Source organism: Hyperolius riggenbachi, chromosome 6 (assembly GCF_040937935.1).
Source record: "Hyperolius riggenbachi isolate aHypRig1 chromosome 6, aHypRig1.pri, whole genome shotgun sequence".
Lineage (NCBI taxonomy): Eukaryota > Metazoa > Chordata > Amphibia > Anura > Hyperoliidae > Hyperolius > Hyperolius riggenbachi.
In genome coordinates this window covers 52,256,010-52,328,098 of record NC_090651.1, presented here as the reverse complement: position 1 = coordinate 52,328,098, position 72,089 = coordinate 52,256,010, and the positions used below count along the sequence as shown (strand labels likewise).

The 72,089-nt window shown below is 46.3% G+C and overlaps 1 protein-coding gene across 3 annotated transcripts; it reads right to left on the bottom strand.

Annotated features, from left to right (window-relative positions):
* Positions 1–53,691: 53,691 nt before the first annotated feature.
* DIRAS3 (DIRAS family GTPase 3) lies at positions 53,692–68,278 on the bottom strand. 3 transcript variants are annotated; one of them, XM_068242478.1, is made up of 2 exons: positions 68,191–68,278; positions 53,692–54,788 (listed from the first exon to the last, which is right to left on the bottom strand). In XM_068242478.1, exon 2 carries the CDS (start codon positions 54,689–54,691, stop codon positions 54,095–54,097), a length of 597 nt encoding a protein of 198 aa, XP_068098579.1. In that variant the 5' UTR covers positions 54,692–54,788; positions 68,191–68,278; the 3' UTR covers positions 53,692–54,094. The 3 variants fall into 3 exon arrangements, with proteins under 3 accessions (XP_068098579.1, XP_068098580.1, XP_068098578.1); XM_068242479.1 differs by lacking the exon at positions 68,191–68,278 and adding an exon at positions 66,176–66,209; XM_068242477.1 differs by lacking the exon at positions 68,191–68,278 and adding an exon at positions 55,096–55,287.
* Positions 68,279–72,089: the final 3,811 nt, after the last annotated feature.

Below are 72,089 nucleotides of genomic sequence, written 5' to 3'. Positions count from 1 at the left end.
GTTACCTGGCTCTCCTGCTGATCGCTTAAAACAAGCATGCAGCTAATCCAGTCAGAATTCAGTCAGAAACACCTAACCTGAATGATTGTTCAGGGCCTATGGCTAAAAGTAAAAGAAGCAGAGGATCTGCAGGACAGCAAGGCAACTGGTATTGTTTAAAAATATATATGTCAGCATCCATTATCCCTCTCACTTCAGTTTCCCTTTCAGGCTGCAGTCACAGTGGGACGTTGCAGAGCTGCATTATAAAGTCTTACAACGCAGCAGCTTACTGCACTGCAATGCTAATCCTATGGGGCGTTGCATTGTAACATGTAGCGTTGTGGTAACGCACCTCCAAACGCACATGTTACCAAGTACAGGAAAGCATACTTTTCATTGCCTGTATGCTTTACTGTACCTACTGTATGCAATGGTAACACATCGTTAATGTGCGTTACCACCTTTTTTTTTGCGTTGCGTTATAATGCTGTGTTGTGATTTTAACGTTGCAATGCAATTTTCCACTGTGAATGCAGCCTAAGACTTTTCTAACTGAACAAGAGTATCAATTCCTACTACTTTCAAATAATCACTCACTCAAAATCAATACCCATCTCTTCCTGACCTGTATCTGTCTGTCCTACATGACTTGTGCCTGAATATCTTGTGAGGGGTCACAGGAAGGCCGTTATCTCGCCATTTACCTAGTCTCACTAAAGTAGCCATATACCATTCTAACAAAACATTTGATTTTCTTTTTTTTTTTTTAACCACTTCAGCCTACGTTGTTGAAAATCGTATGCATCCGAGCAACGTTCACCTCCCACTCATTCGCCAATAATTTTATCACTACTTATCACAGTTAATTGATCTATATCTTGTTTTTACACCACCAATTAGGCTTTCTTTGGGTGGTACATTTTACTAAGAATTATTTTTTTCTAAATTCGTTTTAATGGGAATATTAAGAAAAAATTGAAAAAAATCATTGTTTCTCAGTTTTCAGCCATTATAGCTTTAAAATACTACATGCTACCATAATTAAAACCCATGTATTTGCCAATTTGTCCCGGTTATTATACCATTTAAATTTTGTCCCTATCACAATGTACGGCACCAATATTTCATTTGGAAATAACGGTGCATTTTTTCAATGTGCATCCATCGCTATTTACAAGCTTATAATTTAAGAGTACAGTAATACACTCGCTTGACTTACATATTAAAAAAGTTCAGACCCTTAGGTAACTATTTATGTTGTTGTTGTTTTTTATTGTCATTTTTTTTCTTTTTAATTAAAACTTTTATGTGGGGTTTTTCAGAGTGGGGATGTAAAGAGGGGATTTTAAATGAAATGTATTGTGTACATTTAAAAAAAAAAAAGATGTAGATGTAGTTTTACTATTTGGCCACAAGATGGCCACAGTGAGTTTTTTATTTTCTGTCTTGCAAGCGAGAGCTCTCGCTTGCAGGAACAGAAGGGGTGACGTGGGACATTGAAATAGATCTGTATTCCCATTCATTGATCTGAGGGGCAGCAAAAGGCAGCGGGAGCGCGCGTAGAAGCGCACCCGGGAGCGCGCACGGCCCCGCAGCAGCTGTGCAGTCTATCTGGACTGATATATCCGTCCAGATAGACTGAAGTGGTTAATAAAAACAATTCTATAGAAAAAACCCAATGCCATAGATTAAATTTCCTGAATATTCATTTAGATCAATTGGCCGTAGTGAACAATACAGATCAATTTTTTAGGAAAAAAAAAGAATTTTGGCAGTTAGACTCAGCAACTGCCATTCAGGAAATGCTTTTGAAAACAAAGAAAACACTGAGAATCCCCCATGGAGAGATGGACTAGTGCAAAACCAGTTGGTTCTGTCAGATTTTAACTGCTTAGTTTTTTCACTGTAGGAGCCCTTTAAATAGATTAGTCCATAAAAAACACTGATGAAAACAAAAATGTATTTAAAAAAACTAAGGCAGATTGGCATTATTAGTGGGATTAAACTCAAAATTAAGTTTTTGCTCTGAAATACTAAAAAATGAACCGAAAAAACAACAGAAAGCTTTAAAAAACTGATGTGATTTCAGTTAAAGACATATTTAGAGTTCACTGAAACAGAGAGTACACTTGTCTGTGCGAAAAACTATGATGTATCTGCCATGTGCGTTTTTGTGCTTTTTCCTGCATTTGTGTTTGCATTTCATGGTTGTTTTTTGTGTGTTTCCTTTTTTGCATTTTTTATAAATATCAGTATTTATATTTCACAAGTGAAAAAAATGCAATATCAGATAATTTTTTTTACAAAACACATGTGACTTGCATACAGCATGATTTTAAAACACACCTTGCATTGGGAATCACACACCAATGAGATGTTTGTGCAGCAAAAGTTGAAGCGAAGTTGAAGCTAAGCTACAACTTCAGGCCTGCCTCGACTGCACCGACTGGTCAATCCTGGAGGCCCCCTGTCTGGACAAATGGACTGAGAATGTCACCTCCTACATCAGCTTCTGTGAGTCCTGCATTCCCACAAAGACTTTCAGAGTCTTCCCAAATAACAAACCTTGGTTTAATGGTAAGCTGCGCCGGCTCCGGAAAACAAAAGAGGAAGCCCACAAATCTGGCACCCCAGATGAGTTCAGGGATGCCAGAAACGCACTCAATCGGGAGCTAAGAGCGGCAAAGCGCAACTATGCGAATAAGTTGAGGCTTAGCCTCAAGTCCAACAGCCCGAGAGAGGTCTGGAAGGGTCTCCGAGCGGCCACAAACTTTAAAGCCCATCCCCCCCAAGCTACACCTAGCAAAGAACTTGCTGAAGAACTCAACAAGTTCTACTGCAGATTCGAGAACAACCGCACCCCTCCTGGCGTCCAGGCTGCTGATCCCACCTATCCCAGCACCCAGGCAACCACATCACAAGTCGCTCAATCCACCCAGCCTGCCCAAATCTCCTCTTCTCCATTGAGGGTCTCAGAGGATGACGTCCTCAAGCTCCTCCGGAAGACCAATCCAAGGAAAGCCTCAGGCCCAGACGGCGTGTCATCATCCTGCCTGAAATACTTTGCTAGCCAGCTGGCCTCTGTCCTCGCTTCCATTTTTAACAGGTCACTAGCAGAAGGCAAGGTCCCTGCCTGTCTCAAGAAATCCATCATCATTCCTGTCCCAAAAAAGCCAGGGCTGGCCGATCTAAATAACTACAGACCTGTAGCCCTAACTCCCATCATTATGAAAACCTTCGAGAGACTGGTCCTCATCTACCTGAAAGGCTCCACCGATGCCCGTCTGGACCCACTCCAGTTTGCCTACAGACCAAACAGGTCTACGGATGACAGGGCCGGGCCGAGGCATAGGCTGGAGAGGATCCAGCCTCAGGGCGCAGTGTAGGAGGGGGTGCACAATTCATTCAGCTGTCATTCCTAATTGTGTTTGAAGCAGAAAGAAATAAGAAAAGGAGATACATGGTAGTGACTACAAGCCAGATAACGAGATATTAAGGTGTTAGGGAGGTTGTGGGCCCTGTGGCGCCTCTTAGTGTAATAGCAATCAGTGTGTGATGGCTAGGATGGAGGGGCGCATTTTGGTGTCTCAGCCTTGGGTGCTGGAGGACCTTGTCCCGGCTCTGACGGATGATGCCATAAACACCAGCCTGGCTTACATCATGGAACACCTGGACAGACCTGACACTTATGCAAGAATCCTCTTCCTTGACTTCAGTTCTGCCTTTAATACCATCTGCCCGACCATCCTACACAACAAACTCACTCAACTTGGTCTCAACCCTACCCTATGTGGCTGGATTAAAGACTTCCTCACCGACAGGACACAACTAGTTAAACTCGGCAGCTGCTCCTCTCAGGAAAGAACCACTAACATGGGGGCCCCGCAAGGTTGCGTACTGTCCCCGCTCCTGTTTTCCTTGTACACGAATGACTGTTCTTCATCCACCAACTCTGTCAAGGTTGTTAAATTTGCAGACGACACCACCATCCTCGGCCTCATTGGGGGAGACGGGGAGCAAGACTACAGAAACGAGATTGCACGCATTTGCAACTGGTGCAAGGAGCACAATCTGGTACTGAACGCAGGGAAAACAGTTGAATTGGTCATTGACTTTAGAAGGCGCCCTCCCACAAACAACCCAGTCTCCATTGAGGGCACTGAGGTTAACAGGGTGACTAGCGTACGGTTCCTGGGCACCAACATCACAAATGACTTGAAATGGGTGGACAACACCACAAATACTCAAAGGAAAGCGCAACAAAGGATGTACTTCTTGAGACAACTTAGGAAGTTTGGAATACCGCGGGAACTGTTGACTTGCTTTTATACGGCCACCATTGAGTCGATCCTCTGTTCCTCAATTATCGTATGGTATGCTGGTGCCACAGCAAGGGACAGACTCAAACTTCAGAGAGTTATCAACTCTGCGGAGAAGATCATAGGGTCACCCCTGCCACCACTGGACCTTCTGTACACTTCCAGACTGTGGTCCAGGGCAAATAAGATAGTGAATGACCCCTCACACCCTGGCTGGCACCACTTCAATCGGCTTCCCCTAGGCCGTCGCTTTCGCACCATCCCCACTAGAACCACCAGGCACAGGAACACCTTCTTCCCTCAAGCTGTCCTACACCTGAACTTTCGCTCTCTCATGCGGTGCCCCTCATGCTCCTGCTCTGGCCACTCCCGCCTCGTGGCATAGCTGATTTGCCTCTTCTTTTTGAACTTGTGTATCTGTATGCCTAACAGCAGCCTGCTTAGCAGATTTTTGTCTTTCTCAGTATCCGTGTATCTGTATGTCTAACAGCCGCTTGTAAACCGTTGTTTTTGCCATGCCGTGTATACCACAAATAATTCCGGGTGTGACACCTGTCACACTTGGCGAATAAAAGAGATTCTGATTCTGATTCTGATATAGACTTACATTATGCGCAATTTCTCATGGGTTCTCTTTAAAGGGAACCTTAAATGACATGTGACCTGAGTAAATAGACATGTGTATGTACAGTGGCAAGCCAAGCATACAAATACCTATGCTGTGTTTCCTTTTTTTCTTTCTCTGCCTGAAAGAGTTAATATTTAGATATGCAGCTGACAGCTTCTCTCCAGACCAGTTGGGACCCAGTCAGGCTATGGTGTGCCTCTCTGATAAGGATTTACAGCCATAAAACATGTTCCTGGCAGATGACTGGGCTTCTGAGTGCAGTGGATAGATATAAAGGTCAATAGTTATATATTTTAGCTCTCTTAGACACAGGACAGGATGTGTCATTGAGCTGAGACAAAACAATAAATCTACTTTTTTAACTGTTTAATCATAATATAGAACTGTGGGTTAGGGGGACAGATTCAATTGTTTATCTTATCAGTTTATTTTCACTTAAGTTCCTCTTTAAAACCACTTTAGCCTCAGCTACAGTATATCTATGTCCTCTGTGGCTTCATCTAAGCCACAAAGATGTAGATATATGTCTTGCAGCTGAAGCACAGCCGTGCATGATTTGATTTGCTCCTTTGCACACCTCCAGCACTATCCACCTCCAGCACTAATTGGTTAAAGGGACTATATTGTAGGTGTCATAAGTAGGGTTAAAGTTATTGATGATTAAATGATTAAATGGGGACATAGCTAAAACGTCAAAACTGCTCTGGTCCATAAGGGGGAAACAAGGTCTGGATGCAATGTGGTTAAGACCTCCCTGTACACTCCCCCTGTAGAGTCCCTCTTTAAATCCCGATTTCTGCCCGTTTTCTGTACCGCCCATCCGCTGCTCGTGTAGCTGTTTATGGAGATTGTGTTACATTTCTGTCTCTTCCATCCCAGACGCTGACTGCCTGTTTGTGCTTTCTGCTGTAATAGTCAGTAATTGGGATACATTCCCATAAGATCTTTCCTGTGGAATTATCATTTCTGACATTTGCCTTTGATCTGGGTGCTTTGCCGAGTGCAACAGGGACTTAACGTGGGCGGAGAGTAAGAAAAAAAAAACTATTGCTAAGTAGGCCGCATGCAACTTCATCTGTGCCATCCGACTCCCACTCAATCTGAAGATGTGAGGAAAGCCTGCTGTGGGGATACCAGGAAGATTTTATTAAGGGTTTGACAGTTTTCTGTAGGAAGGAATAAATATGGTCTTTCTCCTGTTTTGTTTTTTTGTAACAATTTGCTGACTTCCTGTAAGGCGAAAAAAACAGATGTGATCTCCGTTTACTACGGCGTATTTCAGACGCAACAGATTGCTAGGGCAAGTTGTTTGTTATTGTCGCAGTTTGGATTATAAATAATAAAAGGATATTAACCCTGGACCTTTCCTCTTTTAGAGGGGGGGGCATACATTTGATTTTCTGGCTTAATTCAGCTTGATCCAATCTACCGGAGGTCTATTGACTCACACAAGCCCAATAGAGACATTTCTGATTGAGTGAGGCGTGACTACTAGGGGAGCAGCTGCTGCAGTCACAGGGGGGCCCTAGAACCTCGAGGACCCCCAAATTGTTACTTTACCTCCAGCACATGTTGTTGTTGACACACTTGTTATGGGTGGGTGGAGTCATAGCCAGATCATCCACAAGGCAACCCTAGGCAGTTGCCTAGGCCTTGCAGAAAGTCTAGGGGTCTAGTGGATACTACCCCCTACCTAATCTTACTAAAAAAAGCCAGTTGACCGTCTGTGGGGGGCTGGGGCAAAAACTGCTATCTTGACTAGGACCCATTTTCATATTTTTCCTTTCTGGGTGGAGTCATGTTGACAACACTCTTCACGTGACCAGTAACAGATGGGCCTCAAGGGCATGGGTTTTACCAAGGTGGGCTGGGGAAGGGTGGGGTGTTAATAGTGGTAAGTTTGATCAAGGAGCTGCAGAAACATGCTGCATTCACAGTCACAAATGGGAAGCTCTGTTTTCTTGTTGGCAAATAAAGTACCTGTATCCTATTTTTAAACAGATGTGAGCACTGCATGATTTCTATACTTCTTCTTAACCTTACCTTTAAAGAGAAACCGTGACCAAGAATTGAACTTCATCCCAATCAGTAGCTGATACTCCCTTTCCCATGAGAAATCTTTTCCTTTTCTCAAATCATCAGGGGGCTCTGTATGGCTGATATTGTGGTGAAACCCCTGCCACAGGAAACTGTCAGGACCATGGTCGTGACAGTTTCCTGTCTGTGAACCTTGTTGCATTGTGGGAAATAACAGCTGTTTTACTGTGTACACCTGTTTCCAACTGCCAAAAAAACAAGCAGCATCTCCTGTCACTGACATCACCTGCCAGCAGCATCCTCTTTAAACATTTCAAGACCTTCTCCCAGGGATGGAGAGTGGAGTTCTTACTGCAATATAGTCCAGTGCTAGTGAGACAAAAAAAGACACACAGATACCGGGAGCCCGTTTTGGTGTAATATCGCCTGGTGGAGTTGGTTTATAGAGATCACAGTCACTGTGCTTTATGTATTTCATTAAATTGGAACTCCCTTTTTGTCTTAAACTCCTAGTGAGTCAACCTTTTTATTCAAAATTTAAAACCCTGCTACTAATGTTTCCATTTGGGCGCCTCCTACACCTTGTCTAGTATTTTACTGCAATATAGCAGTTTACAGCATGACGTATTTTATTTTATTTTTATTTCATTTTCTCTCCTGGAATGTATTATTTGTATTTTATACATTTGAGTTCCTTGTAGTTGATGTTTTAGGCACTCTATTTGACCTGAGGAAGTGGGCACAGACCTATGAAACGCATTGTCTTATTAAAGTTGATATTTTTATAAGCTTGTCGTTATTGAGGGAAACCACCTCTATTTTTAGCTGTTTTTAACTCAGTTTTATCCACCTTTTGGCTCCTCTTACCCCCTTTGTGCTTTTCACCCTCCTTTGGGAGGGGTGTACTTTGGTACCTAGTGGCTGAGCCAATGATAGGACCTTTGTTGTTTTTTCAAGAGTGTGACTGCATCCAGATCCAGCCGGACATCTGTGGAGTCAGGTTTATACATCTCCATTCCCGTCGTCTCTGTGTTCTAATTTTTAAGGGTGTTTGGTCATCCTCCACTGCAGCACTAGCAAAAGAGAGAACTATCTGCACCATCTGACTCACTAGCAAAAGGAATACACTATATTCAGGGTCCCTCACCATCTGGCTCACTAGAAAAAGGAAGACACTATCTGCAGTGTCCCTCACCATCTAGCTCACTAGCAAGAGGGAGACATTATCTGCAGGGTCCCTCACCATCTGGCTCACTAGAAAAAGGGAGACACTATTTGCAGGGTCCCTCACCATCTGGCTCATTAGCAAAAGGAAGACACTATTTGCAGGGTCCCTCACCATCTGGCCCACTAGCAAAAGGGAGACACTATCTGCAGGGTCCCTCACCATCTGTCTCACTAGCAAAAGGGAGACACTATCTGCAGGGTCCCTCACCATCTGTCTCACTAGCAAAAGGGAGACACTATCTGTAGTGTCCCTCACCATCGAGCTCACTAGCAAAAGGAAGACACTATCGGCAGGGTCCCTCACCATCTGGCTCACTAGCAAAAGGAAGACACTATCTGCAGGGTCCCTCACCATCTGGCTCACTAGCAAAAGGGAGACACTATCTGCAGGGTCCCTCACCATGTGGCTCACTAGCAAAAGGGAGACACTATCTGCAGGGTCCCTCACTATCTGGCTCACTAGCAAAAGGGAGACACTATCTGTAGTGTCCCTCACCATCGAGCTCACTAGCAAAAGGAAGACACTATCTGCAGGGTCCCACACCATCTGGCTCACTAGCAAAAGGAAGACACTATCTGCAGGGTCCCTCATCATCTAGCTAACTAGCAAAAGGGAGACACTATCTGCAGGGTCCCTCACCATCTGGCTGAATCAGTTGCCGGGCTTCTTCTGGTGCTGGGTTCCATCTCCACATGGCATGGAGGGGGTAGAGCTTCAAACACACATGAATCCCTATCAATGTTTTTTTTAATAAGCCACGTCCCCCTGCATAGTGGGCAGCAAAGAGCAAGGCTTGTTGCCCCACAGTGCCCAGGTGATTGGGTAGGGGGTGCAGCTACTTGCTTGATTGGAAAAGGAGTAGGAGGGATTGAAGAAGACACTCTTGTGACCGGCCTTTACTGCGTCCTGTGCCACCCACTAATCCCCCGGTGCTGCACCTGGAGACAGATGTCTCCCCTTACACCCCCCTCACAATGTCCCTGATCTGTGGGCGGGCCAGTGCTTTAAGGAGGGGGCAAGGAACACGGGCGCCAACTGTGTGGCCGCATATTCCGGTGGCTGGGACATGTTGTGGCCCACCCGGGACATTGGCTTGGACATATTTGTGCCTGGGAGGGGGACCCCAATTCTGTACCCAGTCCCAAATAAACTGAGATGTCTGGTCACTACACTGTACTTTAGAACTAATGGGTAAATTAACAAAAACATTTATTTTATTACCACATTTAGAAACGTGCATGTTTTTCAGTATATGCATGAGGACCCCAGCTGTGTTTTTGCTGCTTGCTTACGATTGCCTCTCTTGCCCGTGCTTCTCTGCACACGTGATCGTCAGAAGGGATGGAAACTAAGTACTAAACTTTTCCCTGACGAAGCCGCTCTGTTCTTTGTGAACAAGGCCAGTTTCCAAGTGCCCCCGGTCTCCCATTCAAGAAGATGGAGCTGAGTAATCAATGCAGGAGCAGTCTGACGCACGCACATAAACAGGGGACAATTCACTGTGCCCGGATAAAAAACGTCCTCGTGTCAGTGGTGGAGGCTGCCGGCTTGTACTCTCGTCATTGTGACCGTCAGGATCCGTGTACAGAAATATCTCAAGGACTCTCTCAGTAGATTGTCCTTATGAATAGCAAATGATCAGCACAGGCTTGCAAGCAATATGTTCACTTTCAATGTCCCGGCAGTATATTTATCACTGTTTTCCACGGCAAACTGTCTAACAGAACAGCCTGCTGCTTTAAAAAGAGGAACTCTGCCATCAATTAGCAGATGATTTCCAAAAATCTTTATGGCTCGTTTGCTGCATTTCCCTGCATGCAAATTTGCACAGGAAATGCACTCTATCAGAGCCGGGACAAGGTCCTCCAGCATCCAAGGCTGAGACACCAAAGTGCGCCCCTCCATCCCTCCCACCCAAGCCATTACACACTGATTGCTATTAGACTAAGAGGCACCCCATGGCCCCCAACACCTTAATCTCTAGTTATCTGGCTTGTAGTCACTTCCATGTATCTCCTTTTCTTATTTCTTTCTGCTTCAAACACAATTAGGAATGACAGCTGAATGAATTGTGCGTCCCCTCCTACATTGCGCCCTGAGGCTGGAGCCTCAGCCTATGCCTCGGCCCGGCCCTGCACTCTATTGGAATCATTACGCTGCCATCCGATTCACATGCAGGGGGAAAAAAATCAGATGGTATGCTTCATGAAAATGCATCGCGCATTCAAATCCTGTTGCTGTGCATGGCAGAGATGGATTAACCAGTTCCTGTCCCATGATGTGAAAATAAGTCCCTGCACTCTCCTCCCTACAAAATCCTACCAGTAGATAACACTGTCCACTTATCTCTTGGCTGATAAAAACTATAAAGAGTTGAAAAGGAATGACAGCAAACCCCTCTCCCCCCCCTTCCCCTCGGGAAATTCAATGGCAAGGCTAATGAGTAAACAAGTGAAAAATAAACATTCCAGGACAAGACAGACATCTGGGTATACACGTTACGTTTTTTGCGAAGAATCGTTCTGATAGATGCCTTCGATGATACAATTCCAACATGTCCGATTCTCCGCTCGATTCTGTTCCGCTTGATTTGATGGTGAATGGAAGTGAATGGAAAAAAAGATAAGAAAAATGAGCGGAAGATAAGAGAATCATGCAGAGAATCGAATGGCTAATAGATCGTGCAAAGAATCGAACGCGAAAAACGTAAGGTGTATTCCCAGCATAACAATTGAGTAGTGTATACAATCTGTTACTAATACATTATGAACCCAAATGAACTGTTTAAATAAACAGAAGAGATAGAGAAAAAAATGTGTGGGTTTAATGTACAATAGAACTGTTTACATTAAAGCTTTAATGTATGAAAGTAGATACATTGTGTATTTTTTCATTTTTTCCCCTTATTTTCCTTTTAAAATGCATAGAAAATAAGGTAATCGATAAAAACAAATATCAGCCACAAAAAGGCCAATTTGTCCTGAAAATAAAATGTAGGTCATTTGGTTGTGATAATTATTGATAAAGTTATTGCCAAAGTAATCAGAGCTGAGCTGAACTGTGAAAATGATTAGGTTATGGAAGGGGTTAAGATGAAATGGAGTTCTAGGGAAGGCAGTAGGTTTGGCTTCCCCTGATGATCCGAAAGATCCGGCATGTCTGATCTTTAGCAGACATCGTGCTGCCAATGTACACACGCTGGTTTATGTTTATACTGTTTTATTGTTTTTGATCAATGACACATTCATTAAAGTATGCCAGAGCTAACATCTATGAACTATTGATCATTTTTATCTCTTTCCTGCTCTCAGAAGCCATTTTCTGCTAGGAAAGTGTTTTATAGTTGAAATTTCTTATCAGTGAGGGTCACACTGTAGTCACTTCCTGTCTGCGTCAGGACTGAGTCAGCCACTTACATACCTGATGTTTAACTCTTTCAGGCAGAGAAAGAAGAAAAGGAACACTGCATAGTTATTAGTGTGTGTGGCACTGTGTATACCCATGTCTATCTCATCATGTCACACGTCACTTTGGGTATCCTTTCAGTTATCTATGCAAAAGAGCTTCTCTGAGCTCACCCACCCAACTTGGCTTAGAGACAGTCCTATTTTCTGAAGCTCTTATACATCAAAGAAACAGTTAAAAACAGCTTCAGATAAGGTTTTACTGCAGGGGTGTTCAAAGGGTCATTATCTCTGCTCAGTTTCATAGTTTAAAAATACAGTGTGTGGTTTCAAATGTAATCAGGTAGCGCTCCAGGTCACAACAACAGTTCAACACCAAAAGGTATTCAGCAGTAACATTCCATATGGTTTCACACTCACCCCGTCAGTTGACCACTGCTAGACTGGTCATCAATCGCTTGTGTGATATCCTGCACCGCCTGCGCTATAGTTACTCGTCCCTCTCCTCCACTTCAGCTCTTATTGTTTCCTCCACGTTGTATGCACCTCATGCACCTCACATAGTACAGCTCCATAAACTTAAAATCTTTTAATACTAAAAATTGCACTCACAAGCGTATGTTGGGTAAACAGCGTACAGAGTTTGTGAACGGGCTCTCCTCCGTGCCTCCCGGACAAGCAGTGGTCCGTTTTACATTCAGATTAATATTCACAGCAATATACTGTCTTATAAGTTAATACGCCTATCTAATAGGACTCCATTAGAACTTCAGTTAACCAGCTGAGCGGTCTGGACGAGCTCAGCTCGTCCAACACCGCCAGCGGCTGCCGCTCAGGCCCTGCTGGGCCGATTTTAATGAAATAAAAAGCAGCACACGCAGCCGGCACTTTGCCAGCCGCGTGTGCTGCCTGATCGCCGCCGCTCTGCGGCGATTCGCCGCGAGCAGCGGCGAAAGAGGGTCCCCCCAGCCGCCTGAGCCCAGCGTAGCCGGAACAAAAAGTTCCGGCCAGCGCTAAGGGCTGGATCGGAGGCGGCTGACGTCACGACGTCGGCTGACGTCGATGACGTCACTCCGCTCGTCGCTATGGCGACGATATAAGCAAAACAAGGAAGGCCGCTCATTGCGGCTTTCCTTGTTTATTCTGGGCGCCGGAGGCGATCGGAAGATCGCCTCCGGAGCGCCCTCTAGTGGGCTTTCATGCAGCCAACTTTCAGTTGGCTGCATGAAATAGTTTTTTTTTTATTTAAAAAAAACCCTCCCGCAGCCACCCTGGCGATTTAATCAGAACGCCAGGGTGGTTAATGAGTTAGTTTTAAAATTACTGAAGTTCTAATGGAGTCCTATTAGATAGGCGTATTAACTTATAAGACAGTATATTGCTGTGAATATTAATCTGAATGTAAAACGGACCACTCCCCGCAATGCCTCTCTGGACGCTCACGTAACAGGTGGTACGCATGAGGACATTGGAACGCACGGGGCGACGCAGGGAAGGCACGCATCAACACTTACGCATGGACGCATATGCGCACGCATTAATAATGCGTGGCATATAACGTGTACAGGAAGGAGGGAAGTGGGAGGAACAGCCGGCGATTTAAACCTGACGTCTGATGGACATGCCACGCCCCTGATGAGTCACGCGGAGTGACGAAACGCGTCGGGTGGAGCCTATCAGACGATCAGGAAGAGCGGAGATCGGTAACGCCGAATCCAGGACGTTGAGGGAAACTAGCGGCGGTGACGTGGTTTATCCTATCGGCCTGTCTGGGAGGCACGGGGGAGAGCCCGTTCACAAACTCTGTACGCTGTTTACCCAACATACGCTTGTGAGTGCAATTTTTAGTATTAAAAGATTTTAAGTTTATGGAGCTGTACTATGTGAGCTTTTATTTCATGAGGTGCATACAACGTGGAGGAAACAATAAGAGCTGAAGTGGAGGAGAGGGACGAGTAACTACAGCACAGGCGGTGCAGGATATCACACAAGCGATTGATGATCAGTCTAGCAGTGGTCAGCTGACAGGGTGAGTGTGATACCACATGGAATGTTACTGCTGAGTGCCTTTTGGTGTTGAACTGTTGTTGTGACCTGGAGCGCTACCTGATTACATTTGAATTTTGAACGAGGTGGAACTGACGCCTATCTGGAAGCTCAAACAGACTGTCATTACGAAATAAATTTTAATAAGGACTGCGATACAATTGTATGTGCTGGGGGGTACATAGAATATATCCATTATACTGTGCGCTGTCATTAGAATCAGCACAGTGTGTGGTTTGTAATTGCAAATATGATAGAATAATGCAATGTTATAAAAAAAAACCTATACAAATATGAGACTCTTTTCTTTGCTACTAATGTTCTATTCTTTATCTGTACTACACATACATTTCATTATATCATTTTTTTATGTTTCAGTGTCACTTTATCATTAACTGCTTACTGGCACTGTGTGCTGCCCTTAGGCTTCATTCACATTACACGCGTTGCCGTCCGTATTTCGGCAACACGTGCATGAGGCAGACACGCACAACATCAGAAGTGCATAGACTGCATTGTCTGATGTTCACACTGCATGAGTTCCGTACCAGTGCGGTGCACGAACGCATGCTGCACGAATTTATTTAGCAAAACGCGTGGCTGGCCCATTCACTACAATGAATGGGATCAGCCACGCAACGTATACAAAACGCAGATGGCGTGCAATTGTACGTGTTGCGTTCCGATCGCACGGCCATCTACATGTGATAATGTGAACAAGGCCTTTTTACTGTACTTTTGTGAATTCACTCCAAGGTGAGATAACTGAAAAGTTTAGTACTGTAGGGTCACGATCTACAAAACGTTCTAAGATGTAAGTCTGATAATCGTTATTCCTACGCTGCCACATGCGATGCATTTTCGCCCTTTTCTTTAATTGATTTTATTTCAGCTGTAAACATTTATTTGGAAAAGGCAATTTTAACACATCATTGAAAAATATAAAACCCCCAGGGACAAAGTACAGTCCTCAGTGCCCACTTCTCTGCAATTTTTTTTGATAATCGGTTGGCTGAGCATTACTCACCGCTTCCTACTGCTCATATTGTTCTCGCTACGATTACAGCTATTAGCCATTTTTCCAGTAAAACCTCTAAAATTGCACCCACGTGTGTTCCCGACACCCACACTTTATGACACAGCTATGAAACGATGGTGGTGGCATTGGCAAGTCACAGCTCTCAGGCAGCGCAGGGGTTAACCCCGCTCATTTAGGCCCACTGATTGTCTGACGTTCTGCGGCTTTGCAGACCCTCGTTCAGCCATGGATTATCCTATTAGAAGCATTCTCGCGGTGTGCGTGGCGTTCTGCGTAAGGCTCTAGGGATGTCATTAATTGCAATGTGCACTTGGGATGGCTAATCTCCAAGCAACCACTGTATACTCACAGAAGAGGAGAGACAAAGAGCTACAGCAGGCTTCCATTCGGAGCAGAAGAAGGCCGGAGGTGTGATTACTGCAGCACCAAATCAATCCATGGAATCCTTGAGTAATACAAAAGACCTACAAACTAGATGGCAACTTGGCAAGCACTAAACCAGCAAGGATAAAGGGGAAAGAGGCACCCAGAGAAGATAAAATGCGTTAACAAATAAAATGAAAAAAGTGAGGTGGCTTACCTCGAGTCAATGAAGACAAATTTGTGTATTAATAGAATTTTATTGCACCTGCAACGCGTTTTGTGGGTGCATACCCACTTCCTCAGGCCAAATAGCAGTACCTAAAAGTGTTTGTAGCCACAAATACGGCGCCTAAATAAACCAGCAATGGCTCCCAGCTGTGCCTCTCTTATAACCAAATTCCTCAGTCCTTCTTTCCTTATCAGTGGTCTCTGATGTGTACATTCGTTGAAAAAATGTAGAGATGGGACAACAAAGCCCTCAAATCCTGAGAAAGATTTGAGATTCATTGATTCGAATGCCAATATCATTTCCGCGATTTGAATCTGACTAATCCCGGCGTTGTGTTCCCGAACCTCCTCCGCTCCCCTCGTCATCAGCTGCAGCCAGCACTAGGGGAGCAGTGAGGGAGAGGAGAGGTCTCTGATCGCCACAGACTCTGATGGATTAGGTGAACTAGTACTGCTGCTACTTGTATCTATGCGGGGGGGAGAGAGCGGAGGAGGACGAGGTGAAGCAGAGGAGAACACATGGGGGACAGAGGAGGACAAATTGGGGACAGAGGAGGACACATTGGGGAGAGAGGAGGACACATTGGGGAGAGAGGAGGACCCCATGTAAAAAAGTGAATGGCTTCCCATATATTGTTTGATTTTCAGCATCTACATCAGGGCCCTTTTCCACTACCCTGCATCACAAAACACAGTAAAACCAATGGCAACGGTAGCGGCCATTTCCATTAGTGCGATGCAATTGTGTTGGGATTCGTCCTGAGCGCAGTCGTCATTCTGACGCGTTTTGGATGCAATTGGCTCTTATACTGAGAGTAGTAGCTCAATTGCAATTGCATCAGTGGAAATTAGTTTGAAACGTGATTGCATCGCATTTCACAGTGGGGAAAAAGGCCTCATAATGATTGGCAGATATCAATGCCGCAACAATCCAATTGATCATAAGTCAAATTGATTGATCGGCCATGCTGGAAAATCAGCTTCGATTTCCCGACTGCCAACGCCCCACCACGCCGATCTCCTTCCAAAACGCATCATGACGCTGCAGGCACACTGACCGCAACCAAAACACATCATGACGCTGCAGGCACACTGACCGCAACCGAAACGCATCATGATGCTGCAGGCACATTGACCGCAACCGAAACGCATCATGACACTGCAGGCACATTGACTGCAACCAAAATTCATCACGGCGCTGCAGGCACAATGACTGCAACCGAAACGCATCATGACGCTGCAGGCACATTGACCGCAACCGAAGCACATCATGACATGGCAGGCACATTGACCGCAACTGAAATGCATCATGACGCTGCAGGCACAATGACTGCAATCGAAGCGCATCATGACTCTGCAGGCACACTGATTACAGGGCCCCATCTACAGCACTCCACCAGGACGCCCGTCCTGCTGGCCACAGCTAGGACTTCAGACAGAAGTGCTGCCTACCCACTCGCTCGGTGATATGCGTTTCAATCACTTCCATCTTGTGAGATTCTTTTTTGCTTAGCAGTTTAATCAACGTTAATGCACCATAGAGCACTCCTGTTTGTTTTGTAATGGCTGAAAGTGTGTTCGGGTGCGACTGGATGTGTGGCTTCCTGGCTATGGACCCAAAATGCCAATATTTTATTCCCCAAGCCTCTTAGATATTGCCTTATGGCACGTTGCTCCAGCGTGCTGGAAAAGGCATAACTCTTCACCAAACTGTTCTTGAATGGTTGGATAAAGTGGCTGTCTGAGGATGTTTTGGTACCATTATTTTTCATTGCTGTATTCTTGCGAGTAAGTCCACTCCCTTGCAGCTGTACGCATGAATGGTCGCAGTATGCCTTACTGTTGCCATGAGACGGGACTGATGGTAGAGCTCACCTTTTCTTCTCTGGACAATTATTTTTGAAAATTATTGGCAAGGGGGGTTTCAGGGTTAAGTATCAGAAAGGAGGGGGTTTAGGGTTAGGTGTCAGGAAGGGTTTTAGGGTTAGGCGTCAGGAAGGGAGGTTTTAGGGTTAGGTGTCAGGAGGGGGGAGGGTTTAGAGTATGGCGTCAGGAGGGGGGTTTTAGGGTAAGGCGCCAGAAAGGGGGTTTTAGGGTATGGCGTCAGGAGGGGGGGTTTAGGGTAAGGGGTAAGATGATCAATGAGATCCTTTCCAAGTTAGTGTGTCTTGGCCTCAGTTAAATTATCTCTCAGTAAACAGTAAACAACATCCTGTCCTGGACCCTCTATAATCTGGCTTTAAGAAACACCACAGCTGTGAAACAGCCCTCATGCAAGTCTGCAACGATCTGCTCATGGCAAGGGACAGAGGGGAATGCTCCATCCTAATCCTGTTGGATATTTCAGCGGCTTTTGATACAGTTGCCCATGAAATCCTGCTTAACAGACTGCAGGAGTACTGTGGCATCAGTGGATCAGTCCCCCAGTGGTTCAGATCATTCCTGACTGACAGAACACAGAGAGTATCCCTAGGACCTATAATGTCCAAACCTGCACCTCTTCAATTCGGAGTTCCACAAGGATCAATCCTATCCCCTCTGCTGTTTGCAATCTACATGTTGCCACTCGGTACACTTATCCAACGACATGGCCTGAGTACCACGGCTACGCCGATGACACACACCTATACCTGTCCTTCAAACCTGGTGGAACAGACCCTACTCCAAAAATAAACTCTTGCTTAGCTGAGTTACAGGCATGGATGAATGATAACTGGTTGAAACTGAATGCTGACAAAACTGAGGTCCTTTTTGTCCAAAGCCAGTGCTCGCCTTTAAAACAGCTCTATCCTAAAGCAACACCAATCAGGATTGGGAATTCAGACATAAACAGCTCCAACCTTGTGCGCAGTCTTGGCGTACTAATCGATGGGGAATTGAGTTTCAGAAACCAAATTTCATCTGTAGTTAAATCTTCCTACTTTCATCTGAAGAACATTGCAAAGATTTAACATCTGATTCCCCCAGAGGATCTTCCAACCCTAGTTCACGCCTTCATCACATCACGGCTGGACTACTGCAATGCCCTTTATGCTGCCCTCCCCAAAAAGGACCTGCGTCGCCTGCAATTAGTGCAGAATGCTGCTGCCAGATTGCTAACAAACCAGCCTCGCCACTGTCACATTACACCGATCCTTCGCTCACTGCACTGGCTACCAGTAGAATGGAGAATACTCTTCAAGATTGGACTGCTGACATTCAAATCCCTGCACAATCTGGGCCCTGGATACATGAAGGACTTTTGAAGCTACACCACACCTCACAACCTCAGATCAGCAAGCTCTATAAACTTGGTCACTCCCAGAGTGCACCTCAAAAAATCTGGAGAGCCTTCTGTCATTCTGTCATGCTGCCCCTACTCTTTGGAACTCCCTGCCACACCCAGTAAAGACAGCACCATCCCTGGAGCTATTCAAATCCAGACTGAAAAGCCACCTGTTTAGCCTGGCATTTCCGGACTTATAAAATTCTTCCTCTGTACCATGATGGTCGGAGCCATGCTTATGCGCTTTGAGTCCTACGGGAGAAAAGTGCTTTACAAATGTTATTTGTTGTTGTTGTAGTAGATGTTACTCTACTGGTTGCTGTGCTAGCACAGATAAGTTAACCTTGGCAGGATTTGATTTGTCAATTCTCAAGCTGCATAAATGTGCGTACATTTGCAAATTCCTGAATTCTTCAGAATGATTTGATTTTTATTGACTGGGATGGGATGCTAGGGATTAGCAGTGGTGTAGGGACCACCATAGTAGTTATAGTGGCCGCTATGGGACCCTTACCCAAGGGGGACCAGTGGCAATGACCGGCTAAGATAATGCGGTCCACAGTAGGCTCCCTGCAGAGTACTGCTGACTGCCCATACCGGGGGGCTACCTAATACTGGGAGCCGCTCTGTCTACCTATACTGGGGGCTATTACTGAAGGCCCATCTGACTACCCATACTGGAGGATACCTATTGCTGTTATTGGCTACGTTTACTGAGGAGCACTTCTGGCTACCTATACTGGGAGCGATCTAATATTGGGGGGTACTACTGGCTAATTTTACTGGGGGGCATCTCTGACTACCTATAACTGGAGTGTGTGGGGCGGAGGACGCAAGGGTGCTTTATGATTTTTTTTGGGGGGGGGGGGGGGGGGGCAACCAAAGTATGTTATGGGGCCCCATGGTTTCTAGCTATGCCCCTGATCTCTAGTCATTCCTATTTAAATCTGAAGGTATGTACTCACATTGCCGAAAAAGTTGATAACGAATCCTTTCTAATGTGTGTACAGCATACAGTTGATGCCACATAAGCATCCAACATGCTGCATCTTTAATGACCCCCAACGCCCGATCATGCTTGATTGCAAGGCTATTTTCGCTCCCCTTCATCCGATCCATCATATGCCAATCATTGTCAGAGCCGGATTAAGGCTAAATGGGGCCCTAAGCAAAGTAATTGATTTGGGCCCCCCATCATGTCGTAATATAATCAGAAGATGCAGCTGCACAGCAACATGCCGCACACACCGGGCCAGCTGAGCTACTGGTTGCTATGGGCAACACCCCGCTTTCCTCTGTGGGTGCACAATGCAGGGAATAGCAGCGGCAAAATGCAGAGTGAGAGATGAATGGCTGGGACATTTGCACTCAGGGACTGGGGCACCCCTGTGAAGAGGGCGCCAGATATCACAGCAGCTGCACTTTCCCCCTGCATCTCCAGCCTGGCAATAGCAGAAAGCTCTGGACACCGCCAAACCGAAAGCCGTTCCCCAGACAGAATTACATAACCACCCCCACCACCGAACAACCGATTTCCTCCCAAACTAGACAGCCACCATGCAGCCTCCATCCCAGTGAATACGATAGTCCAGCAGAGAAGGCAGCCGCAGCGGGGAAGAAGGACAGCACCAGATGACTCACATTCACCTATTGCGATCCAAGCAATAGAGGTCCCGTCATCCGGAGCCCATCTGTCTCCTCTAGAGTGCTGCCGCTCTGTTACTACTACTATTACTACTTCCTGTCTGATCTGAGAATCAGGAAGTTCAGAGCAAACGGCTGCACTGTAGAAGAGACAGATGGGTTTCAGATGACGGGATCTCTATCGCTTGGATCATGGATAGGTGAGTGAGCATTTGCCATCTGTTGCTATCATTCTTGCTGCAGCTGTGGTTCTCTGTGGGAAGGGAGGGAGGAGTGGGCAGCGGCAGAGCGCAGAGTAGCAGGAGGGGGACCTAGGAGGAGAGCCTGGCTCTGAAGACAATCAGCAGCGCACGGCATCATTTGACAAGACAAGACAAATAACATTTATATCGCGCTTTTCTCCTGGCGGACTCAAAGCGCCAGAGCTGCAGCCACTAGGACACGCCCTATAGGCAGTAGCAGTGTTAGAGAGACTTGCCTAAGGTCTCCTACTGAATAGGTGCTGGCTTACTGAACAGGCAGAGCCGAGATTCGAACCCTGGTCTCCTGTGTCAGAGGCAGAGCCCATAAAGGGACTACGAGCAGTGCCTGTGGGTATGCCTTTAAGCATACCCACAACTAATTAATTACATCCTCACACCTACCAGCATGATGTTTGTAATTATATCCCCCTGGGTTCCTTATATTTCATTGCATTGTGCTGAATCAAGCTGCCGACTTTGGAGAAAAGTCGTCCTGTGGCCGTGATTTCAATCGCGAAAATAGCGAAAACTAAAAGGCATAGGGCGACCGTTTATATATCATTGGAAAGAGGAGAAAGAGAGCTTTAAAATGATATGCATCTTTCCATAGTTACTGCACTGCTCAGAGTCCCTTTAACCATTATACCATTCAGCCACCGCTGACAGGATGGCGACGGCTGGTTTAGGTGCTGATGGGGCCCCTTTGACTCTGAATGGGGCCCCAAGCGACTGCTTTTGTTGCCTGGTTGGTAATCCGGCCCTGATCATTGTCCCTCCGTCCACCTCCATGACTACAGAATGCTTCACTAGCCTGAAGGCTAAAGGCTAGCGACGCGTCCCCGATTGGTTGTCCAAGGGATCGTTACCTGATGCCTGATGGGCATCAGTAATCGCATATGTGTCCTTAGCTTAACATTTTGGGGACTGCCTATATTAGATCCTACGCCGCACTTGTGGCCTGATGCGGCATAGGATCTACACTGCCCGCCGTTTCCGCTCCCAATGCGATCGTGCCCACCCGAGAAAGGAGATTAAGCTGTCATATGACAGCTGACATCTCCCCTCAGTTATCAGAAGCCATCTCGTATGGCTTCTGATCACATGATCACTATTGTCGCCGGCGGATCATAGTGATCACTGTGACAGCTGCGGCTGTAGGGGGGGGGGGGGGGGGAGGAGGAGAGGATTCACTCACCTCCCTGACGTTCCCATGACGATCGGCGCTCCCCTCCACTCTGGCCGGCATCCCCTCCCGCTCTGACATCAGTGCGGTTCCCCCAAAAGGTTAAAGCATTCCTGAACTGAAAAATAAAAGTCAAAATAAACATACACACTTCATACTTACCTCCCACGTAGTCTACTCATCAATCTACTTCTCCTCTCCTGCTTCCTGTTTGTCCTCTGTAATCAATGGAATTCTCTGTCCTCCATTTTGAAAATGGCCTCTACCCCATAACAGCTTCCTCCTCAGCATACTGTTAAACTGTAATATCGCCCACTTGAGCCATAGGAAAACATGGACATTACCTTGCTCAGCAGTTGTGCTTTTAGTTATAACTGACAGTAACTGATATATAACTGACAGCAACTAATATATTTTAGTTCTGACAAAATCTTGTCAGAGATGGAAAGAATCGTTGTAAGAAGAAAATGGTGATGACGAGGTAAGTATGTAATATGAATTTGCAAATACAGTACATCACATGTGTTTATTTTAAATAATTTTATTCAGGTTCACTTTAAGTCCCATCACACTTCAAAGAATTTTCCTTTAATTTTTGCAGGTCTGTTTTAAAAGCTGAAACCTGATTGGTGACAACTTGCCATGGCATCCATTTTCGGTTGTCCAGTCCTGATAAATCATCCAATTTGTGTGGTGATAGTGATGTGTGGTGATGGTGTGAGCGGAAAGCAGGGGTAGGTGGACTCTATCATTGTTCATCATATCTCTATCACAGCTTTTCAGGCAAGGCTAGTGCTCCGAACTCCCGCCATTTTCCTTCCTCAGAACAGGTGTCCTGAGCAGATTACATTCAGCGTCAGTGCGCTCATTCACACCTCCTCAGCAGCCGTGTCACAAATATAACCAGTGTGTTTACTTGGGGCTTCTGCATGACTAATAGAATTCCGCGCGACACATAATGTCTGAAGGGGAGGTTTCCATGGTTACCGGCCTAAAAAAAGATGATTATTTCTGAATGAAAGGTGCAAACTTCATCAGCGCCAGGATGGGCACCCCCTCTGCTGCAGCAAGCCAATCAGTGAAATTCTTGGAAAAGTATTTTGGAAATATTTATAGATGGATACAAAAGATGAAGGAAGGACAGGCACAGAATTATTAATTATATTCTCATAAAGCTGGACTGGACTCCTGGCGCCATTATAAAATAGTTCTGGTATTCTAGTCTCTAATTTATCTGAGAAAAATATCAGGAAGTGTGGTCCTTATTCTGGTACTTCCTGCGTGAGGAACCCTTGTCTGACTTGGACAGTTTTAGCTCAGTGACCTGGGTTTGGCCCCACCCTTACAGTCATCTACAGTGGGTTGCAAAAGTATTCGGCCCCCTTGAAGTTTTCCACATTTTGTCACATTACTGCCACAAACATGCATCAATTTTATTTGAATTCCACGTGAAAGACCAATACAAAGTGGTGTACACGTGAGAAGTACCATACATCATTCCAGACATTTTTTTTACAAATAAATAACTGCAAAGTGGGGTGTGTGTAATTATTCGGCCCCCTGAGTCCATACTTTGTTGCAATTACAGCTGCCAGTCTTTTAGGTATGTCTCTACCAGCTTTGCACATCTAGAGACTGAAATCATTGCCCTATCTTCTTTGCAAAACAGCTCCAGCTCAGTCAGATTAGATGGACAGCGTTTGTGAACAGCAGTTTTCAGATCTTGCCACAGATTCTCGATTGGATTTAGATCTGGACTTTGACTTGGCCATTCTAACACATAGATATGTTTTGTTTTAAACCATTCCATTGTTGCCCTGGCTTTATGTTTAGGGTCATTGTCCTGCTGGAAGGTGAACCTCCCCAGTCTCAAGTCTTTTACAGTCTCCAAGAGGTTTTCTTCCAAGTTTGCCCTGTATTTGGCTCCATCCATCTTCCCATCAACTCTGACCAGCTTCCCTGTCCCTGCTGAAGAGATGCACCACCCCTCCCCCGAGCATGATGCTGCCACCACCATATTTGACAGTGGGGATTGGGTGTTCAGAGTGATGTGCAGTGTTAGTTTTCCGCCACACATAGCGTTTTGCATTACGACCAAAAAGTTCCATTTTGGTCTCATCCGACCAGAGCACCTTCTTCCACATGTTTGCTGTGTCCCCCACATGGCTTGTGGCAAACTGCAAACAGGACTTCTTATGCTTTCTGTTAACAATGCCTTTCTTCTTGCCACTCTTTCATAAAGGCCAACTTTCTACAGTGCATGACTAATAGTTGTCCTATGGACAGAGTCTCCCACCTGAGCTGTAGATCTCTGCAGCTCCTCCAGAGTCACCATGGGCCTCTTGACTGCATTTCTGATCAGCGCTCTCCTTGTTCGTTTGAGTTTAGGTGGATGGCCTTGTCTTGGTAAGTTTACAGTTGTGCCATACTCCTTCCATTTCTGAATGATCGCTTGAACAGTGCTCCGTGGGATGTTCAAGGCTTTGGAAATCTTTTTGTAGCCTAAGCCTGCTTTAAATTTTTCAATAACTTGATCCCTGACCTGTCTGGTGTGTTCTTTGGACTTCACGGTGTTGTTGCTCCCAACATTCTCTTAGACAACCTCTGTGGCCCTCACAGAGCAGCTGTATTCGTACTGACATTAGATTACACACAGGTGCACTCTATTTAGGCATTAGCACTCATCAGGCAATGTCTATAGGCAACTGACTGCACTCAGATCAAAGGGGGCCGAATAATTACGCACACACTACTTTGCAGTTATTTATTTGTAAAAAATGTTTGGAATCAAGTATGATTTTCATTCCACTTCTCATGTGTGCACCACTTTGTGTTGGTCCTTCATGTGGAATTCCAATACAATTGATTCATGTTTGTGGCAGTAATATGACAAAATGTGGAAAACTTCAAGGGGACCGAATACTTTTGCAAGCCACTGTATATATGAGTCTGCTCTGTGTGAGCACACGCCTACCAAAAGTGCTATAATCTTGCCAGTGCTGCTCATCCAATATACAGATATCCGAACTACCCAGATAATCCAAACTTTTTTAAATCCGAACCCGGATTCGGATTCCGGATATCTGCGGAAATCCGAATAGCACTATCCGAGTTAATGTGGATATCTATCTGAAATCCGGAATCCGGTCGGATATTAAGTTCGGATATCCGAATCCGGGTACTGTAACCATGGAGAAGACGTCCATGACGTCACTGAGCCAATCAGATGGCTCCCAGCCTAAACCCAAGCAACTAATCACAGAGGGGAACCCTGGCCAGCCCCTCCTGTATATAAGGAGGGGTGCCATGATGAATCTCGTCCTTGCTTGTGACTGTTATTGTTATATTGTGTTATAGTTAGCTAGCCTGTGTAATTTGTCAGTGTCAGTCAGTCAGACTTTGAGATGCAGCATCTGCTAGTTAGGTCCTGTGTCTGTGTGTGTGCTGTGCACAGTTCAGGCCTCCTGCTGCTGGCCTGCTATTAGCCTTAGCTAGCTACAGTATAGGTAGAATTACTGTGTTATTGTGTAGTTACTGCAGTGCTGGTTAGTTGTTAGAGAGTAGTACTGTGTAGCTACTTCAGATTGCTGCAGTGCTGGTGAGCAGTGTCAGTGTGTCTTCTTCTACTCTGCTGTCTGTCACTCCGTGCTGATTTTATTCAAAGTCCTAGCCCGATATTAATAAAGTACAAGTACCCCACATCATCTGTGGCATCAACACATATCTTGTACTACTGTATGTCTGGCACTGGCAGCCGGGGGAGGGTCAGCAAGGCCAAAAGGAGAGGGAGCCTCCGTCACCGTCAGCAGTTCTGCCGTGTCAGTATCCATTCCGCCGCTAGCCACTGGCCGTCCAGCTGTTAGGGGGAGTCACGCCGCAGAGGCGCGGCAGCGTGTAGCGGCCATTTTACAGCAGGGTCGGTGGCGCAAATTGGAGGAGAAAGACGCTGAGCCTCTGATGCAGCTGATGGTGGATGAGCAGGCCACCACCAGCTCTACAAAAGACATTCTGGGCGCAATGGGCTTTGTGGCAGAGTCTAAGATGTTGACAGTGGTTGTTGGGGGGGGAGTCCGTCCATTATGTGTCAGCAGAAGAGGAGTTTGAGGCGGGGTCATCATCATCATCCCAGCAGTTGTTCGAGGAGGGGGAGTATGATGTTGATGACGAGGTGAAGAACCAGGACTACCATCCACAGGAGGGGGATGTCAGCTCTGACTCTGAGGAGGAGGATGCGTCAGTGGGTCTGGCACGGAGAATCAGCATCGCTAACATTGGCAGGAGCAGCAGTGGGCGTGGAATGCGTGACCCACAGCCTGCTGCTTCATCTTCTGCCACTAGCACCAGCCGCACCACTCAACCCCAGGCCCCAACCACCACAGGGAGAAAATCAGCAGAAGCATCCCATTCTGAGCGTAAGGGAAAATTTTTATCCCCAATCTGGCAGTTTTTTGATCTGCCTTCAGTGGAAAGCCAGTTTGTGACTTGTAATGTGTGCCATGTGAAGCTGAGCAGAGGGTGTAACCCATCCAACTATGGCACCTCCAGCTTCATCAACCCTCTGGCCAAAAAGCACAAACATGAGCACGAGGCATTCAAGAGGCTGAAGGAAGCTGGCGCTGGCAGTGGTCAGAGCACCATAACCCACTTTGCCACTCCTGCCGACACTGAGGCCTGTTCAGGCAGCCAGTCCTCCTCAGTGGTCTCTTCTGCTCCCTCCTCGGCTTCCCGTGCAAGCCAAAAACGCCACCAGACCCTGCTGAGCGAGTCACTCATGGTCAGGGCTCAGCCTCCCGGCAGCCATCGCGTACGCCAGCTGAACGGCTTGCTTACATGGGCCATGTCCTCCCAGCTCCTCCCGTACTCGTTTGTGCAGGAGGGGAGCCAGATGCGTGCGCCGGATTGGCCAATCCCCAGCCGGCAATACTTCACACGCACGGCCATCCCAGCACTGCTCCAGTTTGTAAAGGCCAACGTGGAACGTGGGCTTAATCATATGGTGGGTAAGCGGGTCCATGTGACAATGGACTCATGGAGCAGCCGCTTCGGGACAGGCTGCTATCTGTCCTTCACCGCACACTGGGTCAGTTTGGTCGAAGGGGGTGAGGAGGGGACAGCAGCATCGGGCACAGCAGCAGCATCGTCAACCCAGTGGGTGGTGGTGCCATCCCGCAGCAGGGTCAGGGGAAGTGCAGCAGGTTCCAGCTCCGATCCGGTTCCATCCACCGGCAATCCCGCCACCAAACACCCCCACCTCAGCAGCAGCGTGAAGGCCCGCCACTGCCAAGCGCTGCTGGAGAAGGTCAGCCTGGGGAAGAACAAACTTACGGCAGATCACGTCCTGGCCAAACTCCGAGAGCAGGAGAGGAGTTGCCTGACCCCCAGAGGCCTGAAAGTCAGGGAGGTGGTGTCCAACAATGGGGCAAACCTGGTTGCCGCCATCCACCGGGGAAACCTCACTCACATCCCGTCTGGCCCACATCCTGAACCTGGTGGTGCAGAAATTCCTGCGCACCTACCAGGGGACTCTTTTGGGAGTGGCAAGGCGAACCGTGGGTCATTTTCGCTGTTCGGGTGGTGCCACAGTGTCCCTGGAAGCCGTGCAGCTGGAGCTGAACCTCCCACGGCACCGGCTCATCATAGACGTTCCAACACGGTGGAATTCCACCCTGGCCATGTTGGAACGTCTGGTTGAACAGAAGCAGGCTGTCAACTAGTACCTGGCCAAAGCCACCACGGACGCCACCTTGTCCAGGACCGGCAGCACCCACCTCCCGGACATCATCCTCAGTGCTGAGTGGGGAAAAATGCAGCTGGTGTGCTTAGTGCTGGCACCCTTCCTGGAGGCCACCAACATGGCCAGCCGGGACCGTGCGTCGCTGTGTGAGTGAGTGACCATGGTGTGCATGCTGGACAGGGCCCTCTATGCTCTGCTGGAAGTGGGAAAGGCAGCCTTGATCCAGCAGCAGCAGCAGCCACCTGCACAGTCCACCTCTGTGCGGCAGGAGGAGGAGGTTGAAGAGGACTTGGAGTTGGAGGAGTTGGAGGTCCCTCACCATGAAGATGAGGGGGCACAGCGGAGTGCAGCTGCAGTGGTGTAGGGGTGGAGAGAGCAGGAGGAGGCTCAGGAGTCAGACAGCACTGTTATTTTGGGGGGTGCCGAAGATGATGTGTCAGCAGAGATGGCAGCCCTCTTCCCCATGGCAGCACAGATGCTGCAGTGCCTGCGCAGTGACCCAAGGGTGCAGCAGATGCGTGCTCAGGAGGACATGTGGATCACCCATGGCTGAAGGGGAAGCTGGGTCAGTTCCTGCCTGTAGGAGGAGACCCGGTGCGCCAAATGAGGGACTTGCAGCGGATTCTGGTTCAGCATGTGCAGGAAGCCTTCCCCCAGCCTCCCACCCCCCTTCCCTGCTGTCACAGTCCAGCCAGCACAGCAGCAGGTGCCTGCGTCCAGCAGCAACAGGCGCCCATCAAACCTGCTGTCTCTCACAAAGGCGCTGTACGCCACGCCGGTACAGCTGCCGACTGAGACGGTGCCTGCAGCAGCATGTGGCTATCAAAGCCATAACCAGCACCTGACCCGGATGGTGGTGGTGGCAGACATGGGATCCTACAGCAGGCTTGACACCGACACCCCTGTGGACCCCTTGGATTACTGGGTCAAGAACCTAGATATCTGTAGCAAGCTGGCGCAGTACGCCCTGGAAGTGCTGTCCTGTCCGCCTTCCAGCATGCTGTCAGAAAGGTGCTTCAGTGCAGCCGGTGGCGTGGTCACCAAGAGGCGCTCTTGTCTGTCCAGCCAGTCTGTGAACAGACTGACGTTTCTGAAAATGAACCAGGCTTGGTTGGTTGGTAAGTTCCTGGCCCTTGTTGTTGGCAAGAGGGGAAAATGAAGTGGCTGACTGGGAATCACTATGCCTGCCTTAACACCCTTTACCACCACAACCTCCTGGCTCCGTCTTAAGCCTGGCTCAAATTTTTTTTTTTTACAGCCGTGGTACCAACACTAGGTGCCATGGTGATTATCTAAACACAATTGCTGTGTAATTTTTTGGAGGTGTCTGGGTTGAAAACTGCCATGTCCCAGTTGTGGGGAGGCCCCAACTGTGGCAGTGTGACCGCTTCCTGGAACCTCTCCTTTTTAATGTTTTACCTGTGTCATGGTACTAACACTAGGTGCCATGGTGATTATATAAACACAATTGCTGTGTAATTTTTTTGGAAGTGTCTGGGCTGATAACTGTGCTGTCACAGTTGTGGAGAGGCCCCAACTGCGGCAGTATGACCGCTTCATGAAACCTCTCCTTTTTAATGTTTTACCTGTGCCATGGTATCAACACTAGGTGCCATGGTGATTATCTAAACACAATTGCTGTGTAATTTTTTGGAGGTGTCTGGGCTGAAAACTGTTATGTCCCAGTTGTGCGGTTGGACTTTGGACACAATGGCCATATGCAATTCACTTTTTCTCCTGAGTTTTCTCCTAGGTGAAATTTTCAAACTTGTCAATAAAAAGCCTTTTAAACCACCAGCAAGTAAACAAATACTCAAGATAATTTTGACAGGACTTTTTCATCTACTTTTTGGTACTTTTTGCATTGCAAAGTGCGAAAAAGTTATTATAAATCATAGATGAAAAATTATCTCCTTAGAGAAAACTCAAGAGAAAAAGTGAATTGCATATGGGCCAATGTGTGCTGCACAACCGCTGTCTGGAACCTAATCCTGAAGGTCATTTACAGCCATTTTTTTTTGTTTTGGGATTTTAAGTCCCCACATAATCAATTAGTGTTTCCCTTTAAAAAAACATGATGCTGCATGCCTCATTTACCCTAAAAAATGTTTTATAAGCAATTTAAAGGCCACTTCCGGTTTTCTATCCGGATCCGAGCGGATATCTCGGATACTGGGTTCGGATATCCGATTCTATTTGGATACCGCAAAGTTCGGATTTGGATATCCGAATCGGATCTGAATATCTGGGTATCCGGATCCGAATTCAATTCGGATTTTGAAAAGGGGTATCCGAGCAGCACTGAATCTTGCTATTTTGGAACCACCAGTAAAGGATCATGTGACCCCAATATCAAATAGATTTTTAAGGTGCTTTATTTATCAAAAAAAGCTTTTAGTAAATGCAATGGTGAAAAACAGGTTGATTCTGAGTGGTTTTTAGAGGTTCAATGGGGTTGAAATTGCACCTGGATGTTATGGTACTTCCATGCAGCTTTGCAGGATTTATTATGGGGTGAATATGTCTTTATCAGACTCTGGAGTGTGATAGATACACTGCTTGGGATATCTGCAAAGGCTGCATGGACTGTGGCCCTGGGCTGATGCTGTAGCTGGTAATGGAATAAAAGGCAGACCATGTTCAGAGTATGGGCAATGTATCACTGAGGCCTGCATAGACATCAGAGAAATCATACAATTGAATACTCTTTGTCATTTTCACAGTATGGGTAATATATATCATGGAGATACCAAATATTTGTGGATATGAGATAAATTGTTATTGTGCTTGCACTAATAAATCAGCGCAACTTAATTTTTACCTGCATGCTACGCGCACTAGTGGCAGCATAACGTGCAAGCTAAACAACGGCCGCTGCTTACAAAAGTCGCTAAGTGGTGATGTACCGCTACAATGATACTTCACTAGCTTGTCCGCTAATATACAGTATATAGAACCAGCCGTGCTAGTTAAGTATCGAAGCAGCTACCCCGAAGTTACATGCGCTACGCTGCCACAAGCGCACGTAGCCTGCAGGTAAAGAAAACTAAGCCATGCTGATTTATTGGCGCGAGCAATAGGGGGCTGCTTGTGTTATTTACTTCGATGAATCAACCTCTTTGTGTTTAAACTGTACAAACAAACATTCTGTAAAGGGTACAGACGGTCATTGAGAGGTAAGTAATTACAGTTTCATTGCAAATGTTGTGCAAATTGCATGCAGTATGAAACATGGTAAATCAAGTTAAAGGACACCTGAAGTGAGAGGGATATGGAGGCTGCCATATTTATTTCCTTTTAAAAAGACACTGAAGCGAGAATAAATCTCGCTTCAGTGCTTATATTCAGCAGGGGCATGTGTGCCCCTGCTAAAACGCAGCTATCCCGCAGCTAAACGGGGGTCCCTTACCCCTCAAATCCCCCCCTGCAAAATCAACGACCAACTTGGTCGTAGATTTTGCTGCTGCTGGAGGTAGGGCTAATGGCTGCAGCCCTGCCTCTCAGCGCCGTCTATCAGCGGCGCATCGCCGCCTCTCCCCCGCCCCTCTCAGCGAAGGAAGACTGAGAGGGGCGGGGGAGAGGCGGAGATGCGCGCTGACAGACGCGCGTGAGGCAGGGCTGCGGCGGTTAGCCCTGCCTCTATGCGGAAGAGATTCCCGGCGAGGACGGAGGGGATTTGGGGGGGTAAGGGACCCCCGTTGTGCGGCACGATAGCGGCGGTTTAGCAGGGGCACACATGCCCCTGCTGAATATGAGCTCTGAAGCGAGATTTATTCTCGCTTCAGACTCTCTTTAAGCAATACCAGTTGCCTGGCTATCCTGCTGATCCTCTGCCTTTTAGCCATAGACCCTGAACAAGCATGCAGCAGATCAGGTGTATTTGCCAAGATTAGCTGCATGCTTTTCTATAGCGCTTTTCTCCCATAGGACTTAAATCGCTTATTCAGACATTACTGCAGCCAAATGGATCAGCAGGACTGCCAGGCAACTAGTATTGTTTAAACGGAAATAAATATGGCAGCCTCCATATTCTTCTCACTACGGTTGTCCTTTAAAGGGAACCTTAACTGAAATCTAAAAAAATAATTTAACTTACCTGGGGCTTCTACCAGCCCCCTGTGCCCTCGTCGTCATGAAACGATGCTCCAGTCCTGCCGCGGCTAAGTTTTGTTTTCAGTGACTGGCCAGTCACCGAGCCACCACTTGGGCGGCCCTGGTCACACGCTTCCTCGCTATCGCTCACGATGCCATACCCATCCTGTGCATGCACACGAAGAGATTTATTTTCCTGTGCATGCGTAGCACGGCGATGAGAGCGAGGAAGAGCGCGGGCCATGCAGGCACAGTGGCTCAAAGTCGACAAACGAAACCCTCGTCATTCCAGAATGGCGAGGGCACAGGACGGCTGCAGGGGGCTGGCAGAATCCCCAGGTAAGTGAAACGCTTTTTTTTAGGTGGTCTTACTCTTTACTGTGATTTTCATGAAAGTGAATGGCAGCAATTTTTTTTAACAAGCGCTCAGCAAGTGCTAATCAAACGCAAGTGCTCACAAAAGCTTTTATAGTGTGGACCCGGCCTTAAAGGGAAGGTTCAGGGAGGGTGGGTAAAAAATAAAAATCAAATTCCACTTACCTGGGGCTTCCTCCAGCCCGTGGCAGGCAGGAGGTGCCCTCGCCGCCGCTCCGCAGGCTCCCGGTGGTCTCCGGTGGCGCGCCCGACCTGGCCAGGCTGGCTGCCAGGTCGGGCTCTTCTGCGCTCCAAGGCCCGGAACTTCTGCGTCCCACGCCGGCGCTCTGACGTCATCGGACGTCCTCCGGGCTCTACTGCGCATGCGCAGAACTACTGCGCATGCGCAGTAGAGCACGGAGGACGTCCGATGACGTCAGAGCGCCGGCTGCGCATGCGCAGTAGAGCCCGGAGGACGTCCGATGACGTCAGAGCGCCGGCGTGGGACGCAGAAGTTCCGGGCCTTGGAGCGCAGAAGAGCCCGACCTGGCAGCCGGCCTGGCCAGGTCGGGCGCGCCACCGGAGACCACCGGGAGCCTGCGGAGCGGCGGCGAGGGCACCTCCTGCCTGCCACGGGCTGGAGGAAGCCCCAGGTAAGTGGAATTTGATTTTTATTTTTTACCCACCCTCCCTGAACCTTCCCTTTAAGGTTCCCTTTAACTTCTTGGCAATTGGCTTAAAGACCACCTCCAGCCAAAAAAGGTCTGAATGGCAATACATATATATAGTCTAGGCACTGTGTACAGTTAGATGCAGGGCCGGCCCGCCCATGAGGCGGGGTGAAACATTTGCCTCAGGCGGCACTTCTGGGGGGGCGTGGGTGTGGGGGGGCCGCCCGAGCTGGAGGGGATAGCGGGCAGGAAGGGGTATTGTGCCTAGCGGCAGGGAGGGGGGGTCGGACCCCCCCTCCCTCGCCTGTGTCCCCCGTCCTCCGCTCCCCTCCTGCTTTAAAGAGTTACGTCGCTGGCTGCATTGTAAGAGGCAACGGGCGGGATCACTCACCTCTTCCTCGTTCCAGCGTGCACTCCACTGACGTCACTTCCTGCTACGCCGCAGGAAGTGTCGTCAGTGGAGCGCACGCTTAACGAGGAAGAGGTGAGTGATCCCGCCCGTTGCCTCTTACAATGCAGCCAGCGACGTAACTCTTTAAAGCAGGAGGGGAGCGGAGGACGGGGGACCCAGGCGAGGGAGGGGGGGATCTGACCCCCTCCCCGCCGCTAGGCCCAATACCCCCGTCCTGCCCGCTACCCCTCCAGCTCGGGGGCGGCAGCAATAATTGTTTTCAAAATTTGCCTCAGGCGACAAAAAGTCTAGGGCCGGCCCTGCGATGAACATATAAAGTTTTCATCTGGTACATCATAGTGGATAGAATAGATACATTGGGAAGTGCTGCTACAGATATAAATATCTGTATCAGCACTTCCTTTATTTATCCTAATGCTGAAGCTTTGTGTCCTCCGCTCCAGGCTGGTTAACTCCCCTGACCCTCCCTCCCCTGCTCTCTGCATGCCTGGATCAAATTACTTATCTTTTCACAGTTTATAGGAGAGACAAGAGACAGCAAAACTGCTTGCAGCCTGTCTTATCATGTCTGTTTGTTATAACTCTTATATCAGATTTCTGTCTGCCTGCTTGGATTAGATCACATGGACATAAGGGGTGGAGTTATGGCATCAATCCCCCAGCATCCTTTGCACCTATGGTATAGAAAGAAAAAAAATGCCAGGGCCCAATTTCACACTGGGGGTGGGGATTTCAAGACCATATGTCCATATGGACCCTGGGGGTGAGAAAATTACTCTTTATTATGTGTGATTTCATATATCTTGGCAACTTATTAGGTTTAAAGCAAACTGTAATTTATAATTTAGGTATTCTTTAACCACTTGCCGACCGCGCACTCATACCGCGCGTCGGCAAAGTGGCAGCTGCAGGACCAGCGACGCAGTATTGCGTCGCCAGCTGCAGGCTGATTAATCAGGAAGCAGCCGCTCGCGCGAGCGGCTGCTTCCTGTCAATTCACGGCGGGGGGCTCCGTGAATAGCCTGCGGGCCGCCGATGGCGGCTCGCAGGCTAAATGTAAACACAAGCGGAAATAATCCGCTTTGTTTACATTGTACGGCGCTGCTGCGCAGCAGCGCCGTAAGGCAGATCGGCGATCCCCGGCCAATCAGCGGCCGGGGATCGCCGCCATGTGACAGGGGACGTCCTGTCACTGGCTGCACAGGACGGATAGCGTCCTGTGCAGCCCTGATCTCCGGGGGGGAGCAGGTAGGAGAGGGAGGGGGGAATTTCGCCGCGGAGGGGGGCTTTGAGGTGCCCCCCCCCCGCCAGCCACATGCAGGCAGGAGAGATCGGACCCCCCCAGCACATCATCCCCCTAGTGGGGAAAAAAGGGGGGTGATCTGATCTCTCTGCCTGCTACATGATCTGTGCTGGGGGCTGCAGAGCCCACCCAGCACAGATCACTCAACACAGCGCTGGTCCTTAAGGGGGGGTAAAGGGTGGGTCCTCAAGTGGTTAACCTCCTGAGCGCTATTACAGACACTGTGTTGGGCATGGCGCTCAAGAGGTTTTGCTAGCCTCAGGAGTCCCCCAGGATTCATCTATTATGCTGGGAATACACGGCTCGATTCTGAGTCATTTAGATGGCTCGATAGATAAAATTTCCGACATGTCCGATCTCCCGCCCAATCGATTCTTCGCTTGAGGACAATGGAAAAAGATAAGAAAAACGAGCGGAAGATAAGAGAATCACCCGCAGAATCGAGCGGCAAAAACGATCGGGCTTAGAATCGAGCGCCAGAATTGACCTGTGTATTCCCAGCATTAGATTGGTTGCACGAGATGTTAGCTAGCAATAGGCTAGCTAGTATAGGTGCCCCCCCCCCCGCCCCCCGATCGCCCTGATCCAGGCTCTATATACATACATAAGTCTCTATCCAGCGATCGCCGCAGCCTCCCCGCACAGGTCCGGTCTTCTCTATGGGGAGGATCGTCGCTGTGCATGACGTCGGTGACGTGACGTACGATCCTCCCCAGAGAGAAGACCGGTGCTGTGCGGGGAGGCTGCAGCGATCACTGGATAGAGGCTTGGTATGTATCGGGGGATTGGGGGTGGTGAGCACCTATACTAGCTAGCCTAGTGCTAGCTAACATCTTGTGCAGCCACTAAATCTAATAGATTTATCCTGGGGGACTCCTGAGGCCAGCAAAACCTGTTGGGCGGCATAACGCTAAATCCAGAATCATTTTTATCTCATTGACCATCTCTACAAATAATGAGTTAAAATATCATTTCAGGGGCAATTTTATTATAAAGTGCACATAAAAATAAATTATGTAAGAGCACAGTACAAAGTTTTTAGTTTTTTTTTTATTATTATGTTTGGGTTGATATGTAGAAATTTTCCAGACTTTAGGCTTCAGCAGTTGCCATTGTGGCGTGATCTCCATAAATATCTACATGCATCAGCGTCTGTCCTTATGGAGGCCTCTTTAGCTCAACTCCTGCAGCAATTGCCTCATCTGCCTTACCCTTGGGATTGCCCAGCGCAGGAATCCACAGGGACGTTCTTATTTATAAGACATTGGCACTGCATTGTCTATTGTGGCTGTGTCTTGGGGATATTCTTTCGTCTTCCGACTACATCACTCTGCCTTTAATCTCCTGCTGAGAGAAGAATCTGGCCTTACCATCTATTTTAAAGTGAACCCAATGTGAAAGCCATATTGGAGGCAGCCATATTTGTTTCCTTTTAAACAATACCAGTTGCCTGGCAGCCCTGCTCATCTATTTGGCTGCAGTAGTGTCTGAAGTACACCAGAAACAAGCATGAAGCTAATCTTGTCAGATTGGACAATAATGTCAGAAACCCCTGATCTGCTGCATTAGCTTGTTCAGGGCCTATGGCTGAAAGTATTATGCTGGTCATTCACTGAGCGTTTTATGCGCCGGATCGAGCCAGCGTCCCCGCTCGTCCGGATCGATTTCCACTTGTCCCCGCGGGCACTTCCTTATCACCGCTTCGTTTTTGCCCACTGTCCGCCCGCGGGGATCGAGAGAGGTCATCGGACCTGTCGGAAATTATCAATCGAGCCATCAGCGGCTCGATTGATAAGGAAATACACTGCCGTGTATGCCCAGCATTAGAGGCAGAGGATCAGCAGGGCAGCCAGGCAACTGGTATTGCTTAAAAGGAAATAAATATGGCAGCCTCCGGGTGAGCGTTAAATTCTTATTCTAAAAATGAATGGGTCACTTTACACCTCAAAGAAATAAGGCCTCTTTCACACGGGAAGCGGTGAAGTTGCTAGTGCTCGGTATCGGCAGTGAGGAGGTGCCCCCTCCATCGAGTCACAGTAATGCTCAGATGTGACATTTCCTGATTTTCTGCCGCCAGGTAACACCACTGTTTGAGTGTGAAAGAAACCTAACTCTGCCCACCTGATCTCCTGGCCAATGAGATAAAGCCACCTCTGGGAGCTAATAAAACCCAATGTTAATACAGCAGAGTCCCCAATATCCGGCACCGGGAGGGATCACCTGATGCCGGACACACGTGCCTGCTGGTTGCTTGTGTAGCTGGCTGCAAGAGCACAGACCTTCCCCTCTAAATACTCAGGCTATGTTCACATTATAAATCGCAAGTGCTGAGCACTTTTGTGCGCAATTTTTTGCTGCTAACTCATAGCACAGCTACGCTCGCGTTTTGCGCGCGTTATAACACGCGTAACGATTTTCACGCAGAAACGCAAATTCTCTCAAAAATGTGTTTGTGCGCAAAATCCGTTACGCACATTACAAAGCGCGAAAAACGCTAGCGCGCCCGTGCTGTGAGTTAGCACGGTTTAGTGAATCAACTCCATTGTATTTATTCATAAAATCGCTCAGGAAATCGCTATTCAAAGCGCTTTTTCAATATGTGAATGCTCCCATAGGGAATCATTGCACGAGCGCTTTTAGGGCAATTTCTAAAATCGCCAGTGCTTAAAGAAATATGCAAGCACTCATAGTGTGAACAATCCCTTACCAAGCCTTAAACACCACATTTGCTACAGTAGGTATGTATGTAGGAGAACGGTGGCAACAAGTGAGGAAAGCGTTCCAAAAGACCTTGTGGCTTTTTAGACTATCACAGTTAAAGTGACAGCAGGCAAATGGAGGCAGCAGGCTATGGAGGTGGGACCTGAGACTGAGAAAGGGTGGCGCTACACGTCAGCTCAGCCCACTAGCAGCAGTGTCTGCTGTCAAAACAGCAGGCGACCAAATTGCTAGCTGGCGTCATGAACTGGATGACATCTGGGATGAATGCACCCATAAAGGTGTGTAGAAGTAACACAGTGACACTGGGCCTCTAGGATGGAGGACCTACGACAGAGTGTGGGTCAGCGAGAGCAGTAGCAGTGTGTGTCCTCTGGTCAGCTATTGCCACGGAGACCGCATTGCTAGCTGGCAGCCAGTGGCATAACAATAGGGGCTGCAGCTCCTGCACCGGAAGGGGGGGGGCCTGCCCAGGGCCGTTTTGGGGGGCAGAAGTGGTCTCAGCATGAGGGGAGAGCATGGCCATTACATCGACGGGGCCATTACTCTCTTCCCCCCCTCACCTCGGGCTCTCCCCTCAGCTCTCCCCCTCCACCATCAATCATTGCCATCAGCAGCGGGCAGGAACACATACCTCCATGAGTTCCCACGTGCCAGAGGTTCTGCTCTCTGTCTGATGCTACTTCCTGTTTATCAGGAAGTAGCATGAGGCACTTAATCAGACCTCCGCAGTGGAACACATGGAGGTATGTGTTCCTGCCCCCCGCTGCTGCCAATGAAAAAAAGTGCTAAAACAATTTAGCCTGGAGCACTTGCAAGCGGCAAGCCACTAAACACATTGGCTGCTAAAGGGTTAAACATTTGGTTTTACAATATTTAAGTCATGCTCTAGTATAGGTCTGATGTATGATGAAGGAAATGGCTGCTCTTACACGCGGTGTATGAAAGAAACCTGCGGGTAAGCAGGCCCTCTGAGGGGAGGTGTAGGGGTCTCTATCCCTGAAGTCTGGTGACGGAATCTTCTACATAGATTGTGGCTATGCAGTAAAGGGCGTGTGCTTGTGTAAACGTTACGCCCTATGTGTCCCTCTATGCTTGTTTTCTTTGAGGTCGTATTGTTGAAGAGCCAGTCTGTATTGGGAAACTACTGACATCATAAGGAGCGCAGCAGGATTGCATTGTTGTTTCTGGCCAACAGATATTGAATACTATGAGCAGATTGTGTAGGTAAGCTCTCCTACTACTATTCTGGAAGTGGTAAAATTGGTCAATGATTGGCCAATCAAAATTGGATGTATGTACACAACCTAAGGCCAGAAACCCACTAGGAGTGATTTTCTGGGTACTTTGCGATTTGAAAACGCTTGCTAATGTAATGCTATGGGTGGGATTCCACTTGAGCGATGTGATTTTATAAAATTCCCCCATAGCATTGCATTAGCAAGAGCTTTTTCAGATCACTAGCGCTTAGAAATCACTTTTAGTGGATTTCTGGCCTTAGGCAGGGCCCGCGCTACCATAGAGGCAAAGGAGGCAGCTGCCCCAGGGCCCCAGAGCTTGTAGGGGCCCCCAGTGGCTACAGGAGGAAAAAATAATTTTTCAAATCGACCTTATAGTTCCTGAGAAAATCGATTTTAAAGTTTCAAAGGAAAAAAATACACATTTAAAAACCAGCCGACTTTAATGGTTAATAGCAAATCCACCTTAAATTCTAGAAACCCTAAATTTGCAGGCTATGTTAAGGAGATCATTTGGAATAAGAGGAAAAAACAATTTTTCAAAAAGACCTTATAGTTTTTGAGAAAATCGATTTTAAAGTTTCGAAGGAAAAACGTATACTTTTAAATGCGGTAAATGTCACCTTCAGTAGCAAACCTAACGGTAGTGTAATTTTACATGCATCAAACGAAAGAGCAATACATTTCCTGACGGGGTTTCCAGGGGGTCCATACGCAGCCGCAGCGCTTTGGCCAGGGATCGCTATACAGCCGCAATATGGCTGTATGAAGATCCCTGGCATTTTTTTCCTATTTTCCCAATTTTTATTTTTTTAGAGTGTGGGAATTTTTTTTTTTTTTTTTTAAATTATGTGGGGTCCCCCCTCCTGAAACTTTTTAACCCCTTGTCCCCAATGCAGGCAGGGGTAGCAAGAATGTGGAGCTCCGACCGATTGGGGCTTCAAACCCTGACTATACCAGCTGCAAAAATGCCAATTTTTGCTCCGGGGTATCTGTTGGGGGGGCCCCCCAGGTTTATTTTGCCCTGAGGCCCCATTGTTGCTTAAACCGGCCCTGGCCTTAGGGCTGGTGCACACCAAGATCACCAGCAGTTTGAAAAGCACTTGGCTACTGAAACCCTATGAGGGTGTTCCCACAGCAGCGTTGTGATTTTTCTAAAATCGCAAACGTGCTGCATGTAGCATTTTCTGGAGCGATTCAGCTGGAACGAATGAGCAAAAATTGCTCTGTAAATCGATTCTGAAAAATCGCAAACGCTAGAGCTAGCGATTGCAATAGCGATTTTGGTGTGCACTAGCCCTTAGGCCGGGTTTACACTAAGTAGATTTTGTGGGGTTTGCCTATTTTTCTAAACTGCAACCACTCTGCACACCTTATGGATTTCAATGGCATCAAAATGTTTGCATGCAGTCCTTTGCATTTGGACAGCAGGTCCTTTTTTCGTGTGCGATTCATGTATTCATACACGTCATGAATGGAAACACAGAAAAATTGTGTTTTGCACTAAAAATCCTGCACAGTTTTGCTAGTCATTGCTAGAAGAACATTGCAAAAATCAAGCACCTCATACCCCCAGAAGATCTGCCAACCTTAGTCCACGCCTTCATCACATCCCGACTGGACTACTGCAATGCTCTCTACACTGGCCTTCCAAAAAAGGTCTTGTACCGCCTACAGCTGATACAGAATACTGCTGCCAGACTGCTAACCAACCAACCCCGTCACTGCCACATAATGCCAGTCCTGCATTCCCTTCACTGGCTACCTATAGAATGGAGGGTCCTATTCAAGATCGGCCTACTGACATTTAAATCCCTGAATAATCTAGGCCCTGGATACATGAAAGATATGTTACAGCTGCGTAGCAATCCCCGCATTCTCAGATCCACAGGTTCTAATAATCTAGTCATACCCAGAGTCCACTTGGAAACTTTTGGTCCCAGAGCCTTCTGTCATGCTGCCCCTACGTTTTGGAACTCCTTACCTCAACAGATCAGGACAGCCCCATCCCTGGACGTGTTTAAATCCAGACTGAAAACCCACCTGTTCAGTCTGGCATTTGCAGAAATATAACTTTTGTTGTGTGAATACTTCATCCTACTAATTACTGAATCTGAGAGAGCCTAAGCGCTTTGAGTCCTATGGGAGAAAAGCGCTATAGAAATGTTATTGTATTGTATATACTCATTCATGGAAATTAACTTAATTTATATCCACAGAAAATTTGCAAATGATTGCAAAAAAAAAAAAAAAAACACAAAAAAGTGGTAAAATAGCAAAATGTCTCTCATCTAGGAAAGTGGTTGGTTGCGGTAGGGGCAACAAACCAATAAGGCAGGTGGAGAGAATACTCAGGTATCAGGTTGTCTCTATGTTCAGTCGCACTCTTGTAGAAAAAAGGTGGGACCCTATACAGGGCACCCAAGTGTGCCGGGCAGGTTTACCGTCCTCCAATGGAGGAAAAAAAGATAACGGGGAGAAAGAGGTGCCCAAAGGTAATCAAATATATTAAATTGCGTAATACAGTTTGAAGAAGCACTCAATGCTCGGCTTAGAGATACAGCTGGCACTGATTTGTGCCCTGAGGAAGCCAGTCCTTTGTACTCACAAAACACGTTGCCGTAGTGTAAATTAAAACGTCCAGATTTCATATTGTTCTTTGTGTCATTTATGAGGTAAGCCACTTCTCATTTATTTATTTTATTGGTTTTAATATATTTTATTACCTTTAAAGAGAAACTCCGACCAAGAATCGAACTTTATCCCAATCAGTAGCTGATACCCCCTTTTACATGAGAAATCTATTCCTTTTCACAAACTGATCATCAGGGGGAGCTGTATGGCTGATATTGTGGTGAAACCCCTCTCACAAGAAACAATAAAAGTACATACTCCTGGCAGTTTCCTGTCTGGGAACCTTGCTGCATTGTGGGAAATAGCTGTGTACAGCTGTTTCCAACTGACAAAAAAACATGCAGCAGCTACATCACCTGCCAGCAGTAAAAATGTCACCATGTGATAAATGTCAGAATGTAAATCAGGGATTTAAAAGATTTTACAATGGGCAAACACTGACTAATTCATTTATACATCATTTTTGTAAAAATGAAGCACTTTTTTGTATTACATTATTTTCACTGGAGTTCCTCTTTAAGCACCTCTTTCTTCCCATTAGCTAACTAGAAAGATTGCCGATATTTGAAAAACAGAGGTGCAAAGAAGAACAAAATACACTAAAAAGTTTAAAAATGGGAGGTAGTGGTGGACTTACCTCTCAATCGATGACATGAATTGTCTGATTCAGGATAAAGCGGACCTGAACTCAGAACTTCCTCTCTGCTAAAAAAGATACACAACAGCACAATAACCTCTAGAAAACATTTTGGCATTACAGCTTACAGAGCTCATGCAATAATTCTGCGGTGTGTCTACTTTCTGCTTTAATGGATGCAAACGGTTAAAGGATACCAGAGGTGAAAATAAACTAATGAAATAAACAATTGAATCTATCCCCTTCTCCTAAAAATGACTTTTTAAGATATTCCACAGTTTTATTTTATATTTAAAACTACTTTTTACCGTTTTATTGTTTTTGCTCAATGACACATTCATTGAAGTATGCCAGAGCTAAAATCTATGAACCATTGACCCTTTTTTTTTTTATCTCTTTCCTGCCCTCAGAAGCAATTTTCTGCAAGGAAAGTGTTTTATAGTTGTAATTTCATATCAGTGAGGGTCACGTTGTACTCTGACCCAGTCCTGACTCAGACAGGAACTGCCACTTAGGCCTGGTGCACACCAGAGGAGTTTTTCTGAGCGTTTTGAGTTATTGAAACCTCCTGCTAACGTTATCCTATGTGTCTGTGCACACTGGAGCGATGAGGTTTTGTAAAAAAAAAAAAACCATAGCATTACATTGGGAAGAGCTTTTGAAACCTCTAGCGTTTGGGGAGCTTTTCTGGTGTGTCCCTTTTCCACTAGCATTCGCTAGCGTTCACGCTGAACGCTAGCGATTGCTAAATAGCAAAAAGTAAAAAATTACCAGCAATTTCCCGACGTTTGCAATCGCGATTTTGCTATGCTATGCACTGCATAGCAAAATCGCGGCAATAATCGCTCCACCGCACGATCGTGATCAGGTCAAAAACAAATCGCGGTAGTGGAAATGACCTACCGTGATTCCTATGTTAAAAGCAAACTGTAGCAATTTGAAAAATCACTAGCGGTTTGCGGTTTTGCGATTCAGCCATCGCAAACGCCGTAGTGGAAAAGAGCCCTCAGCCTTTGCATACCTGATGTTTAACTCTTTCAGGCAGAGAAAGAAAAAAAAAAGGAACACAGCATTAGTGTGCTTGGCACTGTACATACACATGTATGCTGCACAAGAGAAAAAGGGATGTGTGCTCTGACCAATCAACTCCTGACTTAAATACTGGCTGCCTCAAGTCATCTGACTAATAAAATGGCAAAGCGTTTGCAAATTGCATTCGCCCCCACAAGAATATGCAGGATCTAACCTGTCCACCTACTCTTCCTGCAGGAGTTGGCCCATGCAAAATCTTGCATCTCAACAGGGGTGCCACGTGTAGGCCTCCTTGTACCCCCAAAAAATGAAGGGCAGTGCAGACACCCCACAAGGCATCCACTGCCCGGGAGTATCGCACCTGCCCCTCAGGGAGGGGGGGGGGGGGGGGAAGCGAGAAAACATGGCCAGCACACCACCCTGGACATGGCCAGTGCCCAGGGGGGACCACCCATGCTGCCCCCCCAAAGGATGGATACCCTACCTTTGCGAATTTATTTACCTGTGGTACCAATTGCATGGCCTGGGAGCAAACACACCGATGGTACATACACATGTCTATCTCATCATGTCACATGGCACCTCGGGTATCCTTTAACATTCTGTGTTTACATATTTGCTGTGTCTGCCAAAAAACACAGAGGGTGCATTCCTCTCTGTTTTCCCTGTGTCCGCAAGACTTCAGGTCCACTTAAACCAAGAAAACTTTATTGTATAGTACTCCACTGTGCTGCCATGCGTTTCTTGGGTAACACCCGTTTCATCAGGAAATTAAAGTGGGTCATGGTCTCTTTGCACTGGGCACTAACTAGAAAGACACTTTATTGAATGGGGAAAAATAAACTTTTATAGCCAACAACATTTGAAGGCCAGAGATCCTAAAAAGATCTAAAATACAAATATTTTATTCAGTAGCTGGCCCAATGAGATTATGGAGTTGGCCTTTAGGCCCCATTCACAGTAAAGCGTTTTGCCGCAATTTCGGCAAAACGCTCAAACGCTAACGCTTTTTAAAAGCGCTAGTGTAATGAAACTGTATGGGCCCATTCTTACTTGGGCGATTTGTGGTAATCGCCGCAAACCGCCCAAAATCGTGAAACGCAAACGCGTTGCCTGCCCATTTTCAGGTGCTTTCCCAGCGATCGCGTTTCAGTGCTATAGAAGCGCTAAACGCGGTTGTGGCAAAATCGCCGCAGTGTTCAGTGATTTTTCCGCGTGGAAACATGGAAAAATCACTCCTGCAAAACGCCGGCAAAATTGCGTTTGTAAATGTGAATGGGGCATTAAAGTGGACCTGAACTCTCACACAAGCCAGAAGGAAAACAGCTGTAACAAAGAAATGTTTTTCTTTGAAAGTTATCATGCTGTTGCTTATCTTTGAGAGCTGCAAGGAAGTTCTGAGGTCCGCTTTAAAAGCGAGGGAGGGGGTGGAAGCAGAACATTAATACAAAGCTATAGAGGCAGAAAGGACAGATAAGACCATCCATCTTTTTGTCAGAGCCCTGGCGGTGGGCCAGCCATTGATCACAATGGAATAACCCATTTTTTTAATAGATTCAACACTTTCTCCCGCACTGAAGGTAATTGCCTCGGCCATATTCCATACTGTTTAGGTTTAAATAGCCATCTATTTGATAGTGACTTGATTAACCAAGCTCTACTTAATTATTTTCTCCCTCTTGATTGAAAGACTGATTGAAGAATCTAATAATTAATGACAAAAGTGCTGAAGGGAACAGTGCAGGGGAAGGATGTGCCGTATAGAAATAGATTTTATAATAAGCACATCTTCCCAGCTCAAAAAAGTGCAGGAAAGAAAAGGCAGATCATGTGCCGATTCTTTGTCTCATTTCATAGATTTTCTACGTGTTTTAGGCCTCTTTCACAGTGCGACGTTAAAGTTGCACGTTAAAACAACACGTAACGCAGAATAACTCACAGCAGTAAAAAAAAATCAATGGCATGTTCACACTGCAGACGTTGCGTTGTGGCTAGCGTACTCTTTGCTTCAGGGCTCGTTCCCACTATCGCGAATCTGCATGCGTCCAACGCATGCAGATCCGCACATGTGATGCAAGTGGATGGGCCTGTTTCCACTGTAGCGTTGTTGAGGTGCGTTTTTTTCAGCGTGAAAAAAACGCACAAAAGAGCCAACGATTTCGCCTGCGTCGGGAATCCGTGCGAATCGCCGCTAATGTATTTAATAGTAAAAACGCATGCGTTTGTTACATGCGTTTTTACCCGCAATTTCGCGTGCGATTTCGCACCTTTTTCAATTTTATTTAGCCCTGGCAGTGTCATGGTTAATTTCGCATGGCACCCTGCCATGCGAAATCGCGGGTAAAAACGCATGTGGAAACGCATCCGCATGCGTTTTTACAAGCGTCGGAATGCGGCCGAAATCGCGTCGCAACAGTGGAAACAAGCCCTCAAACAGTTTAGAGAGTCACACTTGAACAGGGCATAAAGGCAGGTGGAAGGGGAAAGGGAAAATGGCAGCTCCTACAGCTATTAGAAACCAGGACAAACTGCAAACAATAAAGCTGCTTGGATCCCCTTAAAGGGAACCTAAACAGAGGGGCCTGGTGCACACCAAAAACCGCTAGCAGATCCGCAAAATGCTAGCAGATTTTGAAACGCTTTTTCTTTTTCTGTAGCGTTTCAGCTAGCGTTTTGCGGTTTTGGGAAGCGTTTTTGGTGTAGTAGATTTCATGTATTGTTACAGTAAAGCTGTTGCTGAACAGCTACTGTAACAAAAACCGCCTGGCAAACCGCTCTAAAGTGCCGTTTTTCAGAGCGGTTTGCATTTTTCCTATACTTAACATTGAGGCAGAAACGCCTCCTCAATCCAAAATCTGCAGCAGCCCGGAAGTATGCGTTTCTGCAAAACGCCTACTGCTCTGGTGTGCACCAGCCCATTGAAATACATTACCCTAGCGGATCCACACCCGCATGCGGATCGCAAACTGCAGCAGAACCGCTCTGGTGTGCACTAGGGATGGATGTTTCCTTTTAAACATTACCAGTTGCTGGTCTGTCCTGCTGATTTCCCTGGCTGCAGTAGTGGGTGAATCACACACCTGAAACAAGCATGCAGCTAATCCCGTCTGACTTCAGTCAGAGCACCTGATCTGCATGCTTGTTGAGGGGCTGTGGCTAAAAGTATTAGAGACACAGGATCAGCAGGAGAGTCAGGCAACTGGTATTATTTTAAAAGGAAAAATCCACATCCTTCTCAGTTTAGGTTCCCTTTAAGGCCTGTATATAAATTAGTGGTATATATATATATATATATATATATATATATATATCATAACTTTTATTCCAAACTTCATGAGTGGCCAGATAGCATAACAACAGTATATAAAATCTGTATGTCAAGTGTGCAGTCAACAGCCTAAGGGCCTGTTTCCACTAAACGCAGATTGGATGCAGAAAAACTGACTCCAATGAATGTCTATGGGCCTGTTTCCACTAAACGCGATCTTTCTGATAAAGATTTTCCCATAGGCATTCATTGGGGTCAGTTTTTCTGCATCCAGTCTGCGTGTAGTGGAAACGGGCCCCAAAGCAAGTTTCACAGGATTTGGATAGGCCGCTTCTTCAGAGGCATTCACTTGCAGTCAGTGGCGTAGCATTCGGTATAGCCACCATAGCGTTGCTATTGGGCCCCTACGCCACAGGGGTCCCCTGCGAGTCAGGGGACTTTTTTTTTTTTTTTTTAATTATGATGCCGGCCGGGCCCCCCCTACCAGGTCCCCCCGCCGCCAATTTTAGAACAGCGCCGCCTCCTCCGGCCCCACTCCTCTGATAAGGTGGCTGGTGAGGAGGGGGACTATGTGGCGGCACATTGATCCTCCCTGGCGGCCAACACTTCCTGTATAGTTCCGGCCAGCCAGGGAGGGAGAAGGAGGACTCCTCTCAGAGCTGCGAGGAGGAGAGCGGACAGCGGAGCACGGTCACCCACCCGACCCCACGCGCGTAAGTATGTTGTGCTCAGTGCGGTCTGTCTGTGCAGAGCTGCCTGCAGTGGACGGAGCCGGAGGTGGGTCGAAATGGGGGACTTGCTGGCTGCTGCCACGTGCCACCTACATATACTGGGGACATATATACCCCCTGACTACATATACTGGGCACATATACCCCTGGCTACATATACTGGGCACATATACCCCTGGCTACATATACTGGGGACATATATACCCCCTGACTACATATACTGGGGACATATATACCCCCTGACTACATATACTGGGGACATATATACCCCCTGACTACATATACTGGGGACATATATACCCCCTGACTACATATACTGGGGACATATATACCCCCTGACTACATATACTGGGGACATATATACCCCCTGACTACATATACTGGGGACATATATACCCCCTGACTACATATACTGGGGACATATATACCCCCTGACTACATATACTGGGCACATATCTCTGGCTACATGTACTGGGCATATATACCCCTGACTACATATACTGGGCACATATACCCCTGCCTACATATACTGGGGACATATATACCTCTGGCTACATATACTGGGGACATATACCCCTGGCTACATATACTGGGGACATATATACCTCTGGTTACATAAACTGGGCACATATACCCCTGCCTACATATACTGGGCACATATACCCCTGGCTACATATACTGGGCACATATACCCCTGGCTACATATACTGGGCACATATATACCTCTGGCTACATATACTGGGCACATATATACCTCTGGCTACATATACTGGGCACATATAACCATGACTACATGTACTGGGCACATATACCCCTGACTACATATACTGGGGACACTGGCTGTTTGTCATTATGTGCATTTACTGGTGAAAAGCTGTCTCTTATGTGCATTTACTGGTGAAAAGCTGTCTCTTATGTGCATTTACTGGTGAAAAGCTGGCTCTAATGTGCATTTACTGGAGAAAAGCTGGCTCTAATGTGCATTTACTGGAGAAAAGCTGTCTCTTATGTGCATTTACTGGTGAAAAGCTGGCTCTAATGTGCATTTACTGGAGAAAAGCTGTCTCTTATTATGTGCATTTACTGGTGAAAAGCTGTCTCTTATGTGCATTTAGTGGGGAAACGCTGTCTGTCATTATGTGCATTTACTTCATTTTTTTTTTATGTAAGTACATTAGCTAGTATAACTACACCCACATGACACCATGGCCACGCCCATTTTTAAAATTTCCTCAAACATATTGCCCCCTACCCATTTTTGACTGCCCCCCCCCCTTATATGTGCCAGTCTAGAACCAGCCCTGTACCCCTGCCTACATATACTGGGCACATATACCCCTGGCTACCTGTTCTGGGGACATCTCTCCCCCTGGCTACCTGTTCTGGGGACATCTATACCCCTGGCCACCTATTCTGAAGACACCTATAGACCTGGTTACTTATACTGGGTGTGAGAATGTTGGGGTGGAGGGTCCTGGAGGAATGTTTGGGTGGGAGGTCCGAGGTCCGTGGGGTTGGAAGGTCGTGAGTGTGTGTGTGTGTGTGGGGGGGGGGGGGGGGGGGGGCATAACATTTTTTTTGCTATGGGGCCCTGTCATTTCTAGCTATGTCCCTGCTTGCAGTTTTTATATTCGTGACAATAGTAATTAATGTGTATTGTCATAAAATGATACAGATTACATCCTCCCGAATGCTTTAGGTATCCATTCCTACTAATGATCCAATCCAAGCAGGGCCTTTTGGCACCCGCATAGCACCAGAGCTCGCTGTGTCTATAGTAATAATGCTGAATTATTCTCCCTCCGAGTTGCAACAACTCGGAGGGAGAATAGTATTTTAAACCCCCCAAATTTGTGCAGCAGCAGCACTAGTTGTCATTCGGCTCACCCTGCCCCAAAAATTCCTGGGCGCCAGAAAGCCATGTAGACGATGCAGTTGGGTCAATAGCTGTTTGAAAATTAGTCTGTAAACATGGAGGCTGTGGACAGATTACCCAGCTACATGAGAACATTGTTCTGAGCTTCAGCCAAATGGCTGAAAATGTAATAGTGTTTTGGCACCATTTATACCTGGGACTCATCACTGCAAGATGAGAGAGTGCTATCTACCTCACCGAGGCATCATGTGACTATGTTCTAAACATAGCTTTTTTTAACAGTAGCTGTTTAACAGGAAAAAAAGGTGTTAAATGCTTTGTCTGCTAAGCAGCTGATATATTTAGAACGGAGTCTGGAAACTGAGCTATAAAAAGAAGAGGCGGTCAGGGGAGGGGGTGAACTCTGAAGGACTTGCTAAGATTAAAAATTACAATAATGAGTAAAGAAAAAAAAAAAAAGTTTAGAGGGAAGAATGGCACAGACCTAAATACAATGTACATTTTTGCACAGATGTGCCAGGTGCACAATAGAGATGTTCGCATCATTTCACTTACCGGTAATATTTCATAGTGCAGCATTAGAGTGGAAATATGTTGGTTGGGTGTAGAGGACTGCACCCTAAAAAGGAAAGGGGAAAAAAAAAAAAAAAAAAAATCACAGAGACAACAGGAGTCCAAATGGTGCAACTCATCACGAAAGTACAAAAAGGAATCGGTGGTGGTGGGATGATACTCACAAGGGTGGATTGCATAGGAGGCAGGTACCGGGACGGTCAACTGGAAACGGTCACACTCTTGTAGACAGTACACGCACACACACTGTTAAACTATAAGTTTGTAGCATCTCCACTCTACATGCGGCTGAATTGGTCTTTATTTAGGTAAGCCACCTCACATTTTTCAGTTCTGTTTTTAACTTGTTTTTTTTTTTACCACTGGGCACCTCTTTCGTTCGTTGGTGGTGTAGTGAACGATTTTTCTTCCAATCAGAATTTCATTGCTCGAACAATTTTTCTTTAGAAATAGGATGGTTAGTGGCCACCTCGTTCGAACAATCAGAAATTTTGATCAGAAGTGAAATCCCTCACTGCACGATTAACGAACCATTTTTGCTTCCTATCTATACAACCAACAAGAAAATCCAACTAATGGTTTGACGAAAATCCAATCGGACGACTATTTTTATAATAGTTTGTAGTTGATTGTGCCCATCAATGGAGATTATTTACAACCAATCTGATCAGAATTTCTGATTGCTCAAACAATTTTTCACTAGAAATTGGACCATCAGTTGCCACCTTTAGAGAACAATGATTGAATCACAAATCGCACTTCTCTGCAAAACGTCTATCTCCATTCTGGTGTCCTTTAGGACTCTTTCACACAAAGACGTTGCGTTAGAGGGGACGTTAAGGTCGCATAACGTTCCCGCAACGCATGGTGGTGCTAAACTCGGACGCTACATAGAGACGCGTTATGCGTCTCTTGGTGTGCCGTTTTCGTTCAATACTGGTAGAACGAAAACGGCACATGCGTCCAAAGACTGTGGAGACCACGTGATCGGAACACTCCGCATCACGTGGTCCCGCCAGCCAATCGCCGCACAAATCTGCCGCTACAGGAAGTAAACACTGCATGTCACACAGTGCAGTGAATATTAATTAGCCATGTGGCTAGGAACAATAGCAGACTCTGCCCTCCTCCTCTCCTGCGCTGAGCATATGCAAACAGTCTAACACGGCTAAAACGCGTAAACCGCACAGTATGCAGCACTCTCAACAGACGTGCTGCGTTACAATGTAACGCAACGTGGGCACTGAACAGCCCATTGATTTTTCATTACTGTGAGTTGGGCTGCGTTACAGGCTGCGCTAACGTGCGCCTGTAACGTCCCACTGTGAAAGCAGCCTTAAGATGACATGGCCTTGATTTGTAGCATTTAATTGCAGGATCTGCAACAAGATGCCACTGTCGCCCAGACATTTAGAGACATGTCTAGAATGGCCAACAGATTAGTCTTGCCCAGAGTTAAAAACACTAAGCAAAGCAGAATCATTTCTTATTCTTGAAATCCACGTTACCATGGTCACATCCCCAGCTGTGATCGGTGACATCTGAGGTCACCGCTGATGCCAACCTACATTATACATTAGCTTTGAGCAGCTCCAAGATGGTCAGGGAGATGCAAAGAATTCTGACTCTGATGCAGGTTTAGTGCAAATCCTGCAGCTTGGAACCAGAGCCAATCAGACGTACTCTTGTCAATTCTGATTGGTCCAGAATAGAGCTTCAGGTTTTACATTAAATTTGCAAGCAAACCAGAATTATTTGCTTCTTAATAGTCTTGACGATGCGCTCCATTTGCATCCCACGTCACTTCCATGCTTCCTTCAACCCAGAAGAACGAAGCATGGGAGGGACGTTGGAAGCGAATGGAGCGCATCATTTAAGGTGGACGAATTTGGCAAGTTAACCACCCTCAGCTGTAGTTACAACTAATCAACACAGATGATCATTACCAGCTTAGCACCAATAAAGAGCTAATAAAAACAGTTGGTTGGTGAAGGATCCCTGCTGGGCCCCTCTGGTGCAGTCGTTGCCTCTGCATCCCCTATTGCTACACCACCTCCCTAGTTAATAATTGGGTAGGTTTTCTGTCATAAGAGAGGAGTGGCTATAGCTGGCAATGCAGTCAGCTCTCCCCTTACCAGTAACTTGCAAGGGGCAGGATGTGGAGGCGGGGCTTAGTCTGCCAGGGAAGGGAGTCCAGAGATGAGGGACCTTAAGGTAGCTGCAAGCAGTTCATAGTGATGATCTGGGGACCTATCCTATGATCTACTGCAGTACAGAAAGTTTACATCTGCAGATTTTATAACACACACACACACACACACACACACACTTTAAAATATACCTGAAGTGACATGAGATAGACATGTGTATGTACAGTGCCTAGCACACAAATAACTATGCGGTGTTCCTTTTTTTTCCCTTTCTCAACCTGAAAGAGTTAAATATCAGGTATGTAAGTGGCTGACTCAGACAAGTAGTGACTACTACAGTGTGACCCTCACTGATGAGAAATTCCACTTTTTACCTCTTTCTTGCTCTCAGAAGCAATTTTCTGCTAGGAAAGTGTTTTATAGTTTTTCTTATCAGTGAGGGTCACACTGTAGTCACTTCCTGTCTGAGTCAGGACTGAGACAGCCACTTACATACCTTATATTTAACTTTTTCAGGCAGAGAAAGAAAAAAAAAAAAAAAAAGAAAAAAGGAACAGCATAGTTATTTTGTGCAAGGCACTGTACATACACATGTCTATCTCATGTCACTTCGGGTATCCTTTAAGGCAGAGGTCACGATTGTGAAAAACTGCAGCATTTTGCCACATGCAAAAACACAGGCATGCATTTAAAAGCACACAATAATGCACAGTCAGTTCATGTTCATAATTATGTATACAAAAAGTTTTGTAAAAAGTTGCATCAGTTTATAGATCCTCAGCGACAGCAGCCCACCCAACACCCTGTCAGACTGAACCACGTCTCCTTTAATCACATGGGCACACAGGGGTAAAGGCATAGGTATCTCAGCTTAAGCCATGCCTCACTGTTGATTGACAACTTGTCATGACTGACTCAGATGGGGAGGCTGCTGGATAGCAGCAAAGAGGAAATTTAGGAGCTATAAATTTGGTACAGCAAGTATTTTCCTTAAAAAGGAACCTGAAGTGAGAGGAATATGGAGGCTGCCATATTTATTTCCTTTTAAACAATACCAGCTGCCTGGCTGTCCTGCTAATCCTCTAACAAAAGATTAGCTGCATGCTTGTTTCAGGTCTGATTCAGACACTACTGCAGCCAAAAAGATCAGCAGAATAGCCAGGCGACGTGTACTGATTAAAAGTAAGATAAACATGCTGTCAGCCATACTCTCAGAAAAAAAAAAATTCATTTTGGCTGTGTATCTTGAAGCCAATCCTGACATAATTTCCTCCCTTAGTCTGTGCATCCTTGCTCGCCCTCCTCCCAGTCTTCAGACACTCCCACCCAGCTCTGCAGTAGACAGTGCATTGTCTCAGCATGTATTGGCCAATCAGAGAGGAACAGTTGTGTGGGAGGGGAAAACAAGAGGGAAAGAGGCTTCAGCCAATCAGGCTGCACTAGTTATGACTGACAAAAGTAAATAAGAAAAAAAGAAAACCCAGCATGCCCTGCAACTTCCTTTGTGCGGTAGATGTACCAAATACGAGCCAAGGAAACTGGGGAATGATGTTTTATGGAGAAGAAAAGTAAGAGTGATTTTTAACTTTTGGATTGCCTGGTTAGCAACCTTATTACTTGTTTACAAGATAAGAAAAAAGGAGGTTTTATTTTATGCCTGACAGTTACACTTTAAAGGCATTTGGTAGAAAACCTGAAGAAATTAGGGTTTTAAAGGGCAGCTGCCTAAGAATTATGGGGGCTGCCATGTTTTCTTAAAACTTGGCTATAATGCTTGGCTTGTCTAATATTGGTTTATTACAGCACTAAACCAAGACCATTCGGACTACAATGTGTAACAATCAATCCAGCAAGTGAAGCACATGAATTTATAAATATTTCACATCCCCAATATTAGTACTGAACATGATAAACATTCATATTAAAAATAAAAAAAGCTCTATACTTTACATTTAAAGTGAACCTTAAGTCAGGAAAAAAAAAAAAAAAAAAAAAAAAAAAAAATTTTACTCACCTGGGGCTTCTACCAGCCCCCTGCAGCAGTCCTGTGCCCTCGCAGTCACTCACTAATCCTCTGGTCCCCCGCTGCCAGCTAGTTTCGTTTTTGCCGACAGGCTCGTTAGGACTGGCCACGCGTAGCTTTTTCCACATTCCCGGCTGTAATTAGCGCAATTGCAGGCCGCAACACGTTAAAAAAATACGCGTTGCCGCATATCTATGCGTTCGTAATGCGGCAATGCATATTTTTGTACACGTTGCGGCCCGCAATAGCGCTAATTACAGTCAGGAATGCGGAAAAAGCTACGCGTGGCCAGTTCTGACAGGCCTGTCAGCAAAAACGAAACTAGCTGGCAGCGGGGGACCAGAGGATTAGCGAGTGGCTGCGAGGGCACAGGACTGCTGCAGGGGGCTGGTAGAAGCCCCAGGTGAGTAAAAAAAAAAAATTTTCTGGCTTAAGTGTCTCTTTAAGGTACAATCCCATCTATGTGCTACCAAAAAGTGCATCTATGCCATTTTTAATGTTGCCAACTCACATTCGTTTGTCTATTTCCCACATAAGGGCATGCAAGCACTTAGGTGTGACAAGCTTGTTAAACCACTTGCAATAAAAATAAAAACACATGAGAGCTCAACAGAAACAAATAAAATAACGCAAAACATGAACATGTAAGTTAATGTTTAATTTACAGCAACAAGTCCTTCCATCGTACCACTTTCCCAACATGCAAATATCACACAAAAACCTCTGTAAACTTTGCCATCAAACCACTCCCTGTGCATTGCAATAACCGAAACCCACTTGTCTGTCCCCCTTCTACGAGAGAATCAGCGTTTTGGTGCAGAAATGTGCTTAAAAAGACGGCCAACTGCAAAATGAAAAGTGGTGGAGCATGCGAAGGTCTTGCCTTCAAATAATGAGAGAAAGCTGAAGATGGTTACTAGGGTGTCCATGATGCCACAAAATTCCTGCCACCACTTTCAAGATCAAAAGTTAAACGCCTTCTATTTTAACATCTGAGAAGCTCGTGGAGAATGTGGTGGAGTCCATTGGTGCAAGTCCGCTCACATAATGGAGCATTTGCCTTTGAGCTTTTCCTTTTTCTTCTGTTGTTTGGACTTCTTCCCACCCACCTGAAGGCTAACAGTTCGCCTCTTCTCCAAGTTTAAAAGTTCCTGGAACAACTCCTGGACGTTGTAGTTAAGTTTGGCTGAAGTTTCCATGAAAGAGCACTTCCACTTGTTGGCTAAGCTCTCCCCTTCACTGGCCTGGACCTCTCGTAAAGACTCATCACTCTTGTTTCCTACCAACATAATGGGAATTTTCTGTGTGTCCCCTTTGATCTGGCAGATCTGTTCATAGATTGGCTGAAGCTCGGCCATGGACTGCTTGCTGCTCACGGAGTAAACCAAGATGAAAGCATGGCCTTTGGAGATGGACAACCGTTGCATGGCTGGAAACTGGTGGCTGCCCGTTGTGTCCGTGATCTGCAACGTGCAGATGTTCTTGTCGCAGCTGATGACCTGTCTGTAGGTATCTTCGATGGTCGGGATGTAAGTCTCCCTGAAAGTCCCTCTGACAAACCTGAGCACCAGAGAACTTTTACCAACTCCTGCTGCTCCGAACACGACCACCCGGTAGTCGTTACTTTGTTCTGGCATCTTTCCTTCAGGACTCTCACTTTTGTAAAGGCTCAAAAGGCTTCCGTTTTGAAGGCAATGGCTAGGGGGGAGTTACATACCGGGGTGGATTAGGCACCTGTTGAGCAAGAAAGAAAAAAAATTCAGTTGCCGTGCAAATAATTTTGTCAAGACGTATATAAATCCAAAAGCATAACACAGATCACCAGAGCATCAGTAGCAAATAATAGTCTGAGCACATCAAGAGAATATATTTGTGCTGTGTCAATATTCCCAGGAAGGCTGAAGCAACAAAGTGCTCGGAAGTGCCGAAAACCAAGATGTGACCGGTCCAGGCAACCAACTAATTGCATCCCCTGCTGGCTGTCGGTCACAGCATCACTTTCCTAGGATGGAGATGCTGGAAACACACACACACCGCTTACCTTGCCTGAGCATCTGCCTTGTGTCAGCCCTTCCTGCAGTCTGATCACTATGTCTCCTGCAGATGGTTCAGCTGCAGATGAAATCAGAAGCTCCCTCCCTTTTCTCTGTTTTTTTTTTCCTTTTTGTATTATTTGTATTGAGTGTTGCCTACAAGATTAGATTATTTGTGCCATCTAGTGGAGGCACTGAAGTTTCTCAGCCTGTTACAGATTAGCTAACGGCATTTAAACTGGATGGCTTGAGAGGCGGTTAAAACAGGTCAGGGATGTGAATGCCCCCCTAATGAGGGGTAAATCTGACTAAAATTTGGCATCAACAAATATAATTAAAAAGGACCATCATCACAAAAAATTATAAGGTTTTAAATACCTGTGCACACATTCATAGGAGACGTACATTTCTCTCAGATTAAAATGAACTATAAAATTACTTTTCTCAATAGCACAGTCAAAATCTGACAGAGTTTGGACTAGTCCATCTCCTTATGGGGGATTATAAGGGTTTGCTTTATTTTCAAAAACACTTACTGAACAGCAGTTGCTTGGTCCAAATGCCAAACTAGTGTGCAAACGAGTAGTGAGGCCTGGTCAGTGTCTTTTGCATAGATCCTTTCTAGGGACCACTTTTATTCTTTACAAAGGAGATACAGAGAACCCATCATTAAGAAATGGACTAGTCTAAAACCTGTCAGATCAGTAAGATTTTTATCACCTACTGTAAAGCAAAAGAATCATAGGGAAAAATAAATTCAGTGCATTTTTAATCAGGGAGAAATATACTTCTTATATAGTAGTCCTTTAAGAACTGTTAAAGTATAATTCCCAATACAGTACAAAAAACAAAAACATTTGCTATATGCAAGTTATGCAGGTGTCGTTTTCATAATGAGAGGATAATCTTACAGCCAGTTACGGTATAAAATTTTCCTAAAAAACTTTCAGGACTTTTAATTACTCTGAACAGTGATAAGAAAAACAGTACTTCCAATGCGATTAATTAGCAGCACAATCCAGAACACACCCCACAAAAAGCACACATGAATTTATTTATTTTTTTTGCACACTTATCAAGGGCTAATCAAGGAATTACAGCAGGCTGACACTCCCTTTTTGTTAGAAACCCACTGGAATAGCATAATTGATGAGTTTACATATTCACATAAAATAAAAATGTTAAAACAAAAATACTGCTTGTCAGGATACTGACAGCTTACAGTGAGGATTGACACATGCACAGTTCAGCATCGCGTCCTAAGGCCTGGTTCACACTTGCGGTTTTTGCAGACCGCAGCCGGGCCGCAAGGTCTGCAAACAGAACGGACGATTAAGTGTCCATTGTTAATCAATGGACCCGTGCGCACTCGTCTGTTCCTCCGGATCAGGTCTGCGGTCCGGAATTTTCCAACATGCTCCAATTTTCCGGACCGGTCCTCCGTCCACCGCCGCCGGACCGGATCCGGACAAGAAATCCAGCACAACAGCATCTGAGGGGAAACGGAAGTGCACAACACACTTCCGGATGAAAGCCGGACGTCCTACCCAACTTCCTGTGGGGTTCTCTATGGTGCAGACGGCCATGTGGATGTACTCAGCGCCGGACAGCCCCCAGCCTCTCCACAGCCACCCCAGAACACAGCGGAGGACGGAAGGACCCGACCATCCAGACGCAGGGCCCCGCGGGACGAGGAGGATGATGTCCGCACTGCAGGTTCTCCCCAAGAAGGACTCCAGCGCTTTTCCAGACCTTCCAGGCCCCTCTTTGAAAAACGGAAACAGATCCAGGACGCATGAAGAACGGAAGAAGATCCGGATGAAAACTGAACGTGACCTGACCGGATCCTGATGGCGAACGGGCCTGTGCCACCGGTAAGTATTTTATCAAAACGCAAGTGTCAACCGGGCGTAAGCAGTCGGACAAATGATAAGTAAAAACAAACCTGGCCAGGTGAGGGGGTTTCAGATGAAACCATGCTAACCTTGAGCTAGGGAAGACATCGACCTTGGAGACAGTAGATGCTTACTGGAAACATGAGTCACAGAATTCTTTTACCACTGGGCACAACCACCAGCAGTGAAGCTGGTCAAAGGTCAACATGCTCGGTTTGTACATCAGGGAGGGGGTTCTGTACCCTCATTCTGTCATAGCGGAATTGATGAAGGATTTGGCCAGACTCTCAAACATGGAATCCCAGTCATCCTGAGGCAATATACAGTTATTCTATCTGGATCCATCCTACAGTACCAAACCTCAGAATACATAATAGAGATCAGGCCAGGCCTGTGCATGTAGGAGTGGAACTCTGATAATAGGTAAGGCATTGATTTCCAACCACCATCTAAGACGAGGTCAAAAAGCACCTCAACTGGAGAAAATAAAAACTGAAAGTTTGGGAAAGCACACTTGGACCTGGTCTGATCCCAGGAGAGGGGGTTATCAAAAAGGAGATAGAATTTCAGACTACCTTGAGCTACCAGAGGCTGATGAAGTATGACAAACTCATCTAGAAAGCCAAGCTTGTGAAAGGCTAATTGTCTTGGCAGACCCTTCCAAGTGTTCAGGGATTCATTTTTAAGAAAGGAAAGGACAACTCTAAAACAGGGTGCTTAGTCTACAGAAAGGAGCTGACTGGGAAAGGAGGAGTTCAGAGTGGCCATTAGGTCAACCCATCTATTAGGATAGATGACCACTGCGCTAGCTGGGCCAGTCTGGAAGAATAGTAATACTATAGTCGTTTTTGGGCGTCCAGGCCACCCCTGGGTCTATTCATGACAGGCTCTGTCTCAATGATACAGGTCTGTTGGGGTGTCAGGATTAAATGCAATTCCTCCTGGCAGTTGATCACTCCCACCCACCCCTCAGAATTGAAGCTGTGGTGAGATTTTTTTCAAAATCGCCACCATGGCCCATCAGCGTTGCCATGGCTTACCCCCAGCTCAAACAGCCACAGCTTAATTGGTGGCTGCCAGAGCTGTGGGCAGATGTTTCCAAAGAGCTTCGGCAGACTCCAGAAACATGGAGAGTGAATGCGGTGGGGAAGAGGAGAGCGATAGGATGGAAGATCACAGCAAACCTTGCCCTTCCTAACTGAAAAATTCAAGCATAGCCAAAAGTTTCAAGGAGTGAGTCAGGTGACCAGGGGGAATGGACAACGCTCAGAGGTATGTGGAGTCAGCATGAACATACAGTGCATCCTGAAAGTAGTCATAGCACATCACTTTTTCCACATTTTGTCATGTTACAGCCTTATTCCCAAATGGATTAAATACATTTTTCCTCAGAATTCTACACACACCCCATAAGTACAACATAAAAAAAGGTTTGAGGTTTTGGAAACGCATAAAAAAAAAAAAAAAAAAAAAAAAAAAAAAAGTACATAAGTATTCACAGCCTTTGTCATCATGAAACTCAAAATTGAGCTTAGGTGCATCCCGTTAACAGCCCGATCATACTTGAGGGTAGGAACACAGTAGGCAGAGTTGCATATGCGTTTTCCACGATGTGCTATGGAAAACGCATATGCGATTCTACCTAGTGTGTTCCTACCCCGAGAGGTTTCTGCAGCTTAAATGGAGTCCACCTGTGGTAAATTCCGTTGATTGGGCACGATTTGAAAATGCACAAACCTCGATATAAAAAAGGTCCCGCAAGTGACAGTCCAGAGCACAAACTGAGCATAAAGTCAAAGAAATTTTCTGTAGACCTCCGAGAACAAGTTCAAAACCACCAGGACTCTTCCTAGAGCTGGCCGGAGAAGGGAGGAGAAGGGCCTCAATCAGGGAAGTGACCAAGAACCCAAGGGTCACTCTGTAAGAGCTCCAGAGGTCCCCGGTGGAGACCATCACACCTGTATGATAGAGTGGCCAGACAGAAGCCGCTCCTTAGTAAAAAGGCACATGGCAGCCCGTCTGGAGTTTGCTAAAAAAGTCACCTGAAGGACTCCGACCACGAGAAACAAAATTCTCTGGTCTGATGAGACAAAGATTAAACTAGGCGTCACATTTGGAGGAAACCAGGCACTGCTCATCATCAGGCCAATGCCATCCCTACAGTGAAGTATGGTGGCGGCAGCATCATGTTGTGGAGAGGTTTTTCAGCGGCAGGAACTGTGAGACTAGTCAGGATAAAAGGAACGATAACTGCAGCATTGTACATGTACATCCTGGATGAAAACCTGCTCCGGAGCTTTCTTGAACTCAAGACTGGGATGACTGTTCATCTTTCAGCCGGACAACTACCCTAAGTACACAGCCAAGATATCAAAGAAGTGGCTTCAGGACTATTCTGAATGTCCTTGAGTGGCCCAGCCACAGCCCAAACTTGAATCAGATTGAACATCTCTGGAGAGATCTTAAAATGGCTGTGCACCGACGGTTCCCATCCAACCAGGAACGCTGTGGCCTTGATCCCTGCGGAACCCCCAGGGGACAGCAGGAGGAAGATTAAAAGGCTAAAATTTTAAAAACTTGCTTGATTTACCTGTCTGATACGAAGGCGCTAAGGTGTGTGACAAGCCAAACTCGCAGACCTGACACTTCCACTGATCCGCTCCCTTCAGTACTGTCGCTTTATACAAAGCTGTGAATAAAGGAAGATATTGAGGCAGAACTGTGCTCTGGAATTTTCCTAGGAAACACGACTTCCTCTTCGAGTCTCCTGACAATTTGAAGAGATCCCCTGACATGTGAAAGCTGATTTACAGATCCATAAATAATACAACACTCATCTCTGCTGACGCTGCACTTCCCTGACGCACATGCAGGCGCGAGCTGTGAGCCTTCAAACGGGATGCTCTTCCGACTACCCACCTGCCCAGCAATGACTCACACATTCAGGGAAGGAGAGGTTCGCTGTGATGAATACATTTTTAGGAAACCCTGAGGATACTTAAAGAGAACCTGAACTGAAAAGTCAACATAGCCATACACAGGTCCATACTTACCTCCTGTGTAGTCTACTCCTCAATCTCTTTCTCCTCTCCTGCATCCCATTTGTCCACTGTGATCAATGGATTTCTCCATACTCCATTTTAAAAATGGCCATTAACCCATAATAGCAGTGGCGTAGCTAAGGAGCTGTGGGCCCCGATGCAAGTTTTACAATGGGGCCCCCCAAGCACTCTATACATAACAATTGATACGGCGCACCAAAACCTGCCAATGGCAACTACAGTGTCAGAGGTGCAAAAAGGGGATGAGGAACAGTTTGTTAATGATTACCACTATTCAAAGTATCTATAGAAGTGATTATTATGAGCACAGGACCAATAGAGAGCTAATACTGAAGTTGAGGGAGGGCCCTTCGGGGCCCCTCTGGCCCAAGGGCCCCGATGCGGTCGCAAACTCTGCAACCCCTATTGCTACGCCCCTGCATAATAGCTTCCTGGAGAGCACACTGTTAAACTGTAATATTACCAACTTGTGCCATAGGGAAACATGGACATTACCTTACATATTCAGTTGTAACTGCCAGCTGCTAATATACAACGGACAGCAACTGGTATATTTCAGTTCTGACAAAATATTGTTAGAACTGGAAGGGATCACTGTAAGAATAAAATAATGAGCTTCTGAGAGGAACGGAGGGTGAGGCAAGTATGTAAAATTCATTTGCAGCTATGTCATGTGTTTATTTTAAATAATTTTACCCGCTTGGAGGTTTCCTTTAACCACTTAAGTACCAGCAGTCTCTGCCCCCTTAAGGACCAGAGACTGCTGGTACAGAGACGACAGAATCCCGACGAATCGCCGTGCATACACGCCGCCATTCGCCATCACCACCGCACGCCGGGATCCTCCTAACAGCCACTCTGCCGTCTCTATGACGGCAGAGTCACGTGAGCCGGTCAGGAGCCACTTTCATTGGCTCCTGACCGTGTCTATCAATGTAAGCCAATGGGAGTGGCTTACATTGATAGACACAGCCAGGAGCCAATGAAATCGGCTCCTGACCGGCTCACAGGGCTCTGCCTGTCTATGAGCTGCGATGAGAGAAGTCTTACTTACCTGGGGCATCTACCAGCCCCCTGCAGCCATCCCGCGCGTAAAATTTTACACATTAAACCCGTATCGCGTAAAAATGTACTTGTTGTCTGCAATAGCTTCCTGCACTAGTAGGAATGCGTAAAACCGTACGCATGGCAGCCCGGCCGACTCCCAGTCAGCAAAGACTAAACTAGCTGGCAGCGGGGGACCGGAGGAGCCATGAGTGACTGCAGGGCACAGGATGGCTGCAGGGGGCTGGTAGATGCCCCAGGTAAGTAAAACTTTTTTTTTTTTTTTTACAGTTAATGTTCCCTTTAAGTAGTTAAAGAGGAATCCCAGACAAAAGCTCAAAATGGAGGAGGGCACAGGGAAGGGCAGAGGCTCAAAGGTGCCAGCCTGTGGGCGCAGAGCCAAGCTGGCACACAGTCAACCCCCTCAATTCACGAGTTGAGTGCGAGCATTTACTCACCTCTCTTGTACTGAGATCTCTCACATCTGCTATCTATTCCGGGGTTGAGGGGGGGGGGGGGGGGGGAAGATACCGGATATTTGAGGTAGATCTGGCTACCAAGATGGCCTGATTTCAGGCAAGGCTACAAAGACCATGGCCTAGGGCACCAAAAAGCAAGGGGCGGGAAGCGGGCTGGCACACTCATGGAGTCAAGCTGCCAAACATGTAAACTACAGCAGTCTGGCAAGTTTCTGGGATTCAGGGAATGAAGAGGCAGCAAATGTGGGCAGCTTACTGTCTGTGACCCAAACTGTCACTCATCACCGTCTGCAACTGTTCAAGTCCCACTCTGCCCTCACCCAGCTCAGAGCCGGATTTAACATAAGGCATGTGCCTAAAGGTGCCCGATAGTGGAAAGGCGACTCCAATCCCTCTCCGTGCGTTTCCCTCTTGCCTTCCCGATGCATGAATCCCAAGAGTATCATAAATGTGATGTTACTAACCCAGCTCTTGGCATTCCACTGATGATCTCCCTTCAGTCGAGGGCCCCTCTAGCTACTTAATATGGAGGGTACCTCTGGCTACAGGGAAACCTTCAGTGGAGGTTTGTAGGGTCATAGAGCGCAAAGTTTAGGGTGCCCGGACGTCTGTGCCTATAGGCTCCTGTGAGGCAAATCCAGGCCTGACCTAGCTCCTACCTAAAGCTGGACGCAGGTCTGGCTACCTATAGTGGTGATGGGGTGGAGAGGGCCCTACCCAATACTGAGGGGGGGGGGGGGGGAAGACACATCTACTGCTTTTACTAGGATGGGTACAATTTTTTTTTTGAAAGGGGGGGGGGGGGGGGGGAGGGGTAAGAACAGCAAGGGAAGCCTAGGATCCAAGTATATAACCGGTTTCAAATAGAAACGAGACGCAAAGAGATCAATGACATGCCCGCTTGTTTACTACTGACTCCATCAACACTATCCATTATCACGAATGGGCACCAATCAAGTGTGCCTGACTTATTAGAAGAAAAAAATAAAATCTGTTCAGCAACGGTAAATTCAGTGGCTGCATAGCGCTCTCCTGCGTTGAGCAGCACAACACTAGCGAATCGGTCAATTCTCCAATTTATCTCATCTAGATTAAGTGGGCTAGCTAGATGGTAGAATCAGTCACTACTACTCGACTGTTTGCCATATTATCCCATTATTAACAAGCACTAGGATCATTTCTTCTGCATGGATAATCCAGTGCGAAGCACATAACTGATCAGGTGATTGATGTGACGTCTACATTTCTGATTGGGCAGTGAGAATCAGGCCACACAGAGAGAAAAGGGGGCCAGGAACACTAGTCATCTATTAAAGAAGTCCTAGGAGATCGATCATCTCTACAGACAGTCTAATCCTGGATTTTAGGGATTTTAGGCCTACTTTACAAATATGTACTTTCCGCACGCTTCAACCGTCTATCTGCTGGGGAGTGAGTGGAACGCAACTGAATGACAGCGTGTGAGCGGCTGACACACTGATTACCGCGCAGCAGAAAATTGCCATGTGTCACTTCTAGTGGGTGTACTGCCCACTCAGAGGACGGGCGCCACACCACGGCCTGACAGGCTGTCAACTGCCCCTGTGAAAAGGCCTTAGCATGCGACTCCTTTACAGTCATGAGAAACTCTGCTCTGATTAGAAACCCATTAAGTCACATGGCAAGGGTTTTTTTTTAGTTAAAGAAATATTTTTTAAAAGTTATTTTTCAGTGCTAAATAGAAAACAAACAAAACAAGAATTCCCAATTTAAGAGAACCACTATTGCAAAGAATTGTAAAATGTAATAAAATACATGTAAACACAAAGAAGAAGGTTTCTGTTTTACAGAGTAAAATGATCTATAAAATTACCGTACTTTTCTCCTTTAACTGACATTCATCTGCAGATCAAGCAATCATCCGCAGATCTGAAAATCCATCCTGGCGGATCTGATCTGCAGATGAATGTCAGTTAAATAATCTGTGTATGATGATCTGCAGATCTCATAGACTATCATTGCAATTTGCAGGAACGGATTTTTGGCAGGAACAGATCTTTTGCAGATACTGATCTTTTGTGTCTGTACAGCATCTGTGTGTGCAGCATCTTGCAAAGATTTTTTCCTGATGTGGAGTTCAGCTCCATAGAAAAGACTGTGTAGAGTATGGCTCTCATACTACAGGAAGGGTGGTAAGATTGGTCTGTGATCTTTCAGTTTCCAAAGACTATAGTCTGATGTGTGTATGAGCCTTAAGCCTCCAGACTTCATTAAAGTCAATGGGATGCGGAATATATCACCTACTACTTGTAGGTGATAAAAAAAAAAAAAATAAAAAAAAAAAAAAAATCGGTAAATAACGACGAAATGATGCGCCTGAACATTTGAGAATTGATTTTTTTATTGCGGAAAATACCGACTTTTGCGGAAATTTTTCCGCATGAATCCCGCACTTTTACCGCACTTTTTCCGCATGCGGAAAACATGCGGAACATTTTGAGAATGTCAACTTGACGGTATTTTGGTCGCAAACTTCCCGCATGTACTTACCGCATGCGGGAAGTCTTTGAGAATAGAGCCCATTGTGGCTAGTTACATGCTTTGGGGTTCTCACTTTAGAGCTTCCACCAACTATCTAATCAGGACCAGTACTAAATTACAAAAAAAAAGACCCCCCCCCCCCCCCCCCCCAAACAGCAATCCCCCAGTTTGCACCTTTGGAATTGCCAGCACTGGATCCGATCAGTAGACCGTCAATAAAGGGAACCGAAACTGAGAAGGATATGGATTTTTCCTTTTAAAATACTACCAGTTGCCTGGCAGTCCTGCTCATCCCCTGCCTCTAATACTTTCAGCCACAGCCCCTCAGCAAGCATGCAGATAAGGTGCTCTGACTGAAGTCAGGCTGGATTAGCTGCATGCTTGTTTCAGGTGTGTGATTCAGCCACTACTGCAGCCAAAGACATCAGCAGGAGAGTCAGGCAACTGGTATTGTTTGTATGCAAACAGCCATATCCCTCTCAGTTTAGGTTCCCTTTAAGCTGTTGTTGAAATCAAACATGCTACGTTACTAATCAGACATCATTCGATTTGTCACATTACTGTTGGGGACAGTGTTGTGTGCTACGGAGTACGTAGCTACTCCTAACAGAAATATAAATTAGATAGCGATGCCCGCAGCAGAGGGGGGGGGGGGTTAACTTACCTATGCCGCCATGTTCCACTCGCAGTCCACTACTTCCTCCTTCTGGGATTGAAAGAGGAAGTAGTGAAGTTAAATAGGTTGCATTGGCTATAGGCAGTAGAATTGGTAAGTAAACATCCCCCCTCCTAATTTAACGTTCTATTACGAGTAGCTGTGTACTCATAGGGCACAGCACTAGTCGGGGGAATCACTCTTTTTTTTTTTAACAACGATAATCAAGCGTGTGTATGAAGCTTTAGAGGCCTAAAGCCTGGTACACCCATCCAATTTTGATTGGACCAATCACACCACCTTCATGTGATACAGAAGCCAACATATTTTGAATACTATGAACAGATTGGCCTCTATTCACAATACCATGTGCGCTACAGAAGTTTGCAGCAACAAAATTACCGACAGCGACCATTTTTTTATCCACATTCACAAAAACGAATAAAGGTTGGTAAAATAGTGAGATAACATGGGGGTAAAAGTGCAAAAAAAGTCAAACGTTCGTTAAAAATGCGCAATAACTGCGGGGAATATAGTTTTATGAGCAAAACTGCCAAAGTCTAGCAAGCAGTGCCAGGTACTTACAGGTGTTAAAATAAAAATTGGTAGTTCACGATAAGTCAGTGCATTTTTTTCAATATAAAGGTTTTGGTTCTTTTGCGGAATTTAAGTCCAAAATAATTTCTTACCAACACGTTACCGCACTTTTATCACTTTTTTCCACATTCTTTCCAAATGCAGTAATTTCAGACGGAAAAAAAAACAACTGTTAATAACTGAGGTCGTACCTCAGTCAGTATTTTTCCGCCATTTTTTTGTTACCGAATGAGGTCATTCATCGAGAATAGAGGCCAATGGGCTCTATTCACAATCATTTTCCGCATGCGGAAAACTACTTGTAGGAAATTTGCGACCAAAATAAGGCCATGTTAACATTCACAACTTTTCCCACATGCGTAAAAGTGCGCAAATGATGCAGAAAATTACCGCAAAAGATACAAGTTCACAATTATTTGTACCGATTTTTTAATCACCTGGAAGTAGTGATAGATTAGCTTCCCATTGACTTACTTGGAGTCTGGAGGCCTTTAAGAGGAACTCCAGTGAAAATAATGTAATAAAAAAAGTGCTTCATTTTTACAATAATTATGTATAAATTATTTAGTCATTGTTTGCCCAGTGTTCTCCCCAGAATTTTTTTCCAGCCGGGTGGCATGAAATAGTAGCCGGGTGGCATGAAAAAGCAGCCGGGTGGGACGAGATGAAAATGCAGGGCAACTCTGCTTACAGCATAGGAGGAGGTGAGGAGGTGAGCCGATGACAGCCGGGTGGTCACCAAATCTAGCCGGGTGGAGCACCCGGCTAAAAGAGCCTGGGGAGAACAATGCCCATTGTAAAATATTTTAAATCCCTGATTTACATTCTGACATTACATGGTAACATGTTTACTATTGGCAGGTGATGTAGCTGCTGCTTGCCGTTTTGGCAGTTGGAAACAGCTGTAAACAGCTATTTCCCACAATGCATAAAGGTTCACAGACAGGAAACTGCCAAGAGTACTTCTCAGAATTTCTCTGTGGGAGGGGTTTCACCACAATATCAGCCATACAGCGCCCCCTGATGGTCTGTTTGTGAAACTGCAGCTACTGATTGGGATAAAGTTCAATTCTTGGTCAGAGTTTCTCTTTAATTGCTGTGTTTGCTGGACTTAGAACAATTTTAGAGGGGACAATTTTTTAATGCTTTTTCCCGCATGTTTATCGCAGGTTTAATGCCCGTTTACGCCTGTTACCACACTTTTCCCGGATAATATACCTGCATGCGGAAAAACTTTAGTGAAGGTGGAAAAAAAAATGCGGACATTAGCCCTGCCGGTAATTTAGCAGAAAAAAAATCCTTTACCACATGCCTGATTGTGACTAGAGCCCACTGTGTAGGTAAGCTCTCATACTACATGGAGGTGGTAAAACTGGTCAGTGATTGGCCAGTCATAATTGAAACGGTCTACCAGGTTTAATGCTGGGACTACACAATGAAGGTTTTTTTTGGCAGATCTACTTTAAGATTGATTTTCCGATCGATTTCCATCCATTTCTATGAGAAAATTGATCAGAAAAATGATCTAAATCAGATCGGACCTGTCGGAAATTATCTGTCGAGCCATCTATCTGCCCCCCAAAAAAATCCCATGGTGTATTCTCAGTATAAGGCTGCATACATACATACAATTTTGATTGGCCAATTTTACCACCTCCATATAGCATGAGAGCTTATCTACACAATCCGTTAATATTCAAAATCTCTTGGCCTTCATACTACATGGAAGTGTTAAAACTGGCCACTAATCTAGTTTAGAGGAGCCAGCAGGAAACCATATAGGCAAATTCCACTAATGTGATTAGGTGAACAGCACCCTCTCAAACTGCTAGGTTTCACATAGGTTGTAATAAACCACACCCACACTATTCAGCCAATCACAATGCTTCGTGCTGTAGAGGGAGCTGTGATTGGAGAACTGTTCCCTATGAGGTGTCCGGATGGTCCCCTAAACTAGACAAAACCGCCAAAAATTACATATAGTCAAAATTTGCAGCCCATCTCAATTAATTTGCATGACAGCTTGATTTAACTAATTAAACAGTCTGGTAAATGAATCCCATACCTCCCAACTGAGATGAGAAAGAGGGACACTTAAGCCACACCACTAATCACACATACCACTAAGATTTCATAAGAAAAATATGTTTTATATCCTGGTTCATTTTCCTTTATTTTAACATTTTAAAATATATAAATTTAAAGGATAGGAATAAAGTTTAGAGTCAATCACATTTTTTTAGTAGAGAAACATACATACATTTTTTTTTTCTTTTTACATAGAAAGAGGGATGAAGTCCTGAAAGAGGGACAAATGAGGAGGAAACAGGGACAGAGGGACAGGGCTCCGAAAGAGGGACTGTTGGGAGCTATGGAATCCTAATCTTTCTAAAATTGATTTAGCCCTGTGTAAGTTTTCCACCCAGCCTCCACTAATTCCATTAATAGACAGAAAAAAAAAAAACAAATCTAGCAAGTCAAATTGTACATCACATGTCTAGCAGGCAGATAACAATGGACAGAAGTCAACAGCTGATGACTATATTTATGTATTACTGCTTGGTGACATGATCTACCAGGGGTGTAGCTGGTACAGACACCCCCCTCTGTGGCTGCAATGAGTAGATTCTTGTAGTTCCCAGCTGGAACTAGAGGATGAGGACATGTGACAATATAACAGTCACAGCAGTCTCTCTCCATCCATGTGATACTCCACAGAGCAAAGCGACCAGAGGGTGCATCCCTACTACAACTACTACCCCCACCATTACTACTACTATCATGCCCCTCCTATCTATGCTGCCCTTGCTTTCAGACCCACCTATACAAAAACAGCACCAGCAACACTTACCTGTGCGGATCAGTCAATCTCTAAATACAATCTGCAGGGTGGAACATCCTCCAGCAAACACCCAGGGTGGGGCAGAACCACTGTGCTGCTATTCCACAGGGGGGAGCAGGATGAGGACAAGCCAGCTACATCCACTATCAATTATTCCTTTCACTCAGCAAGATGAGTCATTGCAAATAGCCCAGGCCAAGCTGCCATTATTCTAATAAGAGCCATGGCCTGGGCACCTGCAGGCTGCAGCCTTCAGTGGGAGTAGGGGGAAGGATCCCCCCCACTTTTCATTCATTTTTTGCGCAAGTGGTACGGCCCATTCATGCAGCTGCAGATGGAGAGTGAGTTAACCCCTTGGGCGCTGGAGGAGAGCGGAGGCGTGAAAGAGAAGGGTTGGTAAGCAGATGGCTCAGCTGAAGGGGTTAATGTAGCAGTGGTGGAAAACACAGGCCAGGCAGGTCCCTGGAGCAGCAGTCACAAAGGCTGCTTGTTATTCATGTGTTATTGCCAGCATGTGTTGTAGAGTGTGCAGGTAGTAGGGGAGGGAGCTCTGCCTTGGTCCAGAGTCTGGCAACCTGCTCTGTGTACTATCCTAACCGCTGATGGCAGATGGGCTTCCTGTTACCTGAAGGTGACCTCTACTGGGTACACAATATCATATTCAGCAATCCTTACTTGTAAACAGGTTGGAGTATTCTCTAAAGGTGCCCATTCATGATACAATTTTTAATGGATGTTTGACCTTCCAATCAATAAGATTGGATGGTGTCGATGGTGCCAACCAACATCAAGCAATCAATTTATCCATCGTATTATCTGTTTTGCAGATTGATCTTATCTAAAATGATCGTATTTGTTATGTTTTTAATCATATTTAGGGGTCCAATCCAGGGGCGTAACCAGAAATAACTGGGCACCCCTTTGAAACTTTGGATGGGGCATCCTACCCCCCTCCCTCCCCCTCGCTTTTTGCACAGGTATACTGAGAACCTATGTTATTCAATTGGCTAGTGCATACTTCAAGGCAGGGGCGTAACTAGAAATCACTGGGCCCCCCAGCGAAACTTTGGATGGGGCCTCCTACCCCCCTCTCTTTGGCCTAGTGCACACCGGAGCGTTTCCGCTGCGGTTTGCGATCTGCTTGCGGGTGCGGATCCGCTAGGGTAATGTATTTCAATGGGCTGGTGCACACCAGAGCGGGAGGCGTTTTGCAGAAACGCATACTCCCGGGCTGCTGCAGATTTTGGATTGCGGATGCGTTTCTGCCTCAATGTTAAGTATAGGAAAACCGCAAACCGCTCTGAAAAATGGCACTTCAGAGCGGTTTGCCAGGCGTTTTTTGTTACAGTAGCTGTTCAGTAACAGCTTTACTGTAACAATACATGAAATCTACTATACCAAAACCGCAAACCGCTAGCTGAAACGCTGCAGAAAAATAAGAAAAAGCGTTTCAAAATCTGCTAGCATTTTGCGGATCTGCTAGCGGTTTTTGGTGTGCACTAGGCCTTTCTGCACAGGTATACTGAGAACTTATGTTATTCAATTGGCTAGTGCATACTTGAAGGTGTCTTCCCCATGCATACTTTGTATAACTCCTTATCAATGGCTGAGCCGATGCAATCATTAGAACAATTGTGCAGAGAACAGGAAGCTTTTTCTCTCCATGCCCTTAAGGTGGGTACACACGTCAGATAAAGGTCTTTGGAAAATGAAAGATCACAGACCAATTTTACCCCCTTTCATGTAGTATGAGAGCCATACTCTACACCAAGGGTCTCAAACTCGCGGCCCGCGGGCCATTTGCGGCCCTCGATACAATATTTTGTGGCCCTCGCTGACAAAAGCTTCCTTATAGTTCACTTCAGTGCTCCCAAGTAATCCGCCGCATCCCCGCCGCTAAACGAGGGCTGCAGAGCCCCCAAATCGCCCGGGGGAGGCAATCCGCCGGCATTTCCTGGAAGGGGCAGAGCTTTCAGCTTCAGCTCTGCCCCTCCTGACATCAATCGCCGCATGGATCGCCGCCTCTCCCCGCCCCTCTCTGTGAAGGAAGAGTGAGAGGGGCTGGCAGAGGCGGCAATGCGCCGCGATTGTGAAATTCCTTATGCGGCCCAGCCTCATCCTGACTTTGCCTCCTGCGGCCCCCCAGGTAAATTGAGTTTGAGACCCCTGCTCTACACAGTCTATTCTATGGAGCTGCACTCCCCATCAGATAAAAATCTTTGCAAGATGCTGCACACAAGGATGCTGTACACCTGCAACAGATCAGTAGAGATGTCACGAACCTCCGATTTTCGGAGGGGTTCGCGAACTTCCGCTGAAGGTTCGGTTCGCGAACCGCTATAGACTTCAATGTGGAGGCGAACTTTGAAAAATAGAAAAAATTATGCTGGCCAGAAAAGTGACGGAAAACATGTTTCAAGGGGTCTAACACCTGGAGGGGGGCATGGATGAGTGGGATAGACACCAAAAGCCCCGGGGAAAAAATCTGGATTTGACGCAAAGCAGCGTTTTAAGGGCAGAAATCACATTGAATGCTAAATTGCAGGCCTAAAGTGCTTTCGAACATCTTGCATGTGTATACATCAATCAGGGAGTGCAATTAGAGTTCTGCTTCACACTGACACCCCAAACTCACTGTGTAACACACCACAAACAGCTGTTTGCGTAGTGACGGCCGTGCTGGGCTGGTGCGCACCATGGCCAGAGTGCAGGCTGTGGCAGTTTTTCAGCCTATATGGTCGCCGGGCTGTGGTAGCTCAATGATAGAACAACAGTGACTGTCCAGCTGTTCGAATTTGGTCTGTCCACAATGAAGCAATGACCTTATTATCTTCTTGTATGTAGGTAGGCATAGGTAGGTGCCTCAGTAGTTAGCTAGGCATAGGTAGGAGACCCAGTATAGGTAGGTGGCATAGGTAGGAGTCCCAGTAGTTAGCTAGGCATAGGTAGGAGACCCAGTATAGGTAGGTAGGCATAGTTAGGAGTCCCAGTATAGGTAGGTAGGCATAGGTAGGAGTCCCAGTATAGGTAGGTAGGCATAGGTAGGTGCCTCAGTAGTTAGCTAGGCATAGGTAGGAGTCCCAGTATAGGTAGGTAGGCATAGGTAGGTGCCTCAGTAGTTAGCTAGGCATAGGTAGGTGCCTCAGTAGTTAGCTAGGCATAGGTAGGAAACCGAGTATAGGTAGGTAGGCATAGGTAGGTGTCCCAGTAGTTAGCTAGGCATAGGTAGGAGTCCCAGTATAGGTAAGTAGGCATAGGTAGGTCCCCTAGTATAGGTAGGTAGGTAGATGTCCCCGTATAGGTAAGTAGGTGCCCCAGTAGTTAGGTAAGCATAGGTAGGTGTCCCAGTATAGATAGTTAGGCAGGGCCTGGCTGGCTCAGTAATAACAATTACCAAGGTCCAGCTGCAACAGATAGGGCTGTATAATGTCAGTGAGCAACACACAAAAAAAACACATCAGGAAACATTATCTCTCAAAAGAGAGCTGAGGGGTGCTATTTTAGCAATAACAATCATCCAGGAGCAAGCCAAGAGCCTAACTAATCTTTCCCTAGGAGAACAAGTCTGCAGCAGCTGTCCCTAGTCTGTCTCTAGCAGGCACACGAGTGAGTGTAATGGCCGGCAAACCTGCCTTATATCAGGGGGGGGGGGGGGGCTCCAGGGCTTAGTGTAGCCTGAATGGCTACAATGTGCCTGCTGACTGTGATGCAGAGGGTCAAAGTTGACCCTCATAGTGCATTATGGGGCGAATCGAACTTCCGCAAAAGTTCGCCTGGTGCAGGAGAACACAAACCCCCAAAGTTCGCCTGGAACAGTTTGCCGGCGAATCGTTCGTTACATCTCTACAGATCAGTATCTGCAAAAGATCTGTTCCTGCAAAAGATCTATTCCTGCAAAACGCATTCAT

What these genes read in the sequence shown, in the direction of transcription:
- DIRAS3 (XM_068242478.1), bottom strand. Translation starts at nt 54,691, where the DNA reads ATGCCAGAACAAAGTAACGACTACCGGGTGGTCGTGTTCGGAGCAGCA.